At 38.8% G+C, this 72089-nt stretch overlaps 1 protein-coding gene across 1 annotated transcript; it reads left to right on the top strand.

Annotated features, from left to right (window-relative positions):
• The first annotated feature begins 30537 nt into the window (after window positions 1-30537).
• MCHR2 (melanin concentrating hormone receptor 2) lies at window positions 30538-56350 on the top strand. Its single transcript, XM_049873976.1, has 5 exons — window positions 30538-30719; window positions 40515-40724; window positions 48433-48627; window positions 51185-51304; window positions 56035-56350. The coding sequence occupies exons 1-5, from the start codon at window positions 30538-30540 to the stop codon at window positions 56348-56350; spliced, it is 1023 nt and encodes a 340-aa protein (XP_049729933.1).
• Window positions 56351-72089: the final 15739 nt, after the last annotated feature.

Below are 72089 nucleotides of genomic sequence, written 5' to 3'. Positions count from 1 at the left end.
CTCACACCATACACAAGAACTAACTCAAAATCAATCAAAGATCTAAATATAAAACCCAAAACGATAAAGATAATGGAAGAAAAAATATGGAGAACACTAGAGGCCCTAATACATGGCATAAACACAATACAAACCACAACTAACAACGCACAAACACCAGAAGATAAACTAGATAACTGGGAACTCCTAAAAATTAAATACTTATGTTCATCAAAGGCTTCAGCAAAAGAGTAAAAAGAGAACCTACAGACTGGAAAAAAATTTTGTCTGTGGAATATCCCACAAGGATTGAATCTCTAAAATCTATAGAATACTTTGATGCCTCAATAACAAAAAGACAATCCAATTGAAAAATGGGCAAAGGATATGAACAGACACTTCACCAAAGAAGACATTCAGGCAGCTAACAGACACATGAGGAAATGATCATTAGCCATTAAAGAAATGCAAATCAAAACTACAATGAGATACCATCTCACCCTGACATTACTTGCATTTAAAAAAACAAAATAACAAGTGTTGGAGAGGGTTCGGAGAGATTGCAACTCTTACACACTACTGGTGGGAATGTAAAATAGTACAACCACTATGGAAAACAATATGGCACCTCCTCAACTTAAAAAGCTAGAAATAGAAATACCATATGATCCAGCAATCCTTCTCTTAGAAATATATCCTAGAGAAATAACTGCCATCAGAGGAATAGACACATGCACACCCATGTTCACTGTAGCATTAGTCACAATAGCAAAAAGATGGAAACACTCTAAGTGCCCATCAACAGACGAATGGATAAACAAACTTTGGTACATACACACAACAGAATACTATGCAAAGATAAAGAACAATGATGAATCAGTGCAATATCTCACAACATGGATGAATCTGGAGGGCATTATGCTGAGTGAAATAAGTCAACCACAAAAAGGCAAATATTATATGAGACCACTATTATAAAAACCCAAAAAAAGGCTTACACACAGAAATAAAAAACAATCTTTGATGGCTATATCGGAGGGCAGGGGCCGGGGGAGGATATCACTAACGAGATAGTAGACAAGGATCAACTTTGGTGAAGGGAAAGACATACAACATTGGGGAGGTCAGCACAACTTGATCAAGGCAAAGCCATAGAAGCTTCCTAGACACATCCAAACACCTTGAGGGACTGAGTTACTGGGGTTGAGGGCTGGGGACCATGGTTTCAGGTGACATCTAGGTCAATTGGCCTTAAAAAAAATTGGCATAGCATAGCTCATTAAAAAAATGTTCTACATCCTGATTTGGTTGAGTAGCATGTGAGGTCTTAAAAGTTTGTGAGCAGCCATCTAAAATACATCTACTGATTCTATCACATTCGGACCAAAGGAGAATGAAAAAAATCAAAGACACAAGAAAAATATTAGTCCAAAGGACTAACGGACCACATGAACCACAGCCTCCACCAGCCTGAGCCCAGAAGAACTAGATGGTGCCTGGCTATCACCACCACTGACCTCTCTGAAGGGGATCACAATAGGTGGTTCTGGACAGAGCAGGAAAAAAATGTGGAACAAAATTCAAATTCACAAAAACATACCAAACTCACTGGTCTGACAGAGACAGGAGAAAACCCCGAGACTACGGCCCCTCCAACACCCTGCTAACTCAGAACTGAAGCCACTCCCAAACTTACTTTTCAGCCAAAGATTTAGACAGGCCTATAAAACAAACAGTAACACACTTGAGGAACATGCTTCTTAGTTCAACCAAGTATATGAGACCAGATGGGCAACAGCTGCCCAAAAGTAAAGACAAGAAGGCTGGAAGGGACAGGAAACCTGAATAAATGGATGTGGAGAACCCAGAGTGTAAAGGGAAAGGAGGAGAGTGCTGACACATTTCAGGGATTGCAACCAAAGTAATAGAACAATTTGTGCATAAATTTTTGAGTGAAAAACTAATTTGCACTGTGAACTTTCACCTAAAATACAATAAAATTTAATTTTAAAAAATCACATAAAGACAAAAAAAAATGTAAGATGAAGCCACATATCCTCCATCAACATCTATGGAAATTGTCAAACATAAACAAGGATATAATTAAAGCTCATGGTAATATTTTACTTAATAATGATTTCTAGCACAATTTTGTAGCTGCTAATGCCTAGTAGGAAACCCTGGTGATGTAGTGGTTAAGTGCTAGGCTGCTAACCAAAGGGTTGGCAGTTCAAATCCACCAGGTGCCCCTTGGAAACTCTAAGGGTCAGTACTACTCTGTCCTATAGGGTCGCTAGGTCGCTATAAGTCAGAATCGACTCAACAGTGCTTGGTTTGGTTTGTTTGTTTTTTAATGCCTAGTAGGAGCCCTAATGGCACAGTGGTTAAGAGCTATGGCTGCTAACCAAACCCTCCACAGTTTGAATCCACCAGTTACTCCTTGGAAACCCTGTGGGGCAGTCCTCTATCCTCTAGGGTCACTATGAGTTGAAATTGACTCCACAGCAACCGGTTGGTTTTCGGCTTTAAGGCCTAGTAAAACACAAGGAAAGATATAGGACCAGGGGGGAAATGGTTTCTTTACTTTTACAACATGGGGAAAAAGAAACACCCCTCATTTAGAGTAGGTGAATCACATATAATTTGATATAATCATTGTGGTCATCACCATCAATCTCTGGAACAAAGGATTGAAGTGGCAAAAATTAGCATTCCAGATACTTTTGTCCTTTTATATGGAATATAAAAGAAATGCATGTAAGAGAAAATTGCGAGACAATTCGCCCTTGAATTTACTTGGAAAAGACTCAAATCTGGTCAGGGCTAGAAAAATTGAACAGGGGAGTAACTTTCAAGGATTTAACATGAGGAAGTATTTAACTTAAGTATTTGGTGGCACAGTGGGTAAGAGCTAAGCTCCAAAAGGTAGGCAGTTCGAATCCAGCAGCCACTCCTTGGAAACCCTATGAGGCTGTTCTACTCTGTCATACAGGGTCGCTATAAGTTGGGATTGACTCCACGGCAATGGGGTTGTTTGGTTTTGGGTTATATATATATAAAGCAAAATTTCTACTCCTAAACTCTTCAGCTGTAAATACCTAGAAATGTTCACAGGAACCTATGTGACTATTAGAGGCAAGAAAAGTAAGCACTTGAAAAAGCAACTCTGCGAGAACAGGTATATTTTTAACATTTCATTCGCTGAAGTATCCCAAGCTCCTTGAAGAGCGCCTGGCACACAGCAGGGGCCCAGTAAAGATCTCCTCCTTGAAGAACCATGCTTTAAGGGGCGAAGGTAGCACCGCTGTTTGGCGCCTGCGGCCTCTCTTGACACTGTCTTTGGAAACAGAGACAGGGTTGTCTCCCGGACCGGTCTTAGACTGCGGTCCGGGATTCGGACCCTCCCACTCTTCCCCCCACCATCTCGCAGCTGGAACCAGAAGCCAGCGGTTTTGCGACGAGGGCTTTTCGGGTAGGTCCCCGATCCCACGGAGGAGAGGGGCATTCGGCCCTGTTTGCTGCTGTGTTGCAGTCTACTGGAAGGGGACAGTGAACACCCAGGTGATGTTCCCGCGGGCGGGTGCTCCGGAAGGCTGGCTGGGCGAGGGAAACGGCCACGGGGAACGTTCGGCGCCGGCTCCTCCCAAAGGGAGGCTTCACCCACGGGGTTCTGATTGGGGAGTATCTTTCTTCACCCCGGAGGGTACAAAGTTTGGGTCTGTGGAGGAGCCTGCCGCAGGGCGCGGGGCTGGTTCCTGGCTGGTTTCCTACTGTGTAAAGGAAATGGAAACAAAGGTGGGGAAAGAAAGGGAGCATGGCTTTCAGGGAAGCAGCAGCCCAGAAAGCTGGAGCTCGCAGCAGCGCCAGGACTCGGCGTGGCGGGCCATCCCTGGGCCTTTACGGAAGAAACCCAAACCCCAGTGCCATCGAGTCGATTCCGACCCTATAGGACAGAGTAGAACTGCCCCATAGAGTTTCCAGGGAGCGCCTGGCAGATTGGAACCACTGAACCTTTGGTTAGCAGCCATAGCACCTAACCACTAGGCCACTACGGTTTCCAAGGAAGAAAATAAATAGGATTCAATAAAGCGGTGGAGGCGAGGCAGCGATCACTGGTTTGTGTTTTACTAACCAGGAGACTAGTATGCCTTTTTTGAACTGGAAATCTAGAAAAGCCAAGTACAGTGTTTCTCCGAGTACCCCTCTCCCCTGTGTCCCCGTTCGCGTCTTTGCGCTGCTTTCTGTGAAGTCCTCTTCTGCCTTGGGTAAAGTTATAGCAGTGTTTGTGTGTCACGTGACCTAGGCAAGTGCATCTGAACTCTTCAGATGCCCTTAGGAAGTTAGCGGCTGTCCTGGAACTGGGAAGAGTGGGAGGGAGGGGGTTCGAACCTACACATCTACGGGGGGCTTCTTTGAGCCGTTAGAAATTCTTTCTAAAAATGCTTTCTTTAGCCATGGGAGAGAAATGTGCTTTCCTGCACTTCTTAATGAGAATTACCCCCAAAGCCTGAAACCTTTATTAGTGGTGGAATCTTCTTATTAAAATACCTGTGAAGCTACTAAGAAGGAATCAGGCATAAACATAAAATTGTTCCACTTTGGGTATGCAGTCAAATGTCACTGAACTTAGCTCAGCGCCCGTTTGAGGGGGGAGGATGCCTTTTCAGTGAGTATTTTCTTATATTGCATTTTCTACTTAAGTAACAAGTTGTCAGTGTAACTTAGTGGGCAGAAATGGGGCGGGGGGAGCTGACTGGCTGGGTATGACTGGCTTGGGTTGGTGGCCCATTGTGTTTCATTTGGATCATGACATCTCTTTAATGTCCGAATTGGATAGGCCTTTTACAGAGCAGACATGCCCTCATCTGTAGCCTTGTAGCTATGACAGGATAATTACAAGGGCAATATTACTTGACTCTTAGCCTAAGACAGGTTGTTAAACTGCAAAAAGCAATCCAGTTCCACAGAAACAGTTTTTCTAGTCCAGGGAATAAAGTACCATCAGTGCACACGCCACCTGATGTTTCTGAAATATTAATGTAGATCGTTAAACAGAGATTGAGCAGGAGAGGAAAACCCACCAGGCACTTTAAAGAGGAGCCAGTCCTGCAGGTCCAAGATGCCACGAGAGAACCAATTTAACTTTTAGTATCAGCCTGGCCTTCCTCAAATACCAGGAACAGATTTGTTTTTTGTTTTTTTACTATTGCTGTGTGGGCCCCAATTAGAGATAAGCCTGTAGCTCTTAACACAAAGTGATGGGCAGAAATTGTAAGGTGTAGCTGTTGTCTTACCAGATTCCCCTAGCCCCTGAGTTTACTAGTTTAGACCCTGAGTGGGTGGGGGCTTTCCCTCCCCAGGACTTTGAGAGCGACTTTGACCCCCTGGCCTGGGCAGTGCCTGGTCAGAGGACATAGGTGGGCTGTCAGCGCAGTAACAGTTCCCACTCAGGAACAGCCCTCCTTTCATAAAGGACAAGAAATGCTCCTGTGCCCTGGAGACAGGAGGACTCTTCCTCCCACCATGACACCCCACCCCCACTCCAACTGCAAGGAGCCAAAGGCCATCATTCACTTTCTGTCTCAGATTTAGCCATTGCCATTTATTTTAATGTTCTGATTTTCAAAAGTGAGATTACATAAATATATCGTTGTGTGTCACTGAGTCCATTTCAACTCATAGTAACCTCGTGTGATAAAGTAGAACTGCTCCATAGGGTTTTCTTGGCTGTAATCCTTACAGAAGCAGATTGCCAGGTCTTTGTCCCACAGAGCCACTAGGTGGGTTTAAACTGCCAACCGAATGCTAGCAGCCGAGTGCTTAACCTTTGTGCCAACGGGGCTCAGTGGGGGAAATTGAGGAAAGCTGGGGATGGTGTGGGAGTCCCTCAGTGGCACAAACAGTTAAGCGCACAGCTACAAACTGAAAGGTTAGCTGCTCAAATCCACCACAGGCACCTCAGAAGACAGGCCTGGTGATCTGCTTCCGAAAGTTTACAGACATGAAAACCTTATGGAGCAGAGTTCTACTCTGATACACGTGGGGTTGCCATGAGTCGAAATTGACTTGCTGACAACTTGTTTGGTTTTGGTGTTCGGGGATGGTGTAGGAGAAGCGGGGAGCTTTCTTTGTGCCTCAGGGGTGAAGGAAAGAAAAAAAAGCCTGCTCTGTCTTAAGCGATGTCGTTAGGGTGCTTCATTTCATTAAATCCTCACAATAACTATATAAGGTAGAGAGTATTATTCCCACTTTACCAGTGGGGAAACTGGGGCTCAGAGAGGTTGGTGAATACTTGAAATCGCACAGCTAGAAAGTGACAGGGCTAGGATTAGGCCCTAAGTTTGATTGTCTAATTCCCCCTAGAAGGTAAGAATGGCTCTGTTCTCCTTCTCCATCTGCCTCCAGGCTCCCTGAGGAGGGCAAGTTTGGGGCTATGTTCCAGATGCATACACAGACACCTCGGAATCTCTTACACAGGCTCTGGGCTCCACACACCACTCTGCTCCTCTCCTTTCTCCCTTTGTATCTCCATCCCTTCACCCTCTCATTCCCTGGCCCCAAATTGCCAAATGCTGAGTCTACAGAACCACTGGCATTTGCCCTTTCTCTGCCCTGGGGTACCTATCCCATGCCTAGGTTTCTCCTTTCTATCCCACCCCAACATGATTGGGGATGACCCCTCCAAATAAAACAGGTGATGCATATTTAAGGCCCCAAACTACGTGTGGCTTCAAGATCTGCAGAATCCTAGGCTTGGTGCTTTCAAGGCAAGAAAGGCAAGAGGGCAAATGAGTGGCAGTGCTTGGGGGCTCATCCATCCTGGGGAAGGGTGGGAAGAAAAGGAGTGGGAGGAGACAGAGAGAGAAAAAGAGAAAGAATTAAATGGTTCTTGGTATCCAGGACAACTTTATGATTATAGAGACGTTTTCAACAATTAGATTTGACTGTGTAAAATTAATGCTAATGAATGACAGTCTTTTGTAAACTCCCTCTTACAGCTAATTATCATGCAGCACAGTAACAACTGTGTATTTCGTTAAACATGTGTCAGAATAACTATTTTATTTAATTAAAATACTAAAATTCGTAACTCTACATGCTCAGGCCTAATAGAGTTGCTCATGATCCTAGCATTTGGCATGGTTATCAGATAACGACTGCAACAAATGAAGAAATAAATCACACACACACACACACTCACACACTCTCACACAGAGAGAGAATAAATAGTATATCTGTCGTATAACTCTAACATTCTGAGAGATCCAGGAGGAAACCATGTTTCGTGAGGGGTTTTATCCTTGGAGATTTATATTAAGCATAAAATATTGACAAGGATTTTGTTACACTGAATTCAGTCCCATACATTAATAGCTCTTTAACCCAATTTTGAAGTAAATTAAGTACCATTGAGTTGCAAAGCATTGGAAACATTGAAATGTCCTTAACTGGGTCCCATATGTTTCTAAATATACCTGACATCCCAAACCTAAATAATTGGGCCACTGTCTTCGTTTCTAGGGCTGTGTTATGGATTGAATTGTGTGCCCCAGAAACATAGGTTGTAAATCCAAACTTCTATGCCTGTGATTATAATCCCGTTTGGGAATGGGTTGTCTTTATTATGCTAATAAGACAAGATTAGTTTAGGGTGTGTCTTAAATCCATCTCTTTTGAGATATAAAAGAGATTAAACAAGCAAGTGCAAGAAGCAAAGATGGGGAGAGATGCCAAGCCACATGAAGATTGCCCAGGAGAAGAAGTTAAAAGAGACAAGGACCTTGCTCCAGAGCCGAAAGAGAGAGAAAGTTGATAGAATTGTGGACCTCAAAGGCGATTCTGATGAGGGTTCAGAAGGAAGTGAGGAAAGCTGTAGAAAAGTCTACATCTTCTTAGAGAATACATATGGCGCCAGCAATAGAATGCTGCTAGAAATGTGGATGTTAAATGTGCTTCTGGTGAGGCTTCAAAAGAAAATAATGAACATGTAAGTGATGAACATGGATATCTGGCTGATGAGATTTCTAAGAAAGATATTAAAGGGGCCACATGGTTTCTCCTTGCCACTTACAGTGAAATGCAAGAGGAAAGAGATGGACTTAAAAATGAACTGTGCAAAATGAAAACAAAATAATAAACTAGCTACGATTCCAGATAATGGTGACCCCATGTGTTTCAGAGTAGAAGTGTGCTCCGTAGAGTTTTAATGGCTGTGACCTTTCAGAAGCAGATCAGCAGGACTTTCTTCTTTCTTTCTTAACCACTTCCACCACCCAGGGACCTTAATTAACTGATAACATCTGCAAAAAAAAAAAAAAACCAAAACCCTATTTCCCAAACAAAGTTACATTCAGAGGTACAGGGCTAAGGACTTCAACATATCTTTTTGAGGGACACAAGTCAATCCCTAACAGCTACTCATTTTGCAAAGGGCTGGCCTCTCATTTCATTAAGGTGGAACTTAAATGTTTGTTTTTTAAAGCCTGTGACCTGCCAAATATTTTTGCATGAAAAATGCTTTTTTATCTTGAAAATGTAAAAAAGCAATGTACGTTTATATAAGGCCATTATTTTTAAAGGTTTGGTAAATTTTTCCCCAACTAAACTTTTTCAGAAACTTAAAAGAGAAGCTTCTTTCTTTGAGGGACGATCACTTCATAGCACACATGTAAAACATCTTTTCAAATATAAATTGTACAAAATCGTATAATGTTAAAGTATTTTACTGCATAATTTCTGCCTAAAATATTTTATATTTTCAACAGGTAAAAGGGAGGTTTGTACAGTTTGTCCCTTATGGGGAGCTTCTGTATCAGAAACACATTTAATGTGCTCAAACTATTTCTTGATTCTTTTCAAGCAGTAGTCATAAAACCAACTAATGCAATGTCCAAGCAGCTCTTCAGGAGCAGTTTAGGACCCTAAAAAAGAGGAGAAACATTTCAGGGGAGATTGTTGTTGCCACCATCTTTCCAAGGTAGATGTCAAAGGTCAACCACTCATCAGAGGCAGACAGACCTGGATTCAACTTGTGACCCTGCTACTCACTAACAGGGTAACCTGAGCGATGTCTTTGTCCTTCAGCCTTCGTATCCTCATTTGCAAAATGAAGATAATAGTAGAATCTACCTTTACATGTTATTGTGAAAATTAAATGAGATGATGCCCATAAGGAACCCAGTGTGGTATCTGGCATATTATAGGCAGTCAGTACATTTTTCTTATTATTATAATCAACACTTCTATGTTGGTTTCTGTGTCTTCCCCTTTTTCATGAGAATCTAAGCAGTAATTTTAAATTTGGGGTATATCTGTAAACTTGATCTTGGATTCCCTTCATCCCTTGGAAGTGCTTCTTTTTTAACATGTGTTTATGTTTATTTTCCTTATTGGAGTCACAGGTATGTTTGTGAGTGTGACTGTGCATGTGTGTAAATATTCATCTAGCTCATGGAGACGTTAAAGCCTGGTCTCTTCATTGACTTATAAGCACCTTGAAAATTTAACATTAACCTAGTGCCGTCGAGTCGATTCCGACTCATAGCAACCCTATAGGACAGAGTAGAACTGCCCCACAGAGTTTCCAAGTACTGCCTGGCGGATTCTAACTGCCGACCATTTGGTTAGCAGCTGTAGAATGTAACCACTACGCCACCAGGGTTCCCAATTCAATATTAGTCATGGTTATTCTTGAAGAGAAATCCAGTGTGTCATTAATTACATGGAAAAAGTTATATACCTAATGGCAGCCATTTGTGCCAATAACAATCAGCCATTATAAGCTGCATGCTAAAAAGATGGAGTTGTATATCTTTCCCTACTCCTGATCCTCCGTGGTATTTAAACCAAAAAAATCAAACCCATTGCCATCGAGTCAATTCCAACTCATAGTGGCCCTATAGGGCAGAGTAGAACTGCCCCATAGGGTTTTAAGGCTGTAAATCTTTACAGAAGCAAAATGTCACATCTTTCTCCACAGAACAGCTGGTGGGTTTGAACCACTGACCTATCGGTTAGCAGCCGAGCGCTTAATCACTTTGCCACAAGGGCTATTTGAAAGTGGTCAGAAGTCAGAGGCATACAGGTGAAGGATGAAGGGTGAGGTCTTTCTGTTGTCTGTCTCCAACTATGACAGATGCTGTTAGTTGATTGCACCCTTCTCTTTGCATTAGATTTGGGTAACCAAGTGCTTCAGGTAAACCTGTGTCCATCCTTAGCCCCAGGGGAGAATCTATATTATTTTAAACCAATCACTGTAACTGTTTTCCTCCTACCAGTGATTGATTTAGCAGTGAGTAAGTGGCACAGTTTCAGTCACTTATGCTCCTGGGAAAGTCTATTAGGGATGCCGCTGGGACCACATTCTTTAAAATATCCATAAGGAAGGGCTGGTCTTTTTTTCTGGCCTTTGTTGTGGTTATGTGAGAATGTGGTGTTTGGAGCTGTTGCAGCCATTTTGTACCCCTGAGGAGACTAGCCTTGGGAAAAAGCTTACATGATGAGGCTGGCTGCAGCACAATAAGGACCTGAAACCTTAATGTCACCTTTAGGCCATTGAAAGAAACAACCTCGGAACTACCACCCTATCTCTTCTCTCCATGTTTAAACTCTTTGGGTTGGGTCTTCTGAAACTGGCAGTTGAAAGGATCCCAAATGATTTACACACCAGCCGAAGAAGATCAAACCAAAAATTCCTTCCAAGAAACCCATCCCTTGGGTTATCCAAAAGGTTAACAATTCTGCTGGAGTCTATGGCTACCTTTGTTCAAGCGATACAAAATACATCTAGTGACTTTTAATTTAGCCTGCTGTCTATTTTAATGCCTTTTTGAAAAAAAAGATTAACCTTCTATAAGCTCTTGTTAATCTCTTGCTTCCTTTTATTCCATTTTATCATTGGCTTGTAAATATCTTTTCCAGAAATATGTGATCTTTTGTATGCAATAAGAACTTATAAAGCATCTTTTATTTTTCCATGTTATATGCTAATGAAGTGACTTTTAATCTCTCTTACATATTTATTTCTTTATTTCTATTTTATTTCTTTTTTATCTCTAAACTTTTATATTTTGCTTGTTTTTTCTTGTACTGTTTTGATTTCTTTTTTTCAATATAGTTTATCTTGTAAAAATACGTATATTTTCTTACTCTTGGAAGGAGCATGATGTAGTGGAAAGGGGATGAAATTTGGCATCAAAAAACCAAAAACCTTAGTTTAAATGTTGGCTCAGTCATCTACTTTTCTATGTGGCTTTTGATAAATCTCTTAGCCAAAAGCGAAAGGAATGGCATATGGAATGTAATTAATTGTAAAGCCAATACTAAAGCAAATATAGGGATTAGGATGGCATGCTCTGTGCCTTGAGATTTTTAAATTATATATCAATTACAAAAGTTGAAGATAGTGTAATTCACTTATTGCCTCATGTGTAATAACCCTGAGTCAAAGGAAATATTTTTCAAGCTGAAAAATTAAAAGTATAAGAAAATTTAAAAGTACAGAGCTAAAACTAAAAATGTAATTTTGTATACTGAAATTGAGTGCTGGAGAGCCAGAAGGAAAGGAGCGAGGAAGAGGAAATATGCTCATATTATCATTGTACATATTAGAAAACTAAGAGGTAGTGTCTGAATAATCAGAGACTAAAAATAGTATATAAAATTAAACAAAGGTAACCTATAGCTCAAAGTACACGTATTCCTAAGTGCATACAAAAAAAAAATAAAACAAAGGAAAAAATTGAAAAACATAAATAGATGATGACAGATGACAAATAGGTAGGTAGATAATCTCTGTGTGTGTGTGTGTGTGTGTAGTAGAAGACATAATGTGAAAGGTTCCTGGGTTTATTTGTTCTACACGATAATAAATCACTTTCATGTTTAAGCCATTTGAGTTTGGTCTTTCAAAACTAGCAGTCAGGGGCATGGTAAGCGACTCACCTATCATCTAAAGGATACCTAACCAGAAATCTCTTATAAAGCACTCAATCCTTCTTCCAGAGCTGAAACAAAATGTACTGTCATAATGATAAATATAAAAGAGTTAAACTCACCTCTGTAACAAGAAAATAATTCCAGATTGGCTTAAAAAGCAATATCCAAATCTATGTTGTAGATAAGAAACATCATTTCAACCAAGAATGTTTAAAAATAAAAATATGGACAAAGATATATCAGATAAATGCATTTCAAAATGAAGCACAAGTAAAGATTTTATGCTCATTAGATGAAATTCAGGCTAAAATTATTAAACAAAAAAAAGCATCTTATAATTCTAAAAAGTGTATTTTCTAATAGATTTATGAGAGTTATAATATCTATGCACCAAATAATGTGACATCAACACTCAAAAACAAAAACTACAGGAAAGCCAGGAAGAAATAGAAAATGTACATACTATGGAAGACTAATTTATCTCTTTTACTTTATAATAGGCCAAGTAGAAAAACCAATGTGGGCTATAAAAGACCTCATTCACAAAATGTATGAAGTAGTTATAATTGATATATGACCTGTACTTTATCCCTTTTAAGGCCCAATTATTTTCCACTTTTTTTTTTTTTTTTTTTTGATACTGTGTGTTTTCATCAGTGGGAGCATTAAATTTTTGGTTGGTAATATGAATTTTGAGAAATATTTATCTGGTATTACAGAACTTTTAAGGTTCTCAAATCCACATTTAGTGGTCACACATCTTTACCATCAGACCTTGATTGCTGATGTTTTTCATGGCACCTTCCATTAGGTTACATGGGAAGCCTCTGGTTTTCCAAACATGACACAAAAAGTCAAAACCAACCCCAGCAGGGCTCCCTAACTATCACACAGGAAACCATAAATATGCTTACAAGGCTTATCTAGGGATACCAAAGCCAAAAGAGACAAAATTTTTACCCAGTCACACTTCCGGTTGTACTACCTTACTTGCAAGCCTCAAACCTCAGCTATTTTGCTTCAGCTACTGTTTCTTTCACCTTTCACCATTATGCAAGTCCCCACTGGAGGGCAGGAAATACTTTCCATAGTAAACGTATACTCCCAAAGAACCCGAGAGCCAGAAAAAAAGTGGATGATACACTGTATATACCACAGACCATGTTAAAATAGAAAATACATCTTCTTAGCATGAAATAGTGAAAATATATGCGTGTGTGTATATATGCATAATATACATATATAGAAAAAACCAAAAGCCAAACCCAGTGCCATCGAGTTGATTCCAACTCATATATATATGACTATAAACTGGCCATAAGGTAAACTAAAAAACCAGAAATCATGCAGACCACATGCAATAAATCTAGAAATGAATAACAAAATCAGAAAATAAAAAGACCGTGCCACCTGAAAATTTATTTTTAAAATGAATTATTCAGTTAAAGAGGACAGACTAGTCACTAAGGTTACAGTGAGTATGAAGATCCAAAGATGATGGAGTGTGTGATAAATTCCAGAAACTGAAGGAAGCCCAGTACTCTGGAACATGGTATGTATGCAGCACTTAACACAAGTTGAGGCTGGAGAGAGAAGCAAAAGCTTGGTCATCTAGCCACTCCAAGGGGTTTAGGCTATAGCCTGGAGTCAGTAGGGAGCTATTAAATTAAGCAGAGAAATTATATCATCTGTTTAGTGTTGACTACAGAGTAGAACAAGATAGGAAGCAGAGAAACTACTTATGATTTTGTTACAGTCAGGAAGACAAAAGGTTACACTGTCCAAAATCAACCTAGTAGCAGAGAAGATGGGGAAAAGTGGTTACATCTATATTGGGGAGGTATTTAGGAGACCTGGATAAGGTCTGGTGCCTGATTAAACAGAGAATGAGAATTCGGGCTGAGACAATGTCAGGTATCCAGCTTGTCTAACTAGGTGCAGGTGGTGCCATCCTTGAGACTGAGAACACAGGAGAAAGCAAGTATGTAGAGGATAATTAAAAATTCTTAATATATTATTTGAGGGGTCTGTGGGAACTCCAAGGGTAGATATTTAGTAACATGGACAGAATTCTAGACCTGAAGGAGGCAGTACAGGGTGGTATGTAACGGTGGATGATCCAGTGCTAGACTGTAGGTCAGGTCCTGACTCTGCATTACCGACTGTGTGACTTGGGCAAGGTAATTATCCATCCGTAAAACAGGATTGATAATAGTTCTACTTCATAAATGAGTTAATTATATGCTTGCCATAGAGAACTCAATACATATCATCATCATTATCATTTTAGCAGATATATATAATTGAAATTACTATATATATGTAGTCATTGAAATCATGGAATGGATGAGACCTACCAGAATATAGTATGGGGAAGGGAGGTAGAAATCTTGAAGGAAACAGAAGAGCTATGAGGAGGAGAACCAGAAGGAAGTCCATCTGAATAGAACAGGGGGACAGGTAGAAAGAAAGGGATCTGTTGTTAGTTGCCGTTGAGTTGATTCTAACTCATGGCAACCCCACTTGAATCTAGGAGGCCTAAAACCCCATTGCCATGGAGTCAACTCCACTCATTATCGACCCTGTAGGACAGAGTAGAACTGCCCCATAGGGTTTCCAAGGCTGTAATCTTTATGGAAGCTGACTGCCACATCTTTCTTCCACAGAGCAGCTGGTGAGTTCCAACCACCAACCTTTTGGTTAGCAGCCAGCACTTAACCACCAAGGCTCCTCTAGGAGGTCTAAACCAAAACCTGTTGCCATCGAATCATTTCTGATTCATAGTGACCTAAGGAGGTCTAAAAAAAAAAAAAAAATGTCTAGGGGGCTGTAAAATTAGAATCTGGAATAGATGCAAGATATATGAGGAGTCCTCAGGAGGGGTCGGGGCTGGAGAGAAAAACTGGTCATTAATTCTGTCAACAAGCATGTATTGGGCTTATGCCACAAAACCCTGGTGGCGTAGTGGTTAAGTGCTACGACCTCTAACCAAAGGGTCGGCAGTTAGAATCCACCAGGTGCTCCTTGGAAACTCTGTGGGGCACTTCTACTCTGTCCTATAGGGTCGCTATGAGTCAGAATCAGCTCAACGGCACTGGGTTTGGTTTTTGGTTTTGGTTACTGTAACTTACACTTTGGGGGTGGAAGGCAGGTAAACACAGAATTAAATATCGTGTATGTACAAACCTGGGAGCACAGAAGAAGGAGAGGCTCACAGTGCTGGAGAAATCAAGGAACATTTCTCAGGGAAGGTGAACCATTTCTGAAAAGGAGTTCTCCATATCAACAAGGAAGGAAAAAAACTTTCATGCAGAGAGAACATGAGCAAAGGCCCAGATTTGAAATTCATAGTAACACTAGTAAGAATCACCGTTTATTTCCCAGTTACTGTGTGCCCGGTGCTTTACCTGCAGCATCTCGTTTCCACACAGTTACCCCACAAGATGGTTTGTGTTACCCTCATTAAACAGGTAGGGATGTAATTTGCCCAAGTTCTCACTCCTGACAGGGGAGAACTTGGATCAGTCCCAGCACCTCAGGCTTAACCACACACACCTCTGGTTAGATCTGCATGAGAGGAAGAGGATTTTCCCCGAAGTCAGCCCCAGTTAAGAGGAATAGAGCTCTGGTCACAAGCCGTTGCCCAGCAGTGGAACTTTTCCTATGGCTACCCTTTTCTTTGTTCTTGCAACTTCTACCTCCACAGGGAAATGTTTAGTGGGAAAGTGCTGGTCAATTGTATCTCAATTCTATTAAAAATTTGGTTTGTTTTTGTCTTCGATGTAGAATGTTAATTGAAGATACAGGAAATGCTGAACTTTTACTTTGACCACAGCTTAGGAAAATCTATGCTTGTTTAAATTTAAAAAAGTAATAATAATAAACAAGCAAATGATACATTTTATGTCCAAATTCAGGATTAGAAAGACCCCCAGGCCCTTGTTTTTACTATAGTAGATTTCTGAATGTCAGGCTAAAATGTCTCTTTTTTTATGAGCATTTGACCTTCTGAAAGAAGTGCAAATCATCTAAGGTTTTCCTTTGTTGAATTCACACCCCTGTCTTGACAGCCTCTCAAATACATAATAACTTTTTATCATAAAGCCTGCAGCAGAAATGAATACTAAATTTTTCATGCAACCTTTTGGGATCGTTCTGTCTGAATGAGTATTTTTTCTTTGATGTTTTAGAAATTAATTTTATGTAATCAGTACCTGTCAATGGAATACTGAATATTGACAGAATAAATAATTCTTCCCCATTCTCATTGCTATTATAGACCTAACTCTTAAATTTTAGGACCTCCAGGGTTTGGTTCAGCTCTGAAAATCCCAATATAAATGATAGATGATGGTATTTTATAGTCTAGCCCTTGGAAAGTTATATCCAGAAAATTCACTGCCTGTCTCTCGTTCAGCCTCATTCTCTCCCTGTTATTCTCTGTCTCGCTCTTATTCTCTCTTTAATTCTCTCTCTCTCCTCTGTCTCTCTCTCTCTCTGTCACACACACATATGTATACACACGCATTTCTATACAAGGTTTTCAGCCCATTCCATTGAATACCTGGACAGCTCTCCCCTGCCTCTCTGAAAGGGCCAATGGATGACCTGTAGTTCCATAGAATTGTCTTAACCTCCTATAGCCTCCCGCAGGCTCTCAAGGCTGGACCTGACATAGGGTATTAGTAGAAGTAGCTTCTGTCTCAGCTTGCCCTGACCTGGCAACCAGATGCTCCCCAATAAGCTTTTCTCTACTCTAAGTGAGCACGGTCCAGAATTCAATGGAGCATGTTCACCTTCCTGTGGCCCACCTCATAGGTGAGTGTGGTGCCAAGGCAAATCCATATACTTGGAAACTAGTATGTCACAAGAGTCCATAGTTGAGTAAAGGGGTATTTGAGGAAAACTTATTAATATGCTTTTAGAATGTTCAGTTTCTCAATAATTTATGGAAAAACTACAAAACAGAATAATCAGCATATACATGGAAATGATCAACTGAAACAAAAATCTGTGCAAAACATGGGTCACCATATTCATATGAGACTAGTTAAATAATGCTAGCAGATTTTTAGCCACAATTTTATTCTCCAAATAAAAGCCTATAGATCAGCTGGGCAAAGTGCCAAGCAATAAAACAAATTGAGTTTTTGTCTTTTTAACTTTACTGTCTCTGCAAAGAAGGAACATAAGGTCCTCAGATATTTGTTTAACCCTATTTAGGATTACACCTCATGTAATTCTAGAAAAGGATATGAAGTGGATCAGAATTGTATTAATTAAAGGGTATGAAATTAGCAACAGTGTAAGTAATCATTGTACTAAATTATCAAGGACATTTTCCCTGGTCAGTCTTCTAAGGCAGCTCTTTGTAAGAGAAATATAATGTCAGCTACAAATGCCAGCCATATCTGTAATTTCAGATGTTTTGGTGGCCACATTAAAGAAGCAAGATGAAATTAATTTTTAATAATGTATTTTACTTGACCCATTATATAAAAATATCTCTGCTCATTATCAATATAAACAAATTATTAAGGTTATTTTACATTTTTCATACATAGTCTTGAAAATCTGGCTGTATGTTACACTTACAGCCCATCTCTATTTGGACTAGCCACATTTCAAATGCTCAATAACCACATATGGCTAGTAGCTACGGCGTTTCTTAGAAAGTTCGGTTTCACATGCATAGTGTTCTACTCTGTCAGGCAATAGGAAATAAGGATGAATAAAACATGGCTCCTGCCCTCAAGGAGGGCAAAGTGTAGAGATTCCTTCAGGCTGGGGATCTTCCTGGTGGGTACAGGGCTGCAGCTAGCCTGTATACACCTCTCTGCAGATTAGAGATGCTCTCCTTTCCCAAATCACATCATTCCCCTCGGTCAGAAAATGAATGTAATATGCTGTTTGTCTTAAAACGAGACACTCTGCTACCATCAGCCAGAACACTATTGTAATAAATATATAAACCTATGATATCTACAAAATACATGACCCTACCCCCTTAGACATGGCACATCTGAGCAGTACATAGCCTGCACAATTGTACCAGGAGTCCTGCTGGTTCCCCTAGCCTACTCCTGGCCATGGCACCTTCTGCTCTCCCCAGTTCCTTCCTTGCCCAGTTCCAGCCACGTCAGGAGAATCCCGCTTCAAGAAGTCCACTGCCCTGTTCATCCTGATTGCAGCACAAATTGTAATGAAAGGGAAAGTTTGTTGGTGACCTAGCCTCCTTTATCTGTGTCCTCCTTCCCCCACCCCCCATATACTAGCATGCTATCCTCCTCTTTCAGGAAGGGCCAAAGATGATCTATACTTCTAAAGAGCTGTCTTGACCTCCCATAGCCTTTTCTAGGCTTCAAAAGCTGAGTGATACCAGGACATTCCTCCTTAAAACAATCCGTTTTCAGGAAAAGTTCAAATTATACATTGTGCATTTAATACCATACTTCATCTTTCTCTGGGGTTTTCACATTATAAGCATCCTTTGTACCATGGAAGAGAGAATCCTCATTCATTTCAGGCATCATCAAGCAAGTAAAAGGAGGGACATCTTGCTGGAGCTGCTAAGACGTTGCTAATTAAGTAGAAACCTACCTTGCCTTTGGCTGTGCTCCTGCCAGACACGCCCGTTAGCTGCAGTTTCTTCCCTCACATCCCTCCATATGTTTGCCACATAACGGAATCTCTTCTTAAATTAATTCTTAAAGTTGGTTTTTTTTTTTTTTTCCTGCCTCCTCAATTGATGGGCATAATCTTGAGTTTATCACATATAAGAATATTTGCATTCAGTTTATATCAATTTCCAAAAAAGCAGTAATTGGCCCCAAACTGAATGTTAACATGATAAATTATACTTGTCATCTAATAAGCTTCAGTGAAGTTGAATTAATTGGCAATAGCCTTCTTTTAAGTAAGTGAGTCTTTTTCACTCTTAAAGCTGAAGAAGACATAGCATCACAAAGTGAGTTTCTGATTCAATTCTTGGCTATATTTAAAAGAAAAAAAAGCACAGGGATAAGTGGAATAAGGCCAATTTATCCATTAAGCACAGTAGTCACAGTGGTCAGGGCCTGTGATACTTTTAGGGGCCTACAAAAATGTTTTGATTACCTTTAAAATCAGAAGGAAAAAAATAAATATAATCCAGTCTGGCTTATATGATTATATTTGTCTTTGAACCAAGGCAGTTGTAAAATATAATTTTTAATACTATTATGGAAGAACCAGTTGCCATCAAGTCAATTCTAACTCATGGTGACCCCATATGTTTCAGAGTAGAAAGAACTATACTCCATAAGATTTTCAATGGCTGTGATTTTTCTCACATAGGTCACCAGGCCTTTCTGTCAAGGTGACTGTTGGTAGATTTGAACCACCAGCCCTTTGGTTACTAAGCCAAGCACCACCAAAGGACTTCTATTTATGGAAGGAGCCCACAAAGGCAAAAGTGTCTATGGCCTATTGTAGTCATGATGCTGCCCTGCCCTGGATCTCACAACCCTCATTTCCTTTAAACAGTCATACAGATACTTTATTCTTCCGAAGCAAACGGCAAAATTTCCTTCAAAATGGCTTGACATTTAACCTCAAAATTTCCATCCATTTGTAAAAAAAACCTCTGTAGCAAAACGGTAAGCTGAAGTTTTCCTAAGAACCTAAAATAGTCTTAAAAAAAGAAGGCCTAGAATGTAAGTCTTGGCCCTCTAACCTGTTTTCTGATCTGCAAAGAATATTCTGTTCCAGCTAATACAGATTAGGGTCAAAGGAGATTTTGAATGTGTTAATTAAAATGTCAGATATTGCTTGAGCAGAAGAAAACTAATTTTCATACACACATTTTGAGAGTGATTCATGGATGAGTGGGAAAACATGTCATACTGTATCCCAGACCCTAATCACTTGTCAACAATTAAGCATTTACTTAAACCAAATTCTCTAAAATATAACTTCATAACAAAACTGAAGTCAAGGTTAAAAGAAAACCAACATGTCAAGTAGGTATTGACATTATGGCTCCAGTAAGCCTAAGATTGTTTTTGATGTTGTGGAATGTGTGAGCTGCTGATAAGCTATGTGCATGGCAGGAGGCCAGCAAGAGTATGGCGGCAAGAACGTTAGCAAAGGGTACAAATCCCTTAAATTAAAAGCAAAGCTGGAATTTGAGCAATAGGCCCTGGATCCCAGCAGCTCCCCTTAGCTTAGCAGGTCTTGGGCAGTCTATCTCCAGAGACTAGACGGGGCTGGGTACAGAAGAAGCTGCCAGAAAGTGAGCTGAAGTAGGACATCTGAGTATGAAGACACCTGGAGGTCGGGTGGGTGCATTGGCACACAGGAGGTAACTGGGCAGCGCTGTCAAAAAGCCACAGATGATGCATCTCGAAAGTTGACAGACTTGACTAGTTTGCAGCAGCCACACCTGGGGTAGCTTTATTTGAACAAAAGCATGGATGGGGTGGTTTAAGGGAACAAGCTGTGGAGCAGCTGTGGCTGTACAAACAAAGCTTACAGCAGCCTTCCTTCTTCCTGCCATCAATCACCATCAGTGGCTTCATCCCCTAGGGCGCTAATGCCGTCAGGCATATCCCAATGCTGATGCTTTGGAGTCCGCTAGGTTATAACTGGTGTCCACGTATTGAAAATACTCAGGCATGAAGAGGTTGAGAACTGTGCAAAATGACCTAGTTTCCTAAGGCTATCAATTCTAAATTGTGATATAGGTAATATTACACAGTCATTGTCATTTCAAGAGATAATTAAAGATTATGCAGCCAAAATATCCATGGGAAAAGTATTATACAGGCTTGTTAGGCAGCTAATGAATAGAAGGATATTTTTCTGGATTTTGTGTTTGAGGTGTTTGTTAGCTTTTTGAAATTTATAATTTGTTGTCATTTATTTTCTCATCCTGAGTAAATATTTACACCTATATTTGTATTTGTATTTTTCTTAAAAAGTCCCTTTCCAGAACTGTGTTAAAGTGTCATGAATCCTGCATCTGCTCCTGACTTTCTGCACACCCACGCCCAACTGAAAATCTAAATCCTGCATCATTCAAGTTAGAGACACTCCTCTCCAGTTACTTAAAAAAGAATTCAAATGAAGGAAACTCTGAATATTTTGGATTAAAAATTAAAGTTCTTCATATCAGTCAAGACTGGGCATAAAGTTAAATTGTTTAAGCAACATTGATTATGCTGTTTAGCCACAACTCATCCTAAGCAAATGGGTAAGAGACAGAAATGAAGTGGAGAGTAGGTTTAAAATACACTCCCAGCCAATTCGACCATAATTTTGCACCATCATCATCAGCTCATAGTGTATTCACCATTAGGATAAGCTCCATTAGTCTCCTCTCTCCAGCTTCTCCCTGTAACTTAGATATATGTGGGAAACTGAGAAATGAGAGATGGGGGGTGACCCCGTAGGAGACTTTTCTTTCTAGCTGGTTTCCTTCCAGCCCTGGTTTTCTCATGTTCACTTGTGATCATAGTAGCTGCTTGTCTAAACAATAATCGATAGATGGACATGAGGCCATGGGAGCGATCTCCTTCCTCTAGTTGTCTTCACTGGCTGAAATGTTTTGAGCTAAAACATGGTGCCATGTTGCTAAGCCCATTCCCTCTAGATTAAAGACTGAAAAGAGGGAGGCTTATACTCAACCCTGTCTTGGTACACAACTCTTATTCCTACAAGTCTTGCCACCACATCCCAGGATTCCATACCCCAATAAACACTCTAGTGATGATGATGATAATGACTGATGTTAATTGATTCCATACATTGTTCTCAGCACTTCATTGTTATCACATTTAATCATCCAACCATGCTATGATATAGGTTAAGATCTCGTTGATTGTATTCCTTGCTACAGATACGATGTTTGTTGAATGAATGAATGACTTAAAATAGAGCACGTCTCTAGATCATTAAAATAGAGATTCCCCAATAGAGAGGTTCAACAGAATGGAAAGGAGATGGGTGGATTGGGTGAAAAGACAGTAGTGAAATCTTCCAGCTAGTTGGGTCATAATTTGGAGGGCAAAACTATTCAATTTGTACCTATAGGAGTGTGTGTGTGTGTGTGTGTGTGTGTGTGTGTAGGGGGTGTAGTCAGGTAAATGTAAAATATATTTTGTTTTTTATGGCTATGGGAAAATTCTCAATTATTTTGCCAGTTATTAGCAGCAGGTTGCTTCTTTTCTTTTCCAAGTTGATTTCTTCCTGACATTTAACTTGAAAATAGTAACAAGACAAGAAGCCATAAAACTGGCTTATCAGATTCAACCAAATCTCATCATCATGACTATATTTACTCAAAAAAGCTGAAGATTATTATTTTAGAGTTTATTTTTTTAAATAATCAAAACTGTGTCAAACTGTCACTGCCGTGTAAGTAAACTCATCATCTGTTAGTTCTGATTTATTCTCTACATCGTGCTGCTCTGTGCCATATACATTTTCTTATCACTTTTCAGACTTAACACTCTTCTATTTTCTTAAAAAAATGTCTAATTTCCTTTAAATTCATTCCTCCTTTTGCTTGTCCTAGTCATCATGAATAAATCGTGTATGAAGATGCCAGTGTATATAGATGAACGATGTGAATCAGAATACATTAAACTGGGACACTGTCAGCCTTCTTTCAACACCAACCTCACAAGCATAAATTTCCTTTTTTTTTTTTAAAGAAAAAAAAACTTCTTACAAAAGAAGCCCTCTTAACTATTTAAGATCAGTTTTCTGGGCTCATTTTCCAAATAAGTGTCAAAACTTGCTATTTAAGAAATAAGAGTTTTTATACTTAGGAGAGTTTTTAGAGGAAAATACTTTAATACCTTTAATACCCAGGGTGGATGGGTTTAATCCAGAACACCATAGAGATACCATACAACCACAGACAAAGAAATGTTACACAAGGTCTTCTGCAAAAGAGCTGTTTTTTCTGCAAAAGAGTTTTTATGAAGTTAAACTTATTTAGCTTTGCTTCCATCATGAGATTGGGGGGAGCTGTCCTCTGTGAGGAAGGTTTGGTGGTGCAGTGGTTAAGTGCTACATCTGCTAACCAAATATATTGGCAGTTCAAATCCACCAGTTGCTCCTTGGAAACCCTTTGGGGCAGTTCTACTTGGAGTCAACTAAACAGCAACGGATTTGGGTTGGGTTAATGCGAGAAAGGGCTTGAAGCCTTTTCAATGATTTAAAAGCTGCACGTCCAGCAAGTGAAGGTGATTGTAATGAAGAATTTGTTGCGAATAGGGGTTGGTTCAGTCATTTCAAAGTGAGGGCAAATTCATATAACATTAAAAGGCAAGCTGAGTTTTTCATAAGTCTGACATTTGTAACTCAGAAACTTACTGTATCACTTCTTTGCTTGTCTTTATATTTTTAACATCTTTATGTTGTTGTTGTTGTCGTTAGGTGCCCTCTCTAGTCAGTTGCAACTCATAGGGACCCTACGTACAACAGAACAAAACACTGCCAGGTCCTGAGCCATTCTCATAATCACTGTTATGCTTGAACCCATTGTTGCAGCCACTGTGTCACTCCATCTCATTAAGGGTCTTCCTCTTTTTTGATGACCCTTTTTCATCTCCAAGGATTGGTCCCTCCTGATAAAATGTCCAAAGTTTCACCATATTTGCACCTAATGAGCATTCTGGCTATACTTTTTCCAAGACAGATTGTTCTTTCTACTGGCAGTCCATGGTATATTCAGTAGTCTTCACCAATACCATAATTCAGAGGCATCAATTCTCCTTCGGTCTTTCTTATTCATTGTCCAGCTTTCATATGCATATGAGATGATTGAAAGCACCATGGTTTGGGTCAGATGCACCTTGGACCTTTAAGTGACAACTTTCCTTTTTCACACTTTAAAGAAACGTTTTGCAGCAGATTTGCCCAATGCAATACATCATTCGATTTCTTGACTGCTGCTCCCATGGGTGTTGATTGGGGCTTCAAGTAAAATGAAATCCTTGACAACTTCAATATTTTCTCCATTTATCATTATATTGCTTATTGGTCCAGTTGTGAGGATCTTTGTTTTCTTTATGTTGAGGTGTAGTTCCTACTGAAGCCTGTGGTCTTTAATCTTCACCAGTAAGTGCTTCAAGTCCTCTTCTCTTTCAGCAAGCAAGGTTGTGTCATCTGCATATCACAGGTTGTTAGTGACTCTTCCTCCAATTCTGATGCTCTGCTCTTCTTCATATAGTCCAGGTTCTCAGATTATTTGCACTGCATACAGATTAAATAAATCTAGTGAAGGATACAATCATGATGTACACATTCCTGACTTTCAACCATGCAGTATCCCTTGTTCTGTTTGAACTACTGCCTCTTGGTCTATGTACAGGTTCTTCAGGAGCACAATTAAACGTTCTGGAATTCCCATCCTTTGAAATGTTATCCATAATTTGTTATGATCCACACAGTCAAATGCCTTTGCATAGGCAATAAAACACAGGTAAACATCTTTCTGGTATTCTCTGCTTTTAGTCAGCATCCATCCGACATCGGCAATGATATCCCTCATTTCACCTCCTCTTCTGAATCTGGTTCGAATTTCTGGCAGTTCCCCATCGATGTACTGCTGCAGCTGCTTTTGAATAATCTTCAACAAAATTTTACTTTTGTGTGGCAGTAATGATATTGTTCAGTAATTTCCACATTTTGTTGGATCGCTTTCTTTAGAATGCGTACAAATATGGATCTCTTTTCAGTCAGTTGGCCGGGTAGCTGTCTTCCAAATTTCTTGGCATGGATGAGCGAGCACCTTCAGCACTACATCTGTTGAAACATCTCAATTGGTATTCCATCAATTCCTGGAGCCTTATTTTTCGCCAGTGCCTTCAGTGCAGCTTGGACCTCTTCCATAAGTACCTTCAGCCCTTGATCATATGCTACCTCCTGAAATGTTTGAACATCGACCAGTTCTTTTTTGGTAAAGTGACTCTGCGTATTCCTTCCATCTTCTTTTGATATTTCCTCCATCATTTAATATTTTCACTATAAAATCCTTCAATATTGCAACTCCAGGCTTAAATTTACTCTTCAGTTCTTTCAGCTTGAGAAATGCTGAGTATGTTCTAACTTTTTGGTTTTCTATCTCCATGTCTTTGCACATTTCATTATAATACTTCATCTTTTCAAGCTGCCCTTTGAAATCTTCTGTTCAGCTCTTTTACTTCATCATTTCTTCAGTTCTGTTTAGCTACTCGATGTTCAAGAGCAACTTTCAGAGTCTCTTCTGACATCTGTTTTGGTCTTTTCTTTCTTTCCTTTCTTTTTAATGTCCTCTTGCTTTTTCATGTATGATGTTCATGATGTCTGTCATTTCACAACTCATTTGGTCTTTGGCCATTAGTCTTCAACACATCAAATCTATTCTTGAGATGGTCTTTCAATTCAGGTGGGATATACTAAAGGTCGTACTTTGGCTCTCATGGACTTGTTTTAATTTTCTTCAGCTTCAACTTGAGTTTGCATATGAACAATTGATGGTCTGTTCCATAGTCGGCCCTGGCTTTGTTCTGACTGATGCTATTGAGCTTTACCACCATCTTTTTCCACAGATACAGTCAATTTGATTCCTGTGCATTCCATTTGGTGAGGTCCACGTGTATAGTCACCATTTATGTTGTTGAAAAAAGATGTTTGCAATGAAGAAGTCGTTGGTCTTGCAAAATTCTATCATGCAATCTCTGGTGTCATTTCTATCACCAAGGCCATATTTTCCAACTACTGATCCTTCTTCTTAGTTTCCAACTTTGGCATTCCAATCGCCAGTAATCATCAATGCATCTTGATTGCACGTTTGATCAATTTCAGCTGGAGAAGTTGGTAAAAATCTTCAATTTTGTAATCTTTGGCCTTAGTCATTGGCTCATAAATTTGAATAACAGTTGTATTAACTGATCTTTCTTGTAGGTGTATGGATATTATCCAATCACTGAGAGCATTGTGCTTCAGGACATTTCTTGAAAAAAATTTTTTTTCTTTTTTTTACAATGAACACGCCATTCTTCTTCATCTTTCCCGGCATAGTAGACCATATGATATTCTGATCAAAATGGCCAATACCAGTCCACTTCAGCTCACTAATGCCTAGGATATTGATTTTATGCATTCCATTTTCTTTCTGATCACTTCCAATTTTCCTAGATTCATATTTTGTACATTCCATGTTCCAATTATTAATGGATGTTTGCAGCTGTTTCTTGTCATTTTGAGTCATGCCACATCAGCAAATGAAGGTTCCAAAAGTTTGACTTCATCCACTTCGTTAAGGTTGACTCTACTTTGGGAAGCAGCTTTTCCCCAGTCATATTTTGAGTGCCTTCCCACCCGAGGGGTTCATCTTCCAGCAGTATATGAGACAATGTTCCACTGCTATTCATAAGGTTTTCTCTGGCCAATTTTTTCAGAAGTAGACTGCCAGATCCTTCTTCCTAGTCTGTCTTAGTCTGGAAGCTCCACTGAAACTTGTCCACCAAGGGTGACCCTGATAGTATTTGAAATACCAGTGGCCAAGCCTCCAGTATCACGGCAACACGAAACCTACCTACAGTACAACAAACTGACAGACACAGCATCTTTATATGTATCTCTAATAATATAAATCAGTTTGCCAATGTTTTTAAACTCTATATAAATTGGATGAAAGTGTGTGAATTCTTGTTTTTTGCCCAACATTAACTTATTAGATTCACCCATGTTAATTGTAGTTTGTATATATTTCATTCTGTCATTATATCACAATCTATCCATTCCTCTGTTAATGGCTTATTTGACTATTTTGACTGTTTCCAATTTAAAGCATTTAAACTATTTCTGTGAACATTCTGGAGTACTTATTCTGGTCCTTATAAAGTGTAATTCTTTAAATATATCCTACCTAGGGGGTCATAGGATAGTATGTATCTCTTCAACTTTAATAAAAATGCCTCACTGTTTTCCACAGTGGTGTATCGATTTTTACTGTCACCAGTGGTGGGAGTTTCTCTCTCCATATCTTCACCAATGTTTGGATCGAGATTAGTAACAAGTCTTAAAAATTTTTTCCAAACTGATAGGTACGTAGAGGCTTTATGTGGCATCAATTTGTCTTTTCCTTACTAGCAATGATAATGAATGCCTTTTAATATTTATTGACCATTTGGATACCTGTTTTATAAATGCCTATTGAAGTCTCTTGCCATTTTTCTGTTATGTCATCTATGTTGTTCTTACTGATTTGTTTAGACTTTTTTTAATGTATTTTGAACAAGAACCTTTTTTGTTTGTTTATGTGTTTTAGGAATTCCTCTCCCACTCTGATGCTTGCCTTTTCATTTTCTTAATGTTGTCTTTTTATGCACAGATTTTTTTTTTTAATTGTAGTCAATTTTTTCAGTCCTTTCCTAAACACCTGTTTCTGTGTCTTGTTTAAGAAATCTTTTCTACCCCAAGGTCACAAAAATATTCTTCTAAATTCTCTTCTAAAAGCTATACAGTTTTGCCTTTTATACTTAATTTTTGATCTGCTTTAACTTGATTGCTATATATGTATGTATTGTGAATCTACACACATATATATGTATGTAAGTATGTATTAAGATTATTTTCTTCGTTCCCATTTGGACAACCAGTTGTCCCAGCACCATTGAAACAGCCCAGCCTTTCCTCATTTATCTAAAGTGATACCTTTCTCCTATTATCAAGTGTCATAAATGTATATATAGGTCAGTTTCTCTTTTTGGTTCAATTGGTTATTAATTTATCACTGCTGAAATATCACACTTTCTTGGCTGTCCTTGTAATTTGTCTTAATATCTGGTAAATCAAGTGCTCCTTTTTATTTCTCTGTTTTCAAGAGTTTATTTGCTATTCTTAGCCTTTTGCATGTTAATTAAATTTCAGAAGTAGCTTGTCATCATGGTTTACACGTACAAGAAAATACTGTGGATTTTTTTTTTTTTTTGAATTGCATTGAATCTCTGAGTCAGTATGGAGAGAATTAACATCCACAGAATGATGAGCCTTTAAATTCATTAATGTGGTATTTTTTCTCTATTTACATGTAATTTCTTTAATATCTCTCAGTAAAGTCTTACCATTTTACCAGCAGAGTTCCTGCATATCTTTTGTTAGATTTAGCATTAGATATATATTGTTTTATGAAACCCTACGGGGCAGTTATACTCTGTCCTATAAGATCACTATGAGTTGGAATCAACTCGATGGCAGTGGGTATATATTGTTTTAAACTATTAGAAATATATGTGTATTTTTTTTACATTTCTTTTTCTAATGGTTTGTAACAGGTATATGGAAATACAATTGATTTTATTTGCATGTTTTTGTATCTAGGAACTTTGCTAAACTCTCTTATAGATTCTTTAGAATTTCTGTGTACATAATGATGTTATCTGCATATAATGGGAGGTTTTTTTTTCTGTCTTTCTTTTCTGTACTCATACATTCAATTTCTTTTTCTTGCCCTGTTGTATTAGAGAAGTACAATGTTGAAGAGAAGTGGTGATAGCAGACATCCTTTCTTATTGTGAAGGAAAAATGCTCCCCATGTCACCATTAAGTATATCTTATCAGCTTAAGAAAGTTTCTTGTATTCCTAGTTCATTAAGAGTTTTTATCATAAATGGATTTTAAAGTTTAAAATTTTTTTTTTGCATTTACTGAGATAAATTTTCCTTGTTGTATTTTTCTTTTTTTTTTATTCTTTTTAATTTAGTTCTTTTTCATATCTACTACACCATTTTTCATAATTGGACCTCCCCTACAGATAACTTCAAGTTTTATGCTTATGTCATTAAATATTTTAAACATACTTGTTTTAAATTGTGTCTGATAGTTTCAGTATTTGAAACCTGTGCAGTTCTGTTGGTTCTTATTCATGTTCAACGTGATTAGTTTTCTCGTATGCTCAGTAGGCTACACTTGGTGGCCATCATCCCCAGAAAATATTTTTGAGGATTCTCTGAGGACTTAAGATAGATGTTTTTCCTTCAAAAAGGTTTTGCATTTGTGTCTGCCAAGTACCTAGGGGGCTTCTTAGTGTTGGACCACCTCAGACTAAGTTCAAGACTTGAGAGTTCCTTTCCCAACTAGGCTCTTTCAACTCAACATGAAATTCCAAAAGGTGGGTCTTCTGGATCCTCCTAGGGAAGCGTCCCTAGGAGCCACAGTCTCCCAGAGAAGTCTTCTTTTCCATTTCCTTCCTTTTTCTTCTTCATTCCACAAGGTTCTAAGGCAGCTCTCTCAGATATTCCCATTAGTTGGGGAAGTGGGAGGTGGTAAATCTAGATGTCAATCACCGTTTACCTGAGGAAGTAGTCCCTGGTGCACCAGCCCAGAGAATGGGGTCTCCTGCAAGATTCTCCACTCTCAGTAGGCCCTGGACCTTGACTTCTCTCTAGACTACATACAGACATGGAACCAGAGCTTAAGTGGTGTGGCATCAATAAATGCCTTCCAGACAAAGAGAGCCTTGGTACCATTACCAGAAACCAGTCTTACATTACAGACTTAGATCTTCTATCAAGATGGTCAAGAAAAAATTTTCCAGTTCTATTTGGTTTTCTTTGTTTATTTGCTCATTTTTCGCTTGATTCTTGGTCTTTTTTTGGCCTGTGCTATTATTCATCCCAGTACATGCTGCCTCAACTGGCTACAACATGTTTTCTTTCCCCCAACTGTCCTTTGCTGAGTTAACTCTTCCTTATGCTTCAAGATAGTCCTGGAATCATCTCAAGAAATCTTATCTCATTTCCTCCCTGAACAATCAGAGTTTGGTGTCCCAGTGTACTTCTATAGCAGACACAGGAGATATATTTAGCAGCCAGTATTTTTTATTGCAAAGGTAGGGTAGTTGTGGTTCAGGGATAGAATTCTCACCTTCTGTGTAGAAGGCCTGGGTTTGATTCCTGGCCAATACACCTTATGTACAGCCGCCACCTGTCTGTCAGTGGTGGCTTATGTGTTGCTATTATGCTGAACAGATTTCCGTGAAATTTCCAAACCAAGAGAGACTAAGAAGGAAGGCCTGGTGATCTACTTACAAAAATCAGCTGATGAAATTCCTATGGATCACAATGGTCTAATAGCACAGGCCTGGGCAACATTTCATTCCATTGTCCGTGGGGTCACCATGAGTCAGAGTTTGCCTTGACAGCAGCTAACAACAATAACAGCAACATTGCAGAGGTACTAGCCAATCAGAATAAGCACACAGGCCAATAAGAATAGATGCCAGCTATGAACAACCAGTACCAGTGTGTACTGGGTGAATATCAGCTGTACTCAAAGGATATACTACGATAAGTTGGGATATGATGTACACACTATCATGGTACCTCTCATGCTTTGTAATTTTTTTGTTTACCCATCTCCTTTGTTGTCTGTGAGATCCTTATGGACCGGGGACATTCTTACTCACCCTGGAATCCTATGTTGCATGATTCTTGGTACAACGAAAACCTCAATAAATATCTTTTGAATGAAGTAAAGGAAATCTATATTAAGGGAACTACCTTGAAAGTAAAACACTTTATAATACTAATTAAATAAATCACTTTCTATTACTTCATAGCTTTAACCACTGGAAATTCACTAACAATGAATCCATTTCCCTCATCCTGTTGGAACACCTCTGCTGAACTTTTGAACAAATCCTGGAATAAAGACCTTGCTTATCATACCCCCAGCATTGTTGATACAGTCATTCTCCCTTCCATGATTGGGATTATCTGTTCAACAGGGCTGGTTGGCAATATCCTCATTGTAGTCACTATAATAAGGTAAGGGCTTCCTTTTTTTCTTTTCTTCCGTAACTAGGGAACAAAATGCTGTACTTCCTAAATGAACTCTTTCTCCCCTGTAGGACTTTGCTTAATAAAATTAAGTTTTGGAAGTATTTTATTAAAATAATTAATGAAAATTCTAGAGATATTTTTATCATATTTGAGGTAAAATCTGATTGGCAAATCCCAAAATGATAAGAACTAGGCCAGTGCTTATTGCTGGGCCAGTGACTTTTTAGAGCAACAATTCTCAATCTTAGCAGATACTAGAATCACCCGGGGATCTTAAAAAAAAAACTCTGATACTCTGTCAGATCCCAGAACAATTAAATCAAAATCTCTAGGGGTGGACCCCAAGCAGGGGCTGCAAATTGCAATGCAACTATTTCCTTTCCCTGCAATAAGAGCTGTCCTAAAAAAGTGACCTGCCTTATCACTCATTCAGACAAGAGAGAGACTCCACCTAATCACCCAAAGATGCAGTGAATCATAGATGGTGGACTCATCCCCTCAATATAAACCAAATCCAGAATAAGCTGAGAGATATCTGCTCCCCAGAACCTCTCTGGTAATTCCCTTTTTCCTCCCAAACCTAGAGCATAATGTTTAACCTGGAGAATAAGAGCAAAATGTTTGTTTTCTATGGATTGGATTAAATGGACTTAGAATTAATGCATGTACCATTGTACTTGATATTTTTGCTATCCTGATTATATTTACATTTTCATTTTACTGGTTTTTAACCAATAAAATTTAACTTTTGATCAGTAAATTTAAGCTTTTTTAATCATGGTCTTTGATCATACTTATAATTTATCCTGGTCTCTGATCATACTTACAACTACCACTTAGAAAAAAATTTCGTCCGTACTTACATATTATAAAAGGCATGGTTCCAGAATATTATCTCAGTATTATGATAAAAAAAAAAAAAACCCCACTACTGTCGAGTCGATTCTGACTCATAGCGACCCTATAGGACAGAGTAGAACTGCCCCATAGAGTTTCCAAGGAGCAATATTATGATATTAATACATAATTACAACAATCTATTATAGAGCATGTTACATTTATAAAACACACTTGTAAACTCATTTAATACTTAAAACATCAGTACTATTTTTACCCCTGTTTGAGGAAAGAGGCTCTGGAGAATAAACGACTTGTCCATTCTCACACAGCTAGTAGGTGGTCATGGCAATTGGACTCAGATCCTGTGAGTCCAAAATCCAGACTATTTCCTCCACACTAATGAAAGTACACAAACCAACCAACAAATGAACAAAATTAGACAAATAGTTGTTGGGTTAACCATGAAGATAGAAAAATCTGCACAGGACCAATTAAGAGCAAGAGCAGCTCTCAGGAAGATGGTGCAGCTGATGGTTACTGTCCCCAAGAAAGCTCATCACTAGTCACTTTTCCCAGGTACAAAAGAGGACCTAGCCACTCTCTTTGAAACTTTTCTTGTTACTGTCGTTGCAGTTAAGTGTAGAAAGTTGGTGGTACTGTTTTTCTTTTACACCATCCGTAATTGAAGATATATTTAGTACATTGGGATTCTATTCTTAATGAATTTGGGCATTCCTTAATATGTCCTGAACAGCCATTTAAGAATATCAAGCATTTTAAAGTGGAAGTAGTAATTCAATTCAATATGTATTATTAAATATGAATTGTATGGCCAGCAATGCCCTAGGGGTTATAGAAATACAAAAGAATATTATGTCATGTCATGGGGTTGTTAACCAATGTTATAAAACAATATGTGTACTGTTTAATGAGAAGTTAGTTTGTTCTGTAAACCTTCATCTAAAGTACAATTTAAAAAAAAAGTTGTACGCGTGTAAAAAAAAAAATGTGTTGTAAATCCTAACTTCTATGCTTTGTGATTATAATCCCATTTGGGAATGGGTTATCATTGTTACGTTGAGACAGGATTAGTGTAGGGTGTCTTAAAAAAAAACATTATCTCAGCACCTGCCTCCCAAAAGTTCATAGTCTAGTGGAGAAGATCAGAATGAAATGTGAAATAATTAGAAAAATAATACAAGGCATTAAAAATAATATTGTTGTTGTTAGGTGCCATCGAGTCGGTTCCAACTCATAACGACCCTATGCACAACAGAACGAAACACTGCCCGGTCCTGAGCCATCCTCACAATTGTTATGCTTCAGCTCATTGTTGCAGCCACTGTGTCAATCCACCTCGTTGAGCGTCTTCCTCTTTTCCGCTGAGCTCGTACTCTGCCAACCATGATGTCCTTCTCCAGGGACTGATCCCTCCTGACAGCATGTCCAAAGTATGTAAGACCCAGTTTCACCATCCTTGCCTCTAAGGAGCATTCTGGCTGTGCTCCTTCTAAGACAGATTTGTTCGTTCTTTTGGCAGTCCATGGTATATTCAATATTCTTCGCCAACACCACAATTCAAAGGCGTCAATTCTTCTTCAGTCTTCCTTATTCATTGTCCAGCTTTCACATGCATATGATGTGATTGAAAATACCATGGCTTGGGTCAGGAACACCTTAGTCTTCAAGGTGACATCTTTGCTCTTCAACACTTTGAAGAGGTCTTTTGCAGCAGATTTGCCCAATGCAATGGGTCATCTGATCTCTTGACTGCTGCTGCCCTAGGCACTGACTGTGGATCCAAGCAAAATAAAATCTTTGACAACTTCAAGCTTTTCTCTGTTTATCATGATGTTGTTTATTGGTCCAGCTGTGAGAATTTTTGTTTTCTTTGTGTTGAGGTGTAATCTTTACTGAAGGCTGTAGTCTTTGATTTTCATCAGCGAGTACTTCAAGTTCTCTTCGCTTTCAGCAAACAAGTTTGTGTCTCTGCATAACACAGGTTGTTAATGAGTCTTCCTCTAGTCCTGATGCCCTGTTCCTCTTCATATAGTCCAGCTTCTCAGATTATTTGCTCAGCATACAGATTGAATAACATGGTGAAAGGATACCACCCTGACACACCCCTTTCCTGACTTTAAACCAAGCAGTATGCCCTTGTTCTGTTCGAATGACTACCTCTTGATATATGTACAGGTTCCTCATGAGCACAATTAAGTGTTCTGGAATTCCCATTCTTCGCAATGTTATCCATAGTTTGTTATGATCCACACAGTCAAATGCCTTTGCATAGTCAGTAAAACGCAGGTAAACATCCTTCTGGTATTCTCTGCTTTCAGCCAGGATCCATCTGACATCAGCAATGATATCCCTGGTTCCATGTGCTCTTCTGAAACCGGCCTGAATTTCTGACAGTTCTCTGTCAATATACGGCTGCAGCCGTTTTTGAATGATCTTCAGCAAAATTTTGCTTGTGTGTGATATTAATGATATTGTTCTATAATTTCCACATTCGGTTGGATCACCTTTCTTGGGAATAGGCATAAATATGGATCTCTTCCAGTCAGTTGGCCAGGAAGCTGTCTTCCATATTTCTTGGTATAGACGAGTGAGCACCTCCAGCGCTGCGTCTGTTTGTTGAAACATCTCAACTGATATTCCATCAATTCCTGGAGCCTTGTTTTTTGCCAATGCCTTCAGAGCAGCTTGGACTTCTTGCTTCACTACCATCGGTTCCTGATCATATCCCCCCTCTTGAAATGGTTGAACATCAACTAATTCTTTTTGGTATAATGACTCTGTGTGCTCCTTCCATCTTCTTTTGATGCTTCCTGCATCGTTTAATATTTTACCCATAGAATCCTTCACTATTGCAACTCGAGGCTTGAATTTTTTCTTCAGTTCTTTCCGCTCGAGAAATGCCGAGAGTGTTCTTCCCTTTTGGTTTTCTATCTCTAGCTCTTTGCACATGTCATTATAATAGTTTGTCTTTTTGAGCAGCCCTTTGAAATCTTCTGTTCAGTTCTTTTACTTCATCATTTCTTCCTTTTGCTTTAGCTGCTCGACGTTCGAGAGCAAGTTTCAGAGTCTCCTCTGACATCCATCTTGGTCTTTTCTTTCTTTCCTGTCTTTTCAATGACCTCTTGCTTTCTTCATGGTTGATGTCCTCGATGTACAACTCGCCTGGTCTGCAGTCACTAGTGTTCAATGCGTCAAATCTATTCTTCAGATAGTCTCTAAATTCAGGTGGGATATACGCAAGGTCATATTTTGGCTCTCATGGGCTTGTTTTGATTTTCTTCAGTTTCAGCTTGAACTTGCATATGAGCAATTGATGGTCTGTTCCACAGTCGGCCCCTGGCCTTGTTCTAACTAATGATATTGAGCTTTTCCATCGTCTCTTTCCACAGATGTAGTCAATTTGATTTCTGTGTGTTCCATCTGGCAAGGTCCATGTGTATAGTCACCATTTATGTTGGTGAAAGAAAGTATTTGCAATGAAGAAGTTGTTGGTCTTGCAAAATTCTATCATTCAATCTCCGGCATTGTTTCTATCACCAAGGCCATATTTTCCAACTACTGATTCTTCTTTGTTTCCAATTTTCACATTCCAATTGCCAGTAATTATCAATGCATCTTGATTGCATATTCGATTAATTTCAGACTGTAGCAGCTGATAAAAATCTTCTATTTCCTCATCTTTGGCCCTAGTGGTTGGTGCGTAAATTTGAATAATAGTCATATTAACTGGTTTTCCTTGTAGGCATATGGATATTATCCTATCACTGACAGCTTTGTACTTCAGCATACATCTTGAAAAGTTCCTTTTGATGATGAATGCAACACCATTCCTCTTCGAGTTGTCATTCCCAGCATAGTAGACTATATGATTGTCCAATTCAAAATGGCCAATACCAGTCCATTTTAGCTCACCAATGCCTAGGATATCAATGTTTATGCCTTCCATTTCATTTTTGACAGTTTCCAATTTTCCTAGATTCATACTTCGTACATTCCAGGTTCCGATTATTAATGGATGTTTGCAGCACTTTCTTCTCATTTTGTCGTGCCACAACAGCAAATGAAGGTCCCGAAAGCTTTACTCCATCCACGTCATTAAGGTTGACTCTACTTTGAGGAGGCAGCTCTTCCCCAGTCATCTTTTGAGTGCCTTCCATCCTGGGGGGGGCTCATCTTCCAGCACTATATCAGACAATGTTCTGCTGCTATTCATAAGGTTTTCACTGGCTAATGCTTTTCAGAAGTAAGGTGCCAGGTACCTCTTCCTAGTCTGTCTTAGTCTGGAAGCTCAGCTGAAACCTGTCCTCCATGGGTGACCCTGCTGGTATCTGAATACCGGTGGCATAGCTTCCAGCATCATGCAAGCCCCCACAGTACGACAAACTGACAGACACGTAGGAGTTAAAAAATAATAATAATAAAGAGGGGAAAAATATATAGTTCAAATATACGTTCCAGAAAGAGAAATAGAAGTTCGGAAAGAGTCTCAGGGAGCCTCAAGGAGGTTATAGTGCTGAGTAGAAAGTTAATAGCCAGAGAGGAGAGGTGATGATATACTGGGCTGGGCAGCCACAGGTATTTCAGGAAAGAACTTGGCGTGTATAGCAGACGCTAGATTAGCAGACTAGAACTGAAAGTGTTTTTTATGGAATGCTAAAACCAGCCAGTCCTTGGGATAGTTTCTAGCTCACTTCATGTTTGTCTATATTATATCTGCCGGCTTCTCCTCCTACCTTTCCTCAGTATTTTTGTGCCTAAGCATTTTTGCCTTTGTCTCCTAAAGAAATATATATAGTGTCTCATGCCCAAAGAGCCTTGGTCTCACAAACCATTGAGGAAAAATCTTTATAAGATGTTAGCCCTTGAGAAATAGTTGCATTTTTACAGGCAACATTTATATGCAAAGACTTTTCAATGGTGAGATTTCAGGATTTGGAGCCAGAGAAACATCTTGGGCCCCTCAAATCCTACCGGTAGACAATGGCCTTCTTCCACCTACTCCTGTAGAGACAAAGTTGGAAAAAAAAAAAAAAAAAAGAATGTGGAATGTGAACTCTTCTAAAAGTGAATGCTGAGCTATAATCACTGTTGTCACTAGAGAAGTGTGGGGGAAGCAGACTGTACTGGGTGACACTGTCAGAGGGGGTGACACCAACACGTCTGTCTATAAAACTCTTGTGTGATGTTCGAGGGGAAATTTATTATTTTTTATAAAAAATATTCCTGTAGTTAGTTATAACAACAAAAACATTTTCCATAAGCCCAGCTTATGCGTATCAATATACCTACAAGGCTAAAATTCTATGCTAATTTGCTTTTTGAACCTTCTAACGTGTTCCAGTCAGAGCCGTCTTTACATCCCACTTACAATGATGCTTTGAATCACGTGGTTTCAACTGCACCACTGCAGACATGTGCTGTTGTTTTCATTGCTGCCAATGTTTTTATAGTCACTGATTTTGTCAAATTTTCTGGAGTTTTAGCTACAATATTGTGGTAATTAGTACTTGTGAACCTATACCAACTTTTTTGAGAATGAAGTAGTAATTAAAGGAAAAGAAGGACAAAAATCAAAAAATATTTCTGATCAGTTACTAATAATACTGTAATTCAATGTAAAAGATTTTACAGAACAATTTTGTTGTTAGTATTCATATAATCTAAGAAATATTACATTTAAGTAATTTACAACTTTATTTAGCACATATTATTCTATGATTAAAATTGATCATAAACACCACCAAGGATTCTACATGGTCTGGTATGGGAGGAGGTCAATGGGCGGGATTACACCACAAATTTCCAAACTGGGTGACACCAACCCTAGTGACGCCACTGGCTATAATGCATGGACACAGAATCTCAGTATAAATAGTCGCTTAGCTGGAAACAAAGAAAACCTGTGCCATCATACTAACAAATTTGTTCACGATGATTAAAAAATATACTTTGTTCACACTATTACTGTTTTATAGATAATATGTGAGAAAATATTTTAAATAAAGGGATGGTAATGGAGCTTATTAAATGAATATTTTAATCTTTTAAAAACCATTTGGAAGCAACTGAATTTACCTAATATACTTTTTTTGGAAATTTTTTCTTAATGTTTTTATATTGCCTTGCCATGATTTTTTGTTACCTTTTTAATAAATGAATGGGTCAATTAAAATACTAAAATTATGCTAAAATAAGGGAAAGTAGGTACATTTAAATAATATTTAATGTATTTTCCCATTTAAGGTAAAGCACATATCAGAGAATAAGCATCAATAGAACTAAAAGTCACTAAGATCAGTAGTGATGCTGGGAAGCAAGTAATGAACTAATTTATAAATTTGTCAAAGGTAGATTAGAAACATGTATTTTTAAAAAGGAGGCTTAAGGGAGATGGAGCTTCAAGAATAAGATGTTCTCTGTGGCTTTTTAAAAAGCAAAAAGTGCTCTGTAAAGTAGTGAGGCCAGATCATTACTAGTGTGTTGTACCTAAGGATTTATAGCAGGTCAAAAGGAAGTTGGTTTAGAAAATGTAAGACGAAAATTGCACCTATTGCAACATTATTTGTTCCTCTTTCATTCCCGGGAAACAGATCAGTGAACTCAACCCTGTTACTCAACCACTCTTCACAGCCACTGCAGGCTCAGGTGAAATACTTTAATAAAGGAGATGACGTTTTTCTTTATCAGTCCTCCACCTCCCAAACGTTTCTTTCTCCTGTCCACTGACAGGCCCCTACAAGTGGGCATAGACTCTCAAAGGGATGTCTTATTCTCCCATAAATAAAAAGTTCCCCATTCTGTCATTTCCTGCCCTCATCTCCCTGCCAGGTCAACTAATACACTATATTTAGTCATGAAGTACCAAATATATCTTATTTTTAACCTTCCTAATAGTGCCAGAAGGTGACCTGGTGGTGCAGTGGTTAAGTGTTCAGCTGCCAATCAAAAGTTCAAAGGTTCAAACCCACCAGCTGCTCCACAGGAGAAAGACGTGGTGGTCTGCTTCCATAAATATTACAACCTTAGAAACCCTATGTTGTTGTTGCTTTTAGGTACCGTCAGTCAGTTCCCACTCATAGTGACCCTGTGTACAACAGAACAAAACACTGCCCAGTCCTGCACCATCCTCACAATTGTTGTCTTTCTCCTATAGAACCGCTAGGTGAGTTGGAACTGAGTGGGCTGGAACCACCAGCCTTTTAGTTAGCAGACAAGCACTTAACCCTCTGTGCCACCAGGGCTCCTTTTCAGGTACTTGTTGTTAGGTGCCCTCAAGTCAATTTCAACTTATTGTGACCCTAAGGACAGAGTAGAACTGCCCCCACAGGGTTTCCTAGGCTGTAATCTTTAGAGAAGGTGATCTGCCAGGCCTTTTCTCCTGCAGAGCCCTGGGTGGGTTGGAACCACCAGCCTTTCAGTTAGCAGCTGAATACTTAACCATTGTCCTACCAGGGCTCTTTTTTCAGGTACTAGGGATGAGTAAAGACCAAGCCTTTTGCCTGAGTGAGCTTACAGTGAGTGTAATTTGTTGCTGTGTAGCAAATTACTCCAAAATTTAATGGCTTAAAACAATCAGCATGTATTATCTCACAGAGCTTCTGGTCAAGCAGCTTAGTTGAGTGATTCAGGCTGCAAGTCTCTAATAAATTGCAATCAAGCTGTCCTCCAGGGCTATAGTCATCAAAAGTCTTGACTAGGCTGGAGGGTCTGCTTCCAAGGTAGCTCACACACACAACTGGCAAGTTGGGACTGGTTGTTAGCAGATGACTCAGTCCTTTTCACATGGACCTCTTCTTAATGTTGGTTGAGTACCCTCACAGTGTGGAAGCTATCTTCCCCCAAAGCTAATGACCTGAGAGAGAGCAAGAAGAAAGTCACACAATGTCTTTTAGGTCCTAATTTCAGATGTCACACACTGTCACTTTCACCATATTCTATGTTAGAAGCGAATTACTAAGTCAATTTCTGCACTCAAGGGAGGTGAATTAGGCTCCACCTTTTTAGAGGAGGATTATGAAAGAATTCGTGAATGTACAGTCATGCAACACATAACATCCTTTCAGGCCATGTCCTACCACGTGTATATCTGGTCCCATAAGGTTATAATACCAAAACCAAACTCAGTGTCGTGGAGTCCCTTCCGACTCAAAGCGACTCTATAGGACAGAGTAGAACTGCCCCATAGAGTTTCCAAGGAGCACCTGGCGGAAATGAACCACCAACCCTTTGGTTAGCAGCTGTAGCATTTAACCACTATGCCACCAGGGTTTCCATAAGGTTATAATAAAAAGAAATTCCAATTGGAGAATAGGACATAGCTGATGTGACTAGACGTAGGGAATGCGGCAGCTTTCTGCATGCACCGGCACATGTGCCTCCTGTCTTGTATACAAAGCGATTGCGCTACCATTATATTTAACTCAAAATTTTAGTGTAATAGGCTTTATGGCAGTTCACAACCCGGGGACTGCCTGTACATAATATGGTGCTCACACAACTCCAAATCACATAACGTCTTATTTCACAGAACATATTGTGGACATTAAGCAACCCATGATTGTATTTTTAAAAAACACTACAGTTAGTTGGAATCTCTGGGTGGTGGTGGTGTGAACGGTTAAGTGCTTGGGTGCTAATGAAAAAGTTGGCCATTTGAGTCAACCCAGAGGTGCCTTGGAAGAAAGACCTGGTGATCTGCTTCCAAAAGGTCACAGATATGAAAACTCTACAGAGTGCAGTTGTACTCTGACACACAAGAGTGAGGTCACCATGAGTGGAATCAACTTGATGCCTTTGTGTAGGCTTTACTTTAACTTTTAAAAGTTCATTATGGCAATTGAAATTTTCTAACAGGTGGCATAAATCAAAGCAGGTGCATGCTTTTGATGTCAGTCTTCAGCTTCTCTCCATTTCTTTCAGCTCAAGAAAAAAAACAATCCCTGACATTTATATCTGCAACCTGGCTGTGGCTGATTTTGTCCACATCATTGGAATGCCTTTTCTTATTCACCAGTGGGCCCGAAGAGGAGAGTGGGTATTTGGGGGGCCCCTCTGCACTATCATCACATCCCTAGATACATGCAACCAGTTTGCCTGTAGTGCCATTATGACTGTAATGAGCGTGGACAGGTAAGTGAAGAGGCTTGGAAAGATCTAAATATGATTCAGAGCCATCTGTACTCCTCCAATTTAAGCAATATCATTGCTAGTTTATAACAGCAAAGCTTCTCTTCCTTTGTTTATGTCATCATAGGAATGATTCCTTAAGAATTCTTTTTTTCATCTTTCTCAGAGGTCTATTATTTTTTTAATGGAAAACCTAAAACACTAAAATCTTTTTTTCTCATCTTTCTTTTTGACCTTAGTTTTATTTATAGCTCACTGCAAGAAAAAAAATAACAAAATGTTAGAAACCAGAACAAACTCCCCCATCATTCTTGCAATAAGGAAGCAGAGGCCCAGAGAGATGAGGGGATTTGTTGGAGGTACATGGAGAGCAAGTGTCAGGGCCAAGAACCAAACTAGAGCTCCTCACTGCCTAAACCCAAAATCAAACCCATTGTTGTCGAGTTAATTCTGACTCAGCAACCCTATAGGACAGAGTCGAATTGCCCCATAGGGTTTCCAAGGCTGTAAATTATGGAAGCAGACTGCCACATGTTTCTCCCATGGAGCGGCTGGTGGTTTTGAACTACTAATCTTTCAGTTAGCAGCCAACCACTGAACGACTGCACCACCAGCACTCGTAGCCTCACTCGCTATCCAGGTCTAATTCTAGTCACTGTCTCACGCACTCAGGTTACCATCTAGCAGCTCTCTCAAAGTAATCAGTGGAGTAGATATGGGTTCTTGTGCAGCTAGGAAAGCCATCTTTTACACTCATTAATATAATTGATTGATGAAAATGTTGCCATTTTACATCATTAGAAATTTATTCTACTGTGTCCTGGAGTGTGCTATAGCCATACTCACCAACCGTGTAAGCTAATGACATTCATAGTGATGATGATGATGGCTCCACTTATGGTGGAGCCAGTGAGTGGCAGAGCCTGGCTCACATTCAGGCCATTTGACTCTAGAGATGGCAGGTAGCTCGTAACGTCCTCTGGGAAGCATGAGAACTAGGATGTGTCCTTCATCATCCAGATGCCAAGACTCCACATCAGGTCTTAGCACATATCCCCATGTAAAAACAGGCTCCAAAGACAACCATAATACACACAACAGTAATATGGTGTCTGGAAGAACAACTCACTTAAAATCTCAACCCACTTTCTACTTCCTACTCCATTCACCCAACTCAACATTTCTGATGCCCCTTGCCCTGATCTACTTTATCTTTTTCTCTTGCTTTAAATATATAATTTAAATTTTCTTTTTTCTCACTGTTTATTTAGCTTTCTGTACCTCTGAAACGTAAGATCCACAAAGGTAGAGTCTTTGTTCACTGATATGTCCCAAACACTATGTAACAATGCTTGGCATATGTTGTGTTGTTATTAGGTGCCATCGAGTCAGTTCCAATTCATAGTGACCCTGTGTAGAACAGAGTGAAACACTGCCTGGTCCTTCACCATCCTCACAATGGTTATTATGCTTAACCCCATTGTTGCAGCCACTGTGTCAATCCATATAAGTAGGTGGCATATAGTAGTTGCTTAAAAATATTTGATGAAAGACTTGAATAAGTAAATGTCAGTCGTGAAGAAAGTGTTAAATTCCCCGGGGTCCATTGAGAACTTCTTCCTGAGCACTGCCTCTTTCCCCCTTTTGAGTGGGCCTTTGGGGTAGGGAAGTGATGACCATATCTTCGGATCAATAAATGAAGGAATGGCAAAGTTAATATAAATTCTCCACTCTGACAGAAATGAATAATGACGGTAATGTTTTATGCATTTTTATATCCTGCTGCTTTTCTGCAAAAAAAAAAAAATTCTCAAAATATAAAGTGTGCTTCTCAACTTATAATTCATACAATATTTTTAAATTAATGTACTGTGTAGGACTGGTTAGCTCAGCTGATACCAGCCAATGCTGTCCATGTCTTGAGGAAAGCACAGTGAGCTTGCCAGTGTTCTAACACTGGGGAGAGGACCCTGCACAGGCCAGGCCCACTTTAGAGGAGTAACTTAAAACACGGCCCTACTGAGAGTACTCCCAATTGCATGGATTAAAAAAGCTTCTCCAAATCCTCTCTATGTTGGATATAGGAGAGTCGGGGCCTATTTTAAATATGGACATTTGCCCTCCTCCTGAAAATTGCTTACTGTAGATAAAGTGAAGAGGAATTTTCTGCCTTGGAACAGACCAATTGTGTATAGTTCCTAATGTCGACAGGGTTTATTTCTGTGTGTGATATATATATATCTCCACTATGTGCCTGTCAGTTTGTTGTGCTGGCTTCTGTGTTGCTGTAATACTGGAAGCTTTGCCACCAGTATTTCAAATATCAGCAAGGTCACACTTGGTGGACAGGTTTCAGCTGAGCTTCTACACTAAAACAGACTAAGAAGAAGGACCTGGCAGTCTACTTCTGAAAAAATTGGCCAATGAAAATCTTACGAATAGCAGTAGAACATTGTTTGACATAGTGACAGAAGATGAGCCCTGCAGGTTGGAAAAAAAAAAAAATTGCCGTTGAGTCCACTCTGATTCATAGCAACCTTATGGGACAGAGTGAGACTGCCCCATAGAGTCCAAGAAGTGGCTGGTAAACTCAAACTGCTGACCTTTTGGTTAGCAGCCAAGCTCTTCACCACTGTACCACCAGGACTCCATCAGGTTGAAATGCACTCAGAATATGACTGGGGAAGAGCTGCCTCCTCAAAGTAGAGTTGAACTTAATGACGTGGATGGAGTCCTACTTTTGGAACCTTCATGTGCTGATGTGGCACAACCCAAAATGAGAAGAAACAGCTGCAAACATCCATTAATATTTGGAATGTGGAATGTACGAAGTATGAAACTGGAAAAATTGGAAGTCCTCAAAAAGAAAATAGAACACATAAACATAGATATCCTAGGCACTAGTGAGCTGAAATGGACTGGTATTGGCAATTTTGAATCAGACAGTCATATGATCTATTATGCTGACAAATTGAAGAGGAATGGTGTTGTGTTCATTGTCAAAAAGAACATTTCAAGATCTATCCTGAAGTACAACACCGTCAGTGATATTATAATATCCATACTTCTGCAAGGAAGACCAGTTACTACAAATATTATTGAAATTCATGCACCAACCATTAAGTTCAAAGATGAAGAAATTGAAGATTTTTACCAACTTCTGCAGGCTGAAATTGATCAATCAAACATGAAATCAGGATGCATTGATAATTACTGATGTTTGGAATGCAAAATTTGGAAACAAAGAAGGATTGGTAGTTGGAAAATACAGCCTTAGTGACAGAAATGATGCTGGAGATAGCATGATAGTATTGTGCAAGACTGACTTCTTCATAGCAAATACCTTTTTTCACCAACATAAACAGTGACTATACACATGGACTTCACCAGATAGAATACACAGGAATCAAACTGACTACATCTGTGGAAAGAGATGATGAAAAAGCTCAATATCATCAGTCAGAACAAGGCCAGGAGCTGACTACAGTGCAGACCACTAATTGCTCATATGCAAGCTGAAGTTGAAGAAAATTAGAACAAGTCTACAAAGCCAAAGTATAACCTTGAGTATACCCTGCCTGAATTTAGAGACCATCACAAGAACAGATTGATGCATTGAACACTAATGATCAAAGACCAGGAGAGTTGTGGAGTGACATCAAGGACATCATCCATGAAGAAAACAAGAGGCCATTAAACAGACAGGAAAGAAAGAAATGACCAAAATGGATGTCAGAAGAGACTGTGAAACTTGCTCTTGAATGTTGAGTAGCTAAAGAGAATGGAAGAAATGATGAAGTAAAAGAACTGAACAGAAGATTTCAAAGGGTGGCTCAAGAAGGCAAAGTAAAGTATTATAATGACATGTGCAAAGACCTGGAGATAGAAAACCAAAAGGGTAGATAGAATACACTCGGCATTTCTCAAGCTGAAAGAACTGAGGAAAAAATCAAGCTTCAAGTTGCTATATTGAGAGATTCTGTGGGGAAAATGTTAAACGATGCAGGAAGCATCAAAAGAAGATGGAAGGAATACAGAGTCACTGTACCAAAAAGAATTGGTCGATGTTTAACCATTTCAGGAGGTAACATATGATCAAGAACTGATAGTACTGAAGGAAGAGGTCCAAGCTGCACTGAAGAAGGCCTTGGCAGAAAAACACGTCTCCAGGAATTGATGGAATATCAACTGAGACATTTCAGCTAACAGATACAGCACTGGAAGTGCTCACTCATCTATGCCAAGAAATTTGGAAGATAGCTACCTGGCCAACTGACTGGAAGCGATACATATTTGTACCCATTCCAAAGAAAGCTGATCAAACAGAATGTGGAAATTATTGAACAATATCATTAATATCACACACAAGTAAAATTTTGCTGAAGGTCATTCAAATGCAGCTGCAGCAGTACATTGACCGGGAACTGCCAGAAAATCAGTCTGGATTCAGAAGAGGACATGGAACAAGGGATTTCATTGTTGAAGTCAGGTGAATCAAAGTTGAAAGCAGAGAATACCAGAAAGATGTTTATCTGTGTTTTATTGACTATGAAAGGCATTTGACTGTGTGGATTATGACAAATGATGGATAACATTGTGAAGAATAGGAATTCCAGAACAGTTAATTGTGCTCTTGAGGAACCTGTACATAGATCAAGAGGCGGTTGTTCTGGCAGAACAAGGGGTTACTGCATGCTGTTGAAGGCTCTTGAATATGCGATGGTCTGCCAAAAGAACGAACAAGTCTGTCTTGGAAGAAGTACAACCAGAATGCTCCTTACAAGCCAGGCTGGCAATGTTATGTCTCACATACTTTGGATATGTTATCGGGAGGGATAGTACCTGGATAAGGACAGCATGCTTGGTAAAGTAGAGGGTCAGCAAAAAAAAAAAAAAAGGGAGACCCTGGATGAAATGGATTGACACAGTGGCTGCAACAATGTCTCAAGCATAAGGATTGTGAAGATGGCACAGGACTGGGCAGTGTTTCATTCTATTGAACACAGGTTCTCTATGAGTGGGAACCAACTCGAGGGCGCCTAACAACAATATATACATCCCTGAGAAGCATTTTTTTTTTAATCTGGGATGGACATAGAATGCTCAAATTTATTTTAGAATTAAGATACTCAGGCCCTTTCTTTCTCTCTGCCCTCACTCTATAGGACTGTGGCCAGAGACAAATGAAGAATCTATAGAACTGAACCTTTCCCTCCCTAGCATTTATCATAGTTATATCAAATTCACAAAGGTGCAACAAAATCTGCAGTAAACGGATTATAGAAATGGAATTTTCTGTTTAAGGCCATAAGCAAATGTCAGTGCCATCAGTATGCCTTATTATTTAGACAAAACATTTTCATTGCCAATTTAATGGATCATAAGTTTCAAGAGTTTCTGATAACACTTTCATTTTTCTTTATCAAACATACTTCAGAAATTTTATAAACATTCAAAGTATTAAAAATATTTGCCACCAGATAAAATCTACCTAGAATTTTATCAGTGGTTACTTTTGTAAATAAATTCTCCGGAACATTAAAAGTCAATTAGTAGGAGCCAAAATTCCCTATTCATTCATCATTCAACAACTATTTATTGAGCATTGATCATATGCCAGGAACTGCACCAGGTGCAGGAGACAGAGCACCATTAAACTAATAGTCAAGGTTCTTGCCCTTGTGGAGCTTCCATTCCAGGGATGTAGACATTAGGTGAGGAATCACAAGGTAAATGTATAATTCCACACAGTGATAATAACTAGTGAGGAAAAGCAAGGCTTCCAACAGTATTTATAGTCACGGACCCTCGTAGAAGATGGCCGGTCAAGGGAGGCTTCTCCAAGGAAAGGATAGTTTAATTTGGGGCCTGAAGGAAGAGCAGGAGAAAGCAGAAACAGCTCCTTCCAGGCAGGTGAAACAGTATGTACTGAACCCTGAAAGGAAAAGAGCTCTGGATTGAAGGAGGGCCAGAGGGAGACTGACATAAGTTCCAGCCAGGACAACAGGCAGGGCCAGGTGGAGAAAGGCCTGTGGCCATGGTAAGAATTCTGAATTTTATCTGGAAAGCTACCAAAGGGTGTTCAGCTGAGGAAGGATAATGGTCAGAGATGAGCTCCCCAATCTGTTGACGCCATGACTCCATTAGCTTTTCAACCCAGAAAGAATGTTGACTGGGCTTGCTGTGCAATCACTACAGCAGGGAAAGAGGGAGGCAAGGTGCCCACCCCGCCCCCACCCACAGCTCACGTCTTCAGGTCTCTTCTTTCCTTAACCACAGGTGATGTATGCTTCAGGAGGGGCACAGGTGCAGCGTGCTTCAGGAGGGGCTGCTGAGGCATCCTGGGCCTAAAGGTTCTCCCTCATGTGGAAAAAAACTGAGTGTAAAATGTTTTGCCTCTTTTACAAAATTGAATGAGCAAGAGAACAGGGATTCTTACATTTTTACAAGTCTTTATTAAGTAGCTCTACAAAAACTTAGGGGAAATTAAGTGACCATTGAAAACTACCTTTTGAGGGCGGTAGTGGTTCAGTGGTAGAATTCTCACCTATGGGGTGGGGGGAACCCAGGTTTGACTCCCAGACAATGCACCTCATGCAAAGCCACCACCCGCTCGTCAGTGGAGGCTTGAGTATTGCTTTGATGCTAGACAGGCTTCAGTGGAGTTTCCAGACTAAGACAGTAGGGGAAGAAAGGCTTGGTGTCCTATTCCCAAAAATCAGCCAGTGAAAACTTTATGAATCACAACAGTCCAATCTACAACAGATCGTTAGATGATGCAGGACCAGGCAGCATTTAGTTCTGTTTAGCATGGGGTCCCCATTTGTGGGGGACCAACAAAACCATCTTTTACATTTATTTAAGTTCTACTAATACCGCCTTCCACCCCCACCCCCCAGCAAAACTGCTTCCTCAAATACCCTTCCCTCTGAATCTGAACTCTTCATCTTTTAGTTGTCAATTGGCTCTGAAAAGTTCTTGGATTTGCTGGAGTACCAAAGATATTTGAATTGTCAGGGCTGCAAGTTTAATTGATTAACCTTTTTTCTGCATCTAAAATAAAAAATAAATTTAGAAAAACAAAAGCCTCTTCCCCATGATACTAACCCATTTCTTCCCTCCAGCCTCTCATCTAAATTCACTGGGGAATTTGCATTGTCTAAACTAGTCACACTCATTCATCTTCACTGTGATTTCTATGAACTGAATCTCCAAGAGCCTGGGGACCCTATTGTACAGCCGTATCAAAATGTCTATGGGATGTGCCTAACCTCATCTTGCTGGGGATTCTCTATCGGCCCTGTACTTTCCTCCTTCCTGCCTCTATGACTATAAATCGTACTGGGAAGAGGGTCATTTCCTTCTGGAGGAAATCCCTGTTCAGAGATAAAGTTTTCCAGAGCCTCCTTTACAACGGAAGCACCTTCGTAAAGAAAGAGTTTACACCGAAGAATTTTACCAAAACTACCGGTGTGTTCGTGGAAGTGACAGCTATTTTGATGAGTGGTTTATTCAGACTTTCAGGGTAAAGAATTGTTTTCTCTACAGATACCAGCCAGCTCTTAGAAAATATAACTTTCTTTTGCCCTGATAGAGGTGTGCTTCAGGGAGGATAATAATACTAATAATTTACTCTTGTCATGAACCTTTCATCCTTGGAGCTCAGCGCTTTTATTGATTGTTCCCAAGCCCTTCTTAACTGGCTTTACAGGTACTTGGCTCTCATCCAACCATTTCGACTTAAGAGTTGGAGAACAAGGTACAAGACCACCTGCATCAATTTGGGCCTCTGGGCAACTTCCTTTATTCTGGCATTACCTGTCTGGGTCTACTCAGAGGTCATCAAATTTAAAGATGGTGTCGAGAGTTGTGCTTTTGATTTAACATCCCCTGATGACATACTCTGGTAGGTTGTTAAGACTTAAGAAAAATAGAGTTGAATTAAGTTGTGAAGTACTTCAATCTCCTTGTCAACACGTGAGCAGCCTCCTAGAGTGTCCTTGGGGATCCTCTTCTTGTCAGTCTCCATACTTGGTTTTCTGCTTTCCACAATCAAGTTGATAGTTTGATTTTAAGGAGAGGGGTGCTTACTCTTCTGGAACCTTTATAAAAAGATTTTGAATTTAATCATGTAACCACAGTGGTTGTGGATATATTTAGATATGGGTTTAAAGATACGTAATAGCTAGACAAGCCAGGAATTCAGCAATCAAGCAAAGTCGGAATTTTCCAAGAGGACCTAAAAGTTACAAAGATGCAAACCTTATCAATATGCGCCCCACACAGCCATTTCAGTTCTTACGTTTCAAGTTGAAAAGGAAAATTAAGTCAAAATTTTCCTACTTGAAATTTTTGAATGTAGTATTGGAAGCCCATGACTAAGAAATTTTGAGCACTTACTGAGGGCTAGGTCCATGGATGGTGCAAACGGTTTGTGCTCAACTACTAACCTAAAGGTTGGCAGTTTGAACCCACCCAGTAGGGCCACATGAGAAAAGCCTGGCTCTCTGCTTTCATAAAGATTATAGCCAGGAAAACCCCATGGAGCACTTCTACTCTGTAATACATGGGCTTACCATGAGTCAGAGTCAGCTTGACAGCAACAGGTTTGGTTTTTTTTGGTTTACTAAGAAAGGTGTAACAATCAACTTCCATAAATATTACAGCCTTAGAAACCCTATGAGGCAGTTCTTCTGTGTTCTGCAGGGTCGCTATGCGTCAGGATCAACTCGACGGCAATGGGCTTTTGGGTTTTTAAGGGCCAGGTGCTGTGCTAGGTGCTTACCTTATCTCAAGTCAGCCTGGAAGATTTCTTTCCCCGCTCCATCATTTGTCAAATGGGTGGGTCATTTCTTCATGACGTAGAGGAGGTACAGGCCCAGTAAAGCCACAGATCCAGGAAAGAAAGCTTCATGTGAGTGCAGTAATGATGGGATTGGTCATTCGCTGTTTCTCCCACCAGCATTGGCTGCACTCCCAGACAAAAACCAACAGCCAACTGACAGGAACCAAGTGGTGAAGTGATATTTAATTGCTCATGGCTTATATGAGCCCCAGCCTGCCTAACTGGACAACCTGAGGTTCACTATACACTATATGATCTTTAAAAAAGAAAATTAAAAAAAAAAAAAAGTTCTGAATCTACAGCTGCTTCTGCTATTTTTGGTTGGTTATCATAAAGGATACTCTGAGGTGGCAGCCTCTGTTATTCCTCCTAGAATTAAGCCCTTAAGATGATCTGAGACTGGAACTACCATGCTGCACTCTGGTCCCAGGTATTCTCCCTGTCACATCCACCCAATCTGGGCCCACCTTCTTTTCCACAGGCCAGAGTTTTGCCAGCAAAGAGGACAGATGGTATCTGTGCGGGACTGGAGTTAACGCATCTGAAATTACCTCCGGAGGAGCACCAAAAACAGATTTTATAACACACCCTCCCTCGAACCCATTGAGAGGCCATATGGTGCCATGGTACAAAATGGGCTCTGAAGCCCAGCTGCCTGTCTATGTTCAAACCCCACCTCTGCCACTTACTAGCTGGGTAACTTTGGGAAAGCCACTTAACACCTTTGTGCCTCAGTTTCTTCTCTAACATGAGGATACTAATGACATCAGGCTCATTCACATAAATTCAGTGGGTTAACATACATAAAGCACTTAGAACCGTGCCTGTTATTGTTGTTGATGTCAGCTTCCATCGAGTTGACTCCAACTCATGTACACATGGCCTTATGTATTCCAATCATATATATGTGCAACAGAACAAATCATTGCTCAGTCCTGAGTCATCCTCACAATTACCAGCATGTTGCAGCTACTGTGCCCATGCGCATCAGCAAGGGTCTCCCATGCCTTCATCGGTCCTCTACTTCACCAAACACAATGTACTCCTCTAGGGATTGATCCCTCCTGATGACATATCCAAAACAAGTTAGTCAACGTTCTCTTGTGATACACTAATTTTCAGAAATAGATTGCCTGATCTTTCTTCTTAGTCTGTCTCGGTCTGAAAGCTCCACTGAAACCTGTCCACCATGGGTGACCCTGCGGGTATTTGAAATACTGGTGGCATAGTTTCCAGCTTCACAGCAATATACAAGCCACCACAGTAAGACAACCTGACAGATGGGTGGTGGGAACAGTGCCTGCTACATAATAAATGTTACGCTGTTGTCTATTGTTGTTAATAATGATAATAATAAAGATAACAATAAGTAGACTTACCTGTTCTGCACTCAGTAGAGTTGGGCTTGGCTGAAGAAGAGACAAGCTCTTCAGTGAACAATGAAGAGTTTGACTTCTTCCCCATGTGAAAGCATCCAGAGATCCTTAAGTTTCCCACCAAGGAATTTTACCCTGGGCCCTGAAAAATCAGAGTTATGCCTCATAAATTATAAGAGCTAATTCCTAGCATAGTGAATTTAACAGCAATGTCTTCTTTCTCTCTCTTTTTCATTTTACAGGTATACATTTTATTTGACAATAACAACTTTCTTTTTCCCTTTACCTTTGATTTTGGTGTGCTATAGTTTAATTTTATGCTATACTTGGGAGATGTATCAACAAAATAAGAATGCCGGATGGTAAGAGCTTGCCTTATTTTACTTTATATTTGTGTTTATAATGTGTTTCTGTGTTGATCTCTTTGAGTTTATCCTAGTTGGAGTTTCTTGAGCTTCTTGGATGCGTAGATTCATTGAGAATTTTTTGACCATTATTTCTTCAAATATTCCCTCTGCCCATTTCTCTCTATCCTCTGTTTCTGGGACTTCCATTATGTGTATGTTGGTGTGCTTGTTGATATTCCCCAAGTTTCCTAGACTGTTCATTTTTCTTTATTGTTTTTGCTTTCTGTTCCTCAGACTGAGTTATTTCATTTGATCTACAGGTTTGTTCGTTCTTTCTTCTGTCTGCTCATATCTGCTATTGAACTCCTCTAGTGAATTTTTCACTTCCATTGTACTTTTTCAGCTGTAAAATTTCTATTTGGTTCCTTTTTATAATTTCTATCTCTTTATGGTTACTGTTTACTTGTTAAGACATCATTCTTCTGGTTTTCTTTAGTTCTTTGTCCATGGTTCCTTTAGCTCTTTGAGTATATATGATAGTTTACATAAAGTCTTTGCCTTTGTGTAGTAATTCCAATGTCTGTTCTTCCTTAGGGAAAGTTTATGTTCTTTTTTTTTTTTTTTTTCTTTCTGTTAATGAATCATTCTTACGTTCTTGGGTCTTTCTTTTTTTGCATGCATCATAAATTTTTCTTGAAAACTAGACATTTTGAATATTATGATATTAAAGAAAGGAAAGAAGAAATATTCTCTAGGGCTTTTCAGAAAAGAAGAAATATTCTCTAGGCTCTGAGCTGAGGGCACTCCTTCAATGCTTAGCCAGGCCATTTACAACTCTGCTTTACCTTTCACTTCCTGCTTGACTTGAGCCTAAAGAACAGCCAGAGGTACTAACTTAGGGTCTTCTAAAGTCTTTTCTGAGCATGCATGCTGTCCTGAGCATGTATGTGGTGTTCTTGGTTCCAGCATACACAGCAACTTTTCAAAGCCTGTGTTACCCTCAAAAAAATCCCACTCCTTGGCTTTTCCTCATGAGATTTCAGTATACCTATTATTTGCTCTGTTACTTTTTGCCCCAGTTGGTAAACTGTTTGCCAAGGTGTTATTTTTGGCCCCAGATGGCAATAGCTTCTTCATTTAACTTTCATTGTTTTCAAGGACCACATAGCCATATACTACTCCATCCTGGTAGAGTTCCAAGTAGATGAAACAAAGAGAATTTCCTTGTGACAGTCATCTGGGTAAACCTCAGTCAGGTCAAAACAGACAAACACAATGTCTTGGAAACAAGGCCCACTTTGCTCCCTCCAACACCAGGAACATTGGCCACCATTTTCAAAACTACTGCAATGCTGGGGAGAAGGGCGGGGCTTAGGTAAGTTAAAACACCACAAAGATCTTCTGTCCTGTTTCAGTGACCTTTTTTCTGTCATATGTTTACTTAGTTTATGGAAACTTTTGACTATCTTCCAGAGTTCTTATAAGATTGTTTCTGAGAGCTTTGCCAACTTTTTGATGTTTCTGGGGAGGCGCTCCCCTAGAGGTCTCTACTCCACCATTTTACTAATGTTGCTCCCTACTTTAGTTGGCAGAAGAAAAATAAAGATAAACTAAGACATCTACAATGGCAACTTAAGTGATAATCACTTGAAACATGCTACACTTGAACATATGAGTATTTCTATATATATATGTGTGTGTCATTTTCTGAAAATAAGACATGTTTTGAAGCAGCTTTCTGATGATCTCTCAGTGATAAATGTTGAAATCACTAATGTAATGGTTTCATTAAAATGTGAACAAAACTCAAGACTCTATTTAAAGAATTTAATATTTGTCATCAACAAATGTCATTTAAATGTTTTTGTTACATTTTTTGCAGAGTTGTGTACATATGTAACTATCTTAGATGTTATGTGCAACCTTTAAGTTTTATGTTTTATTTTTTTTTTTAATTTACAGGAGAAGGATCTGATTAATTTTAAATATTTAGAGGTAAATGAAACCAAAGACTTACCTAGAGAAAATAAACTTGGGAAAGACCTTTAAAGATACTTGTCTCTAAAACTGCTTGAATAAATCTAAATTATTTCACTTTGAAATTTTACTTACCAAGTTGTTTAAATAAGTCAGTCAGTAATTATCTAACATGTTGGGTCAGAGCCACCACTAAAACTTGTCTTTCAAATAGATTTTTGTATTTCTTTTGGAAAGGCAGGTTTCTGGGTTTTCTCTGCACACTATATTCAAATCTTAAGCTTTTAAATCTGAAGATTTTAAAAAAAAAAAGATGTGAACAATATAACCACCAGTAGTCAAAATCCTGATACCAAAAGTTGACGTGGTCTGTGGGCTCACAGTCTTTTTCCCACCTAGCTTCTTGAAATTCTTTGATAATCTTACGCTATTAAAGGGTAGTCCATTTAGACTGGGAAAGGGAAGAAGTCATAGGAAAAAAAAAATTAGCTTCTAAATACTTCCAAGGACTTGAATTGGTAAGCAGATTGAAATGGAATCATACAGAACACTAGGATATCAAAAGTTGAAGAGGATGTTTTGGTCCTTTTAAAACAGTTGTCCAAATCAGGTCATTTTGTTCCTAAGATTTTTCCCAGAAATGCTGAAAGCATTTTATGAAACAAAGCTTGCACAATTCAGATATGCCTCAAAATACAAGAAGTTAGAGGAATGGTGTCTACTCTGATAAACTGCAGATAAATCATTGTTTTCAAGTGATTTTTAGCCACGCTGCCTTTTTTCATATTACTCCCACGAATTTTTTTTTTTTTTTTTTTTTGGTTTGCCCAAGAATTGTTCATCTGCATCAACCATGTCCCCAGGGAGATTTCTGTTAAATGTCTGACTATGACATAACATGACAAAATTTGGAAACTTTTTAATAATTTTTTTTGGAATAATTTTAAATGTACGGAAAAGTTACAAAGACAGTACAGAGAGTCCCCATATACTCCTAAGGTGATAACTCCAGGGATAACTTTATAACTAACTTCATGAGGGATAAGTTTGACCAAAAGCTGGTTCCTATGAGGTAGAGGTCAAATATACTTCCACTTTTCAACTTCCCCATTATTTTTGATACCAGCCATCCCATAGCACTCTCTCTACTGTGTTCAATCATTCATTGCAATGCACACAAAACTCCTGGAATCATCATACCTGCAATAATCCATTGCCGATGGTTTGCTTCTGACTCATAGCAACCCTACAGAACAGAGTGGAACTGCCCTCAGCATCTCAAAGGAACACACTTACCCTCCTGAGAACAGATGTTCACTCTCAAACGCTCCATGAAGTTTCTCTGGAGCAGATATGCACCCTGCCAATACAACTCTTAGGGCCGACATGCCCCCTGCTGATGCAGCTCTTCATCTCAGCTCTGCTCCACTCTTTGGACCCACTCGTTGTCTCTACTGCATCATTGCTGCCATCCACAGCTCTAAGCATGTTACCAGCTCTTTTACTCAGGTCTGGGAGGGTTTCTGGTACAGGGCTTCTGTGTCCTGATGGACATGACACCCTCTCAGCTCTCAGGCAGAAAGCCCTAAAACCTCTATGTTTCACTCCCTCCTATAGGGAATATGTCATTAACTTCAAGGTGGGACCTCCCTAGCTGAATTGGAGCCCAACCAATCCTTGATTACCTAGGAAATGTTAATCAACTCAGGCACTGTCAATTACCAGGCACCAAACCAAACCAAAGTAACAAACCCTTAAGTGTAGAAGCAAAAAAAAACCTTGGGAAATCCTCTAAGCCATTTCGCAAAGAACCAAGGGCAAAAGGCCCCACGAGGGAACTCATGGCAATACAATTCCGCACTCAGTTTCCTCATTGTTAACATATAACAGTGGCATGTTTGTCCAAATAAAGAAACTGACATTGGTACATTACTGTTAACTAAACTCTAGACTTCATTCGGATTTATTAGTTTTTCTATTAAAATTCTCTTTCCGTTCCAGGACCCAATTCATGGCCCCATGTTGCATTCAGTTGTCAGTTCTTCCCAATCTCCTCTTGTCTGTGACAGTTTCTCAGTCTTTCCTTGTTTTCCATACCCTTGACAGCCTTCAAGAGTACTGTCCACATATCCTGTAGAATGTCCCCCCATCTGGGTATAGAAAAAATCAGCTCTTCTCATCATGTCATGTTAGGGAGTACGTGATAGCCACATGGCATCACTGATGATGTTAACCTTGATCATGTGGTTAAGGTATTGCCAGGTTTCTCCACTATAATGTTATTATCTCTCTATTATTTGGAAGTGAGTCACTAAGTCTAGCCCACTTTCAAGGAGGGAGCAGGGAGGCAGGAATTAAACTCTACCTCCTAAAGATGGGAGTGTTGTTGGTTGCCATTGAGTTGATTCCAACTCATGGGAGTAACTACATATATTATTTGGGATTCTTCAGTAAAGAAGATTTGTCTCCTCTCCATTTTATTCAATCATTTGCTTTTGTCAGTATAGACTCATGTTTGTTTATTTTATACATGGGGTAGTAATTCTATACTCTGTTCTTTTTTTTATTTCTCAAAATGTTCCAGCTTTGGGAAATTTTTAGCAGGAATGAAAAAGAACCTTCACAATGCTCTGAATTAGTAGAAACAAAAATGACCTTCATATGTCACTACAAAGCCATTATGAACTGTCCCAAAGTTCTAGGAAATCATTGCCCCATCATTTCTACTGTTGCTTATGTTCATGTCTATTCTAATGTTTCCTTTGCAGTTACAATCCCAGTGTTCCAAGGCAGAGAGTGATGAAGCTGACAAAGATGGTGTTGGTGCTGGTGGCAGTATTTATTCTAAGTTCTGCTCCCTACCACGTGATACAACTGTTGAACTTACAGATAGAGCAGCCCACACTGGCCTTCTATGTGGGCTATTACCTCGCCATCTGTCTTAGCTATACCTGTAGCAGCATTAACCCTTTCCTCTACATCCTGTTGAGTGGAAATTTCCAAAAATGTGTACCTCAAATTCAAAGGAAGTTGACTGAGAGGAAAATCAACAATATGGAAAACACCCTGAAATCAAGCTCTTAGGAGAACAAGTAGATCACTGAGAGTCTAGATAGGCTTGTCTTTGTTATTGGCATAATTAGAAAGGCAAGTGAGATGGTATGTGTGTGCCCATTACTCTTGTACACTTGTGACCCTTAGCATCATGGAACAGAATTGTAACCAACCATCCAAACGCAATGAGTTTAATGTGCTAACTTCAGTAAAATTTAAAATGTTGATCTGTATAGGGGATAGGGAGTGGAATAGTCTAAGATACCTGAGCTCTGTTGTGATATATGTTATTAGAGCATGTTATAGACTACCGTGATTAAAATGCCCATCTGTGACCATCTACTGAAAACTCACCAAGGAACCTACAACTCCTGATGTTTGTGCCCACACTGTGGCCTCATTTTAACAGTGCCCTCCAGGTTCCAGGGAGACCATCTTACAATGAGGTCTGATGTTCAGCTATTTTTGACCCACAAAAATGGCAATTTCATATGGGCCAATCTAATAATTCAATAACCAAGCCCCACCTTTTAGCTCACAGTCACAATCTGCCGTACACATGCAATGTGTAGTTTATGCATCGCAAGCTGTGAGGTAAGCATTGTCACTTTGGTTTGCTAAGGCACGAAAAGGTTAAGTGATAGGCTTAAAGCTGCACAGCTGCAGAAGAGCTGGGATGAAATCCAGATCTGCCTGGTTTTGTCTTTTTCCATGCTCCACGATGTCAGTCTGTTCTGTACCTAACATCCTGGAGACGGCCAGTAACTTAGTGTCTTTTGCTTTCTCCTGCAACCCTACAAGAAATGAACTAAAGTCTGAAAGAAATGAGTAGATGGTTTAAGCATATTCTTTTGGATTTAGCTTTGTTCTTATTCCTGCTAACTGTAGAAAGCAGTGTCTGCATTTTAATAATAGTGTTCTTCGCTTCGGGATGCTGTACATACACTTAGACACATTTTGTTTAAGTTACAGACTCTATTTGTTCAAGTGCATGAAAAGTAAATAGCCCTCAAATTCAAGGTATTCATTCTGTCCATCTTTTCCTCTTTAGCTTGTATGAAACATGCACTTTGATATAGTTTAAGGAAAGAAAAAACTGCTTTTAAAAACCTATATTCTCCACAAAGTCATATACTGTTATTTTGTTTGTGGATGAAATCTCTAAATCCACCTCCTTCATCTAGGTACAGAAAATTGCTTGTTCCACGGACATCTGAACCTGATTTTTAATCAGCCCTTTTTAGAAAAATAGTCACAAAGATCGGCCTTTTGAATGGCTTATTCTGCCTTTTTTGTATCTCAATTATATTTGAGTCAAATTTTACAACCAAAGGAATGACTTTTAACCCAATTATTGGGTTCTAGATCTTTTAGACACTGTTTTGGCAGAAGATAATATCTAAATGCATATCTGGATGAATGGGCGTATAAACAACGTAAGAACTACAACCTCAGACAGGTCACATCTGAGACACTTTAGTTCTGTGGCTGAGCCTTGGGAACTACTCACAGAAGATGAATGATCCTTTACAGCTACCATCAAAAGCTGTACCATGGCTACAATTCCAGGGGCCTTGATTCTCATATCTCTAAGGTGCAACAGTCAGGGTTCATTCAGGCAATAACCCTGACATCTGAAGATCCCACATGAAGGGTCATAAACAGATGTTATAATTTGATAATTAAAGAGTAATTGCTTCTGTTTTCTATTACAAAAAATATTATTTAAATATTTTAAATATTATTTTAAACCAACATTTTTCTGACAGTGTTTCCAATGGGCCTCAAATATTCCAATATGGAAACTAGTCAATCAATTAATTTATATTAATTAAGAATTTTAAAGTTTTAGCATTTAATACAGGTACAAAATAAAAAGGGTGACTAATTCATTTTTGTTCCTTTATATAGCTTTTCTATGCATAAACACATTTATATGCAGAGGTTGTTTGACAGAAATGCTGTTTTGCATTTTTGTCCATACTGTGCATACATGGAGCCCTGGTGGCACAGTGGTTAAGAGCTCAGCTGCTAACTAAAAGTCAGCAGATCGAATCCACCAGCTGCTCCTTGGAAACCCTATGGGCAGTTCTACTCTGTCCTATAGTGTCCCTATGAATCGGAATCAACTCAATGGCAATGAGTTTAGGGTTTGTGTATACACGTTTAACTTTCAAGTGAAGTTAATAATGATCAGTTTCACATATCTAATTAACATGCAGGTGCTAGTTATTACATAAAATCATAATTGTATCCTTCCTGTGTGCTTATTCAATTTTAGGTGCCTCATTTAAACTTTGATCAGTGATTAATATAAATTAATGAGTGAAAATTGCTTGTATAATTTACTTCCTGGTAGCTTCTACTTTTAAGGCTTTCTTATACAAAGGATTTCAGATTTCCTTAACAGAAATAGTTTCTCCTGCATGAAGAATAAAGATTTCAGAATTAGTGAAGTGTGTCCTAAATATAGCCAATAGTATGAAGGCACTCATTACCATACAGTATTCTCAAAAATGTAGGCACTTGTATTACTCTTGAAGTCACAGAAATTCCTGCTTCTCATGGGTTAGAGTCATGGCACTTTGGATCAGAAAGATACTTTAGAGATAATCAGGTGTTACAGATGAACTCCAGATAGATCAAATTATTTTTATCAAACAGTGCCATGTGTATTGAAATCCACACCTATTGAATACTTAGAAGCTAGTCCTGAGTTCTTTCCCCGAACCATAATTCCTCCTTTGTGAGACAGTGGACAAAATATGATAAGAAAATTACTCTTGACAATGGTTATAACAAATTCCTGAAAGTTTAATGATTAAATAAAGATTGGATAATTGTGCTTTAAAAATTGTAAAGTTTAAAAAAAAAAAAAAAAAACTGACTCCCCATAATTTACCTGGACTTTTGGTAAGGATGGCAAAGATTAATTTTTCATCCACTTCACAGAGTTCTGTGGAATCAGACCAAAGCAAAATAGACAAATTAATAATATTTGCTTTCACTGCCCCCAATTTTTTGTTGATATCTCTTTGTGCCAAGAATTAGTTCATTCTGCAGGGAGCCCCTCCCCCACCTGAGGCTAGGCACAGCATTGCAGTTATGACTGCTTTGTGGCTTCACCCCTGCAGGTGTAGCATTTGTGGTAGACTGAATGATGGCCCCCAAAGCTATCCACCTCTTAATCCACAGAACCTGTGCATGTTACCTTACATAGCCAAAGAGATTTTGCAGAGCTCTTGTGATGGGGAGATTATCCTGGATTATCTGGGTGAGCCCAATGTAATCACAATGTCCTTATAAGAGGGAAGCAGAAGGGCATTTGATAAAAGTAGGAGCTGTGACAAGAGAAGCAAGAGGTTGTTGGAGTGATGTGAAGAATGCAGGCAGGCTCCAGAAGCTAGATACAGCAAGGAAACAGAATCTCCTCTAGAGCTTCCAGAATAAATTGTTGTTGTTTTAAACCACTAAGTTTATGGTCATTGTGGCAGAAGTGACATTGTATGAGTTCCAAACCCTGGCCCTCCAGAGGCCTTGTAGCTCTGCCCTAAGACATCATGTAAGCAAGCCACCTAGCCTACAAGAGGCTGAGAGGCCACATTGAGCAGCTCCAAATGGTGCCAGCACCAACTGCCAAACATGTGAGTGAGACCATTTTGGGCCTTACAGCCCAGCTGACCATCCAGCTGAAAGCAGCCATATTAGTGGCCCAGGTAAAATCACCAGAGGAACCATCTAGCCAATCCACAGAATCGTGAGAAATAACAAATTGTTGTTTTAAGTCATAAGTTGTGGGGTAATTTGTTACACAACAATAGCTAACTGAAACAGCATCCATGAAAATAAAAATTAACAAAATGGTCCCTTGGTGGTAAAAATGTTGTGCAACTCTAAGGTATAAATCATTTCAGCTACGATGAATCTTGATTCATTCCTTCCTTCCTTTATTCTACAATTATTTATTGGGTACCTACCATACTCCAGGTAATATACTAAGTTTTAGGTATAGATTGGTTAACAAAATATCTTCCTGCCTTTACAGAGTCCAGTTATCATTAAACATGCTAACACATAAATTAGTGTGTAATTATATATCATGATATGTGCCTATAGGAGAGAATAACAGAGGAGACATACCTTGGCTGTATTGGGCTCTTCATTGTCAGTGCTTAGGCTCAGAGCAGTTGTGAAATGAAGTTCTCTTCCAAAAATTTTATCCTGAAAGAAATGGTTATTGTTTAGATTTCAAAATGTTGAAAGTATGAAGAAACTGTTGTTTGATCCCTTTTCTATTTCAAAGAATAGATATAAATAAACTGCCTACAGAGATGGGGAAAACAGATGGATTTGAAAATTCAGCTCACACTGAATATAATTAACTTGGAAAGGGAGAGAAGTTGATGATGCCTGAGATCACAGGTGTCAGGGAGACAGGCAAAGGGCTAACTTATTTTTAACACGACAGTAGTCTCAGCAGAAAGGAAAATTCAAACTCAATTAGAGTCTCTGAGAAGGTGAAAGAGCACATGAAGACAGAAAAAAAATGGCTATTGAAGAGTAATTAACATTTTGACCCAGTTACCAGCCTGAGTAGGTATTCGCTGCTTATTAACAGAGTTTGGTCTTCCTGGGTCATTGCAAATGAGAAAGTCCTGTGATAGCTGACGCTAGGCATTGTTTACCGCTTGATTCTAAAGAGGTACACCTGAAGAGACCATGTGTTTCAGCAAAGCACTTCTTCACCAGGATGAGAGGAAGCCTCTGCACAGAAGAGGCCTACCATTCTTGGATCAGACTAATAACAATATGGCCCTTGACCTTGAAATAATGACGCTTCCAAAAACCAAAAAACCAAACCAATTACCATCAAGTGGATTTCGACTTTAGGAGCTTGATAATGGTCATGTCCCAGACTACTAGAACTGAGACATAAATACGGCCCAATGTACAAAGTCCTTCACAATTGAACCTCTGCAATTATTCCTCTCTACTTACCCTACAGAAGCCCTGGTGGTGTAGTGGTTAAGTGGTACAACTGCTAACCAAAAGGTCAGCAGTTGTAATCCACCAGGCTTTCCTTGGAAACTCTATGGAGCAGCTCTACTCTGCCCTAAAGGGTCTCTATGAGTTGGAATTGACTTGATGGCAACGGGTTTGGTTTGGTTTTGGTTTACTCACCCTACAGTTTTGTCCCTGTTAAACATGGGTATACATTCATAAATTGATTTTTTTTTTTTATGTGCAATTCCTGCTCCCTGGAATTCCCTTTTCCCCTCCACTATGAAAATCCTACTCATTAGACCAATTTTAAATGTTATTTCCTACCCTTCCCAGCCACCGATCAAGGCAGGTTAGTCATCCCATTGTTAGTACTTACATAGTACTTTGTAGCTCTTTCTGTTATAGCACAACCAGTAGTATCATTTGTATATTTGTCTTAGGAGTCCCTGGGTGGCATAAATGGTTAAGCGCTTGACTACTAGCCAGGAGGTTGCCAGTTCAAGCCAACCTAGAGGCCCTCAGAAGACAGACCTGGTGATCTGCTTCCAAAAGGTCACAGCCTTGAAAACCCTGGGAAGTGCAGTTCTACTCTGCACTCATGGGGTCCCCATGAGTCAGAAATGACTCCATGGTAACTAGCAACTAACAACAACAATGATACTTCTTACTCACTTCATTGTAACTTCCTCAAACCCAGAATATATCTGACCAATCTTGGTATCTATGGTGCCTAAGTATTTATCACATAACAGGTATTCAGGAAACATTTAATTGGTGGAATGAATAGATGATGGAATGAATGAGAAAGGTAAGGGAGACAAATCATACTCCAGGGGATGTAGTTGGTGGTGTGCGTTTGCATGTGTACACGTGTGTAGGTGTGTGTGTGGTATTTATATTTATGTTCATATTTATATCCTATTCATAATTATATGTGGGTGTGGAAGGAAGTATAGCTAGATGTTAACAAATAGGAAGATTTCTCATATAAACTTTGAAAAGGTTTTTGAGATTAAGACACCTTACAAATCTCTTTAAACCTCTCTTTTCAGTTTTTAAGTTGAATGTAGTAATAAAGCACTGGTGTATCGCTTGTGTATTAAGATCCCTACAGATGCTTGACTTTTATGTAGCTTTTTGCTATGGTTTTCTAAAAGACAACTGATTTGCTCTCCTCAAGGTTTAATGTAAAAAAAAAAAAGAGAGAGATTAAAAAATAAACGTGGTTTAAAATGCTTTACTGTAAATCTATGAGAAAGATTTAATAAGCGATGCAAGTGTTTAAATTAAAACCTGTACCTCTGTGAATCAATTTGTAAACATCACAAATGCTGGTACAATTTAAGAATATTTGAAAGTTCAAAGAGTGACCTTTTTGAAACTATATAATTAGATTAGCTATCAAGTGGGAAATACTCAGTTCTGTCTCCTCTTTCCATGAGTCAAAATCCGATAAATGTTATCAAGTTAAATAACAGTTTCTACAGACAGTTGGCTCTACCGGGTGTCTTCTCCATATTAATAAGCTCTATCTATTATGGGCATTTGGGGAAATAAAATTAATATATTCCTACAGTTACAGTCAAGATATGTTTTTAATAATTTTTTCTCTGTATTTATAAAAGGCATTAAAATGCTTATTGTAAAGAATTTGAAAAACAGACAAGTAAATAAAAAATTATGTATAATTCAGCAGCCAGTGATAATCACTGGTTATATTTTATTATAGTAATGTTTCAATGTAAAAATAATACAAGTTACATAAAACAATACAAGTTACATAGAAACTTTAAAACTACAAAAGCAAAAAATAAAATCAAAATCAACAATGTTTCTATATTAGTTTTTTCTGCAGCCATATGTATTATTTTAACACAATTTGGACTGTGGTATATATTTTTCAATAAAATAAATTTTTTTTATTATACCTAATACTTCAATGGACATTTTTGTAAGTAAATATTTGTCCAAGGTTTTTCCTACTTTTTTTGAAACAGATTCCTAGAAAAGGAAGAGGTAGAACAAAGGATACGTACATTTTAAAACCCTTACTACGCATTGCCAGCATGCTTTCCAGAAGAGTTGCCCCAGTGAAACCTACTACAGTAGGGAAATGCATCTTTCTCATTCCTTCAATACTATTCAATGTTATTATTCTTTGCCTCTACTAACATAAGGCAAAATAATTTTATGCATTATTTTATTACTAAGTGAAACTGGGCGTTTTTCATATGTTAATTGGTCATTTGTATTTAATTTACGGTGAATTAAGTTTATTGAGGACAAGGGTGTTTTCTGCCACATGATAATCACTCAATAATGCTATTTTCATATACTTTGGCCGTTTTTATATTCATGTTTAATGTTTCCCTCAAGAGTTTGAAAAAGCCATTTACATATACCGAATGCTTGTTGCAATTAATTTCCCCCAATTTCTCATTTTCTGTTTAATCTTATTTACGATGTTATTTGATGAACTGTTATTCATTTTTAGTCAAATCCAATGGCCTTTTTTCTTTGTAATTTCTTCTATCATTTTTATGCTTATAAATTCCTTTTCAATTCTGGGATGATTTTCAATGTTCTTCACATAATTCATAGTTATTGTTGGTTGGGGGAAGGTATTCATTGCTTTTGTCAATTTGCACAAAGATTCAGTGCCTCATGAGAATAACTTGAAGACTAATTTCTATGTTTTGACAGTTCCTAGGAACCGAGAATGTGAAACTCTCGAGAGGATACATCTTCTTTTCAAGGATTCTTAATCTGAGGTGAATCTGCTGAGCCTATAAAATACAATGTGCATTTTTCTGGTTAGGGTCTCAAAATATCTGTGACCTCAAAATGGTTAACAACCATCATTAGAGGTTCTTCAAAGATTTTTCATGCCTGGCACTATCTGGATTACCCAATCTTTAAATTTTAATGACTTTTTAATGAATCCAGTGTTTAACATCCCACAAAAAGGGAGAAGAATGAGACTGAAGAATAGTGACGGAAATCTTAAGCTGAAAAACATATTCAGCACAAGTTTGTCTGAAGCTGTTGTCATGCTGAACTCAGACTTAACTAGTAATGACTTAGAACTTTGTGTGCCAGATTTCATGAGTGCCAGTCTACTTGCACGTCACTGAAAATTCAATATATCCTAAGACTAAATATGTCAATCTTTTCACATAATCTAGACTCATAGAATCTATCAACTGTATGAGACCTTACAAACCACCTAATCCTGCATTGCCATGCTTTCCACTATGTGTCTAACAAGCAGTCACCAAGTCTATGATTAAATATTTTCAGGGATGGGGAACTCTTTGCTTCTTAGGCAATTCATCACAGAATTTCCCCTTCCAGCCCCAATCTCAAGAAGATCTAAGTGTTCCATTTATCTTACTGAACAAATGGAGCCCAGGTAATCAGTTACACCTGCAGGAAATCTGCTGAAACAACTTTTCAGCTTTCTTAAATGGATGAGCTGAGATGTAATCAAAACAGCATGTTACCATTCTGTACAGATTCTTGGTGAAAGACTTACAAAACAGTGTGAGATTTTGAATATAGAGTACTCCTTAAAAATGAAGGTGAAATTTAAGTTATCAAAAGCATGTGGTGAAGTATAAGGTACTCTGATTTTTAGACTTCCTAACTTAGGAAAACAGGGATAGCAGTTAATGTGTGGTGGGGTGATCATTAAGGTATAAAATCAGGCTATTTCCACAAAATGGGCCAATTGTTTTGACAAAGCTAAGCAACTGGGTAGAGATGTTGTCTAATTTGACTTGGGGAAATATTCCAACATAACATGGGCAAATATCTGAATGCTCTATGAGGTTGTCCAAACCCAGATGGTACTGAGAAAGACTGTCATCTCGATTCCTGTAGGACAATGTAAGCAGGGCCACAACTGAATGTGGAGTTATCTTGTAGTTATCTGAATGTGCATATGGATGCAAAAATGCATGTGAAATAACTCCAATCCTTTCAAACACATATTTTAAAAAATAATAATAATCTACTTATTTTTTGTAAAAAAAAAAAAAGCATATATCAAACCATATATAGGAATTAGCCTGTTAATGTGTGTACCATTCACAGTAATAAAGAAAGGAGGGTTCAATCAGAAACCCCATAGGGGAGACGGTACTCAATTAGGTTGAGCTCAGAGGCAACTTGTTATAGACCCTCTCCACCACCACAGCGTCCCTAAAGAAAAGAACTCAGCTCTAGTTAAACACTTTTCTGAGTCTTGTGCTCTCGTTTCCTATTTACAATTATTTTTATAGACCATTTTGGCATAGAGATTTTTTAAACGCGTATCTGTTTATGTAGAACATGCACTAGTAGTGTTTTCAAGCTACAAGTCACAACTTGAGAGCATGAAACCAATTTAGTGGCTCTAAATCAGTTTTTTCCCCTTAATAGAACATGATAGAGTTTCATATGTATGTTTGTGTATCTGGCATGTGCACATGCATGCACTAGAGTGTATTGCAAAATGTATTTCTTACTCTGGGTCAAAGTCAAGTACACTTGAAAGATATTCTTCTATAAGAGAGATGATAGGTAGATATAGATAGATGATGATAGATGATAGATAGAGAGATAGATAGATGATAGAGAGATAGATAAATGATAGATAGATATAGATAGATAGATAGATAGATAGATAGATAGATAGATAGATAGATAGATAGATAGATAGATAGATAGATAGATAGATAGATAGATAGATAGATAGATAGATAGATAGATAGATAGATAGATAGATAGATAGATGATAGACAGATGATAGATAGATGATAGATAGATAGATGATAGATAGATGATAGATAGATAGATAGATAGATAGATAGATAGATAGATAGATAGATAGATAGATAGATAGATGATAGATAGATAGATAGATAGATAGATAGATAGATAGATAGATAGATAGATAGATAGATAGATAGATAGATAGATAGGTAGATAGATAGGTAGATGATAGATAGATTAAATAGACAGATGATAGACAAAAAGTCTTTCGTACCACATGCTATCAAAGAATTTTTTTAAAAGATGACTTCATTAATCTTCACAACTCTCCTGTGGGGAGAATTGGATTTATATTAAATGGTGCTGTCAACTTCATCTCAAGGGAGAGGTTCTCTACAGATAGTAGCTGCCAATTTTTATTTGCCAAACCAAATATTTTTCAAGAACACAGAATAAGATTTCAGACAGAATGAAATGTCAGTGGTGATTTATTTCTGATGATAACAATTTAGACCAGGTCAAAGCACAGACTCAGAAAGCATAAAACACCATCTACATGGCATGCCTTTTTAATTGTCCTCTCTCTACAGCCAAGTCTCAGTTACCTAGAAATGGACTATCTACACTGTGAATTATTCATGTAAATTTATAAAACTATCACAGATAGAACCAAGACACACACATATATTACCCATCACCATGTTCCTCTTGCCTCTTTGGCTTGGACATAAGGTGCCAATTGCTTCCCTAAAGCACAGCTCGGAATCCAAACTCCTTGATCACCATGACTTACTTGCCCATTAAAGCTCTGACATTAGCCAAGCCCATTTCCCATCCTAACCTGTGCCTGTCCGTCCCTAATCGATAGCTTTCTGCCAAGACCTGAGTCCCTTTTCTGGACTATCCTCTTTGCTTCTATCACAGTGTGCCTCACCAATAAATCCCATCACATCACAACCATTAATTTGATCATGGAGCCTCATGGTAAGTTACAAACTTCATGGAATGACTGTGAGACTCATCAAGTATGATAAACTCCATCTTAAGTCTTGGTCCAAATGCAGTTGAACTGTTACCTCAGATCATACAGACACCCCCACGGTCCCTACGAGAATATTTTTTTAAGTTATGCGAGCATTTGACTGTATTGTAGTATCCTTAGGAAAGAGAAACACACCCAAATCTGATCTATGACTTCCTCAACTGCAATGGACTCTCAAGGCTGCAAACAACCCCATTGACTGCACAAGAGAAATAGGTCCTTAATTAGGGTCCATAAGAATGTGATATCTCCTATGTTCTACAATAGTACACCCAAAATACTAGCCCTCTACTACCAAAAGTGATGCGGAACAGATCTAGGTGTTCATAGATAGCCATGCAATTTCTCAACAGAACTATGGAGCTAGTTAACAGCAGGAGAAAGACACAGATATTATGGAGGATTAAATATTAGGAAAAGGTCTGGTTGGACTCAGAAGAGTTGATAAGAGGTGGTAGAAAGTGACGGGTATAAAGAAAATGTGGGTGCCAATGATTTGCATTTCAAGCCAGTTACTCTATCTTAGATGAATTTCTAGGAAAACATTAAACACTTGTGGTTACCTTGTCATATGAAGCACACCGATTTTCAGTCACTCAGTGGTTACAATAAAAAATACTTTTAAAGAAACAGGGTAGAACAAAGTTATATGCTGAAGTGACCGTTTTTATTTAATTAATCTCTCAGTCCTGCCAAACACCTGGTCAATTTGGTAAAAGGAAAATATTCAAGTAGTTATTTGGCTTACCTACTTAGTCAAAAAAAAGCCAGTTTAAATAGCCACCTCCAAAAGAGTAGGAAAGTAAGAATTCAATTCCCCAGCATTTGTGTCTGATGCCTCGCCAATGTATCAGATCCAGTTCTACCACAGTGTAGGCAGTAATGGGTGGCGTAACCCCAGTTTTTCAGAGACAGTAGGTGGGATAAAATAAAGAATGAAATAGTCCAGCAGACAGGATTGCTCACAAACCAGCTCTATGGAGATTGGTCTTAATTAGGGGCCATGAGAATACCTGGGGTCTCCTTCTCTCCTTAACAGTAGCGGCAGATGAATAACAAGAAGAACTAATTTACAGACCAGTAAATTTTACTTTGAACTGTATGAAAAGAGAAAATCCAAGAAAAGGTCAGGTTTTGGATATGAGAGGACTTGCATTTTCATAACTTGTAAACTAAAGGAAACATAAATGCCCCATGCTGGTGAAATAGAACACACTAGTTATATCATCAGAATCAATTTTCAAAACACTTGAGGTGGGCTACAACATCCTTTAGTGAACTTTCTGTAAAAATTTATTATGTCTCAGACATTACTTACTCTACTTCCTTCGATACTTATCTACAACAAATACAGAGTCATCATTCTCCAGGTCAACACAGAGCACACTTCCACCCCTCTCTCTTCATGTGTTGCACCTACAGATCTTTGACAGATCAACTAGAACATCTCACTACTATTACCTCCTAGTGGTAGTAAGAGCAGCAGCAGAGGAAATGTTGGCGGCAGTTTCCACAGCATCGGCAGGGGTCCAGCACCAGGGTTCCAACAGCAGCAGCTGTGGTGGCGGTGGCGGTAGCAGAGGTAGCAGCAGTTAGCTGATTTCTGAACAATGTGTCCTTTCCTTTTGTTCGTCTATCCTTCTAATGACTTTTCAACCAGTTCCCTGCCTTAATTCCTTTCTCCTTGAAAAACCTAGAGTGGTTTCTATTTTCCTGATGGGACCCTGACTAATATGCGCTGTCCCTACCGTCATTGCTCATCTTTTCTCACTTATTTTTAAGTTTTATTAATTTAGGAATTAAATGTTTGGTTCAAATTTACAGAATTCCTATGAAATTTATGGTATCAGGGATAGATACGTTTTCTTTTCCCTGGCTTTATTATATTATTTCCCAATCCTTTCTCCAAGGAAAATTTGGCATCTGAGTACAAAACTGTTCATATTTTCCATTATGTAAGTAATATTATAACTAGAAGAATTTTGTTGTTGTTGTTGTGGCTTTTTTCCTCAAAAATAGAGATCACCTGAGTCACTCGCAGAAGGATCACTCAGAACACAATTGAGATCTTCAATTTTTGTTCCACATGACATAGTATGATAGCTCTGACTAAAGAAAGAGAATAGAGAAGAGTTCTATGCTGAATGCTTACCGATAAGAATCTTGTTCTTCTACTTGTGATGATTTGGAAGTTTTTTTGTTTTTGTTTTTCAGTAGAGCAAAACTTCAGTTTTACAACACATCTAAAAATATCTATCTGATTACCTAGCCTACCTCTTAAATATCACAATAAGAAACTATCATTTTTACAAGTAAAGAAACTTTACCCAAATAAATTATTCCTTTGTTTTATAACTTTCAAAGAGCTATCATATAGCTCACATTGCCCATTTATACCTAAGGGGGTTCAATTGATTGGTTTGAAAATTGACTAGACCCTGTTTTGATCTTCTGTTGATAGGATAACCACTTAACAAAGTAAGATCTTTATTTTTACCAGTTCAATATTTTCTAAAGGACCTGCAAAGGGACCAGCTGGCAGAGGAAGGCAAGAGTGCTTGGAGATTAATTCTTCTGAATCAATTTAGAACACTAACTTATAAGTGTGGCAAAAGTAGAATATAAGTGAACATTAAATGAAATATGGTATTAAATTATCTCTAAGACACATGTGAACCCTAAAACTATCGAAACCAAAGTTAAATATGCCTGGAGTTGAGCATAAAACCTTCGGTTTGGTAAGCATAATGTAAAAAAAAAAAAAAATCTGTTAGTTTGATAAAATGACAATACTGCATTTTCCAAAGACAATTTTTTGCCCACCTGGGTTTAAAATAGCTAGCAACTGACAATACTGCTGCCCAAGGAATCAGAGATTATGCCGAGTCTTGTGAACCAGTTACTGCCTTTCTTTGAACTATCAGATGTATTTGAAAGCAATCACTCAGAGCATGGTACCAGAATCTTTCCACTTAGTTGCATGGCAGTGGGCTGCTCTCAAACCACAGGCAACCACCCTGCAGATATATTTAACTGGTCCCAAGAATCACAGGAGAAAGCCTGCTTTCATAAAGATTCCAGCCTTGGAAACCCTATGGGGCCGTTCTCCTCTGTCCTATGGGGTCACTATGAGTCAGAATTGACTCGATGGCAGTAGGTTGCTTGGGTTAGTTCCCAAGAAAATATAATGAAAGAATCAAAGAAGAATAGCATTTTAGAACTTCATAGGACTTTTCAAGATATTAAAAAGAGTTCTCCAAAGTCCCATATTGATAAGTGCGAGTCAAGACAAAAACCCGAAAGTCCTGACTCAGTTCGTTCTGCCTCAGGCATATGGATGAAAAAGATATGGGGAACTCCGTTACCACATGCAGGACACTCTCTCTCAGAGTGTGCCCTCCAGATAATCACACTCCCTGTTTATTCGCCCTTTTTAGCCTCTGGATTCCATTCTACTCTGACAAAACAAATTTGAGTTGTGGATTAGTCTGTGAAACACTATATTTTACTTATAAACTCATTTTCAAGGAGGAAATACACCTTCAGCTGTCTGCCCTTTTTAAGAAAATTTTCATAGACCTTTTAAACAGGTTGAATTCATCAAAGCTAATAATGCCATAATTAATTAATACCAAAGTTAGTGGGCAAAACCAGCCAGAGCTTACAACCTTAAGTGAGCACAATTTTATATAGCAATGCTCTAGTAAACATAGTTTATTATAACAAACACGCTAGTCTAGAGGTTATATGTCAACAGTTTGAAGAACTAATAACAACAACAAAAAAAAAAACTTTCATTATTACAGGAAAGTTATTTGCTGGTTAGCAAAGAGACTTAGAAATATAACTCTATAATGACGAGATACAAATAAATATTGATTAAACTTAAATTTGTTAGTGGAAGGTATGCAAATACTCACTAACCTTGTTCTTATCTAACAATATGTAATGGCTAGTGACCTGCTTGTCCTCTCTGAGCACCTGTGTCAACAGTCCCCATTTATTCTTCATTTACAGCTGCTAACTGAAGATAGCAGTTTCTGCTCTGATACAGTTCCCAGACAAGGCTGAGATAAAGCATATGGAGCTTATAATTTTACATTTCCACACCTGGTTTTTTATCACCCTATAACCTGGTTATAAGGAGGCTGTTTTCTAGGAACAGTTTCTCTCAGGCATCTTCCCACTCATATCCTCCAAAAGGAAAAGATATACTCTCCCCACTGAAGTCATGTTAATCCTCAAAAACCGCAACTCCACTCAGCCCTCTTGTCTTTTGATTTGTTCAAACCCTGCCTTTCCCTCCAGACTCAAGACACTTATGCCTGTCCTTACTGCTCAGTGATGACTCCCCCCACTGACTTTTTTGGCATTTATTGTTTTTACTGCTGGCATGACTGTTATATGTCACTCTGGGTTGTAATTTGTTATCATTCATGTTCATATTCCAGGTTATCTTATTTTATACCTCAGCACCCGGCATAGTGCCCTGCTCAGAGTAGGCAGTCAGCAATTGCTTGCTGATTTTGGCAGCCATTTGGTGAAAAACATGAGTTTTGGAGTCAGGCTGACTTTGCTACAAACTCTAGCATTACAATTCTTAGTTTCCTAGTGCTGCTGTAACACGAATACCACAAGTGGATGGCTTTATTTTATTTCCTCATAGTTCTGGAAGCTAAAGTTTAAATCAAGGTCTCAGCCCTGGTTCATTCCTTCTGTGAGCCTCGCTCCTACTTTCTGGTGCCTGCCAATGATTCCTGGCATTCCTTTCCTTATACACCACCTCATATGTCGTCTGTCTTGCTCTATGTGTGTGTGTCTGTGTCTCTTCTGGTCGCTTTATAACTTAGAAGTGATTAGGTTTCGGAATCACCCTACACTGGTATGACCCCAACAGATTGACTGATTACATTACAATAGATGTAAAGGAATTACATTACATTACATTAGGTAATCTTGCTATCCAAG

Source organism: Elephas maximus, chromosome 1 (genome assembly GCF_024166365.1).
Source record: "Elephas maximus indicus isolate mEleMax1 chromosome 1, mEleMax1 primary haplotype, whole genome shotgun sequence".
Lineage (NCBI taxonomy): Eukaryota > Metazoa > Chordata > Mammalia > Proboscidea > Elephantidae > Elephas > Elephas maximus.
This window is presented reverse-complemented; position numbering and strand designations above follow the sequence as displayed.

Coding starts and splice junctions, on each gene's coding strand:
- MCHR2 (XM_049873976.1), top strand. CDS start 30,538: ATGAATCCATTTCCCTCATCCTGTTGGAACACCTCTGCTGAACTTTTG. Junction 40,725..48,432: donor ACTGTAATGAGCGTGGACAG/GTAAGTGAAGAG, acceptor CTGGCTTTACAG/GTACTTGGCTCTCATCCAAC. Junction 51,305..56,034: donor CAAAATAAGAATGCCGGATG/GTAAGAGCTTGC, acceptor TTTCCTTTGCAG/TTACAATCCCAGTGTTCCAA.